A 72,089-nucleotide genomic window follows, 5' to 3' on the forward strand; every position below is an offset into this window, starting at 1 on the left:
TACCTAAGGGAGGGACGAGAACTTTTATTATCATTATTTTTAATCTTATTGAATTAAAGTATGCCAAAAACATTAAAAAACCCAAAAATCTTTACTTTTAAAACGACACTTAAAAAGTAACAAATTTTAAAACTTTGTTGAGAGACGGACTAGGACAACGATCCGAAACGTCCTCACTCCTAAAAAGAAACAAATTTTTAAAATTTAATTAATTATTTGTTTTAATAAGTATAAGGTTTAAAAAAAAATACCAGGACCCCATGCGATCGCATGGGGTTTGGCCTGTATATCCATGCGATCGCATGGAGGCAATTTTTTGGTCAGGAACAAGTAACCAGCTCGTCTGCTCTCTGTCTCACTTCCATACTCACACACACACGAACATACACACACATACACTCCTCAAATCACCATTTTTTCACCAAATTCAACCAAATTTCGTCCTACAATCCACTCTAATCATGCCTAGGTTCGGATTTTTCAACAAGAAGGTAAAAATTACACCCCTAAACTCTTAAATTTCTTAATTTTTGTGATATTTACCAATATTTTACCTAATTTGATTTTGTCAATTTCTAGTATAATTAGAGTTAAATTGTTAGTATATTATGCATGTATAACCTATATTGATGCTATTTAACATGATTTGAAGCCAAAAACTTCAAAAATTTTAGAAATCTAGGGTTTGTGTTCTTGAGCAATTTGGGGCTTTTTGATAAACAGGTTATGGCCGATTTTTTTCATGAATTATTGCTAAATTAAGTAGTGTAACATGTTTAGGTAGCTAAATGATCCAAACTTTGATCCTAAATATGATTTTTGAGAATTAAAATGGACTTTTTAGGTCTAAAATTCATGAACTTGATTAAATTGATATAAATGCCATTTGAAACTTGTTTAATTGCTAGTAATGGTTATTTTAACATGTTATTTGAGTTGAATGTGAAATGTCCCGTTCTTATTGATTAAAAACGTTCCATATTAATTGATTTTGTTGCGAGGTTTTGACCTCTATATGAGACGTTTTTCAAAGACTGCATTCATTTTAAAATAAACCATAACCTTTATTTCATCAATAAAGGTTTAAAAAGCTTTACGTAGATTATTAAATAATGATAATCTAAAATATCCTGTTTACACGCGACCATTACATAATGGTTTACAATACAAATATGTTACAACGAAATAAGTTTCTTGAATGCAGTTTTTACACAATATCATACAAGCATGGACTCCAAATCTCGTCCTTATTTAAGTATGCGACAGCGGAAGCTCTTAATAATTACCTGAGAATAAACATGCTTAAAACGTCAACAAAAATGTTGGTGAGTTATAGGTTTAACCTATATATTATCAAATCATAATAATAGACCACAAGATTTCATATTTCAATACACATCCCATACATAGAGATAAAAATCATTCATATGGTGAACACCTGGTAACCGACATTAACAAGATGCATATTTAAGAATATCCCCATCATTCCGGGACACCCTTCAGATATGATATAAATTTCGAAGTACTAAAGCATCCGGTACTTTGGATAGGGTTTGTTAGGCCCAATAGATCTATCTTTAGGATTCGCGTCAATTAGGGTGTCTGTTCCCTAATTCTTAGATTACCAGACTTAATAAAAAGGGACATATTCGATTTCGATAATTCAACCATATAATGTAGTTTCGATTACTTGTGTCTATTTCGTAAAACAGTTATAAAACTTGCATGTATTCTCATCCCAAAAATATTAGATTTTAAAAGTGGAACTATAACTCACATTCACAGATTTTTTACTTCGTCAGGAAGTAAGACTTGGCCACTGGTCGATTCACGAACCTATAACAAATATGTACATATATATCAAAGTATGTTCAAAATATATTTACAACACTTTTAATACATTTTGATGTTTTAAGTTTATTAAGTCAGCTGTCCTCGTTAGTAACCTACAACTAGTTGTCCACAGTTAGATGTACAGAAATAAATCAATATATATTATCTTGAATCAATCCACGACCCAGTGTATACATATCTCAGTATTGATCACAACTCAAACTATATATATTTTGTAATCAACCTCAACCCTGTATAGCTAACTCCAACATTCACATATAGAGTGTCTATGGTTGTTCCGAAATATATATAGATGTGTCGATATGATAGGTCGAAACATTGTATACGTGTCTATGGTATGTCAAGATTACATAATATACAATACAAGTTGATTAAGTTATGGTTGGAATAGATTTGTTACCAATTTTCACGTAGCTAAAATGAGTAGTTTTTACCAATTTTGTTTTGCTCGCCATTTCTTCGTTTCTAATCCGTTTTGAGTGATTTAAGCGGCCACGGTTTCATATTGAACTTGACTTTATGAAACTAAACAGGAAAGGTATAGGTTTATAGTTGTAAATACAAGTTACAAGTAGTTTTTCAAAGAGGTAGTCATTTTCGTCGAAAGAACGACATCTTGATGACTGTTTTGAAAAACATACTTTCACTTTGAGTTTAACCATGATTTTTGGATATGGTTTCATGTTCATAAGAAAAATCATTTTCCCAGAAGTATAGCTATTAAATCAAAGTTTTTCATAGTTTTTAATTATCCAAACCAAAACAGCCCCCGGTTGTAACTACGACGGCGTAAATCCGGTTTTATGGTGTTTATCGTGTTTCCGGGTTTTAAATCATTAAGTTAGCATATCATATAGATATAGATCATGTGTATAGTTGATTTTAAAAGTGTAGTTAGAAGGATTAACTTTATTTGCGAACAAGTTTAGAATTAACTAAACTATGTTCTAGTGATTACTAGTTTACCACTTCGAATATGATAGCTTTTTATGTATGAATCGAATGATGTTATGAACATCATTACTACCTTAAGTTCCTTGGATAAACCTACTGGAAAAGAGAAAAATGGATCTAGCTTCAACGGATCCTTGGATGGCTCGAAGTTCTTGAAGCAGAATCATGACACGAAAACAAGTTCAAGTAAGATCATCACTTGAAATAAGATTGTTATAGTTATAGAAATTGAACCAAAGTTTGAATATGATTATTACCTTGTATTAGAATGATAACCTAATGTAAGAAATAAAGATTTCTTGAGGTTGGATGATCACCTTACAAGATTGGAAGTGAGCTAGCAAACTTGAAAGTATTCTTGATTTTATGTAACTAGAACTTGTAGAATTTATGAAGAACACTTAGAACTTGAAGTTAGAACTTGAGAGAGATCAATTAGATGAAGAAAATTGAAGAATTAAAGTGTTTGTAGGTGTTTTTGGTCATTGGTGTATGGATTAGATATAAAGGATATGTAATTTTGTTTTCATGTAAATAAGTCATGAATGATTACTCATATTTTTGTAATTTTATGAGATATTTCATGCTAGTTGCCAAATGATGGTTCCCACATGTGTTAGGTGACTTACATGGGCTGCTAAGAGCTGATCATTGGAGTGTATATACCAATAGTACATACATCTAAAAGCTGTGTATTGTACGAGTACGAATACGGGTGCATACGAGTAGAATTGTTGATGAAACTGAACGAGGATGTAATCGTAAGCATTTTTGTTAAGTAGAAGTATTTTGATAAGTTTCTTGAAGTCTTTCAAAAGTGTATGAATACATATTAAAACACTACATGTATATACATTTTAACTGAGTCGTTAAGTCATAGTTTGTCGTTACATGTAAGTGTTGTTTTGAGACCTTTAGGTTAACGATCTTGTTAAATGTTGTTAACCCAAAGTTTATAATATCAAATGAGATTTTAAATTATTATATTATCATGATATTATGATATATTAATATATCTTAATATGATATATATACATTTAAATATCGTTACAACGATAATCGTTACATATATGTCTCGTTTCGAAATCCTTAAGTTAGTAGTCTTGTTTTTACTTATGTAGTTCATTGTTAATACACTTAATGATATATTTAATTATCATATTATCATGTTATATATAATATAAAAATGTATTAATATGCTTCATATATATTTAGTAAGACGTGGTTATAACGATAATCGTTATATGTATCGTTTCGAGTTTCATACGTCAATAGTCTCCTTTTTAAGTATATAACTTATTGTTACTATTTTTAATGAGATGCTTGATGATCATTATATCATGTTAAACATATATATTTATTCATTTATGTATCATCATGTCATATACAACTTATAGTGTTCGTGAATCATTGGTCAAACTGGGTAATCAGACGTTTACAAAATTTCCGTTTCAATTAACCAAGTCTTAACAAGTTTGATTGCTTAACATGTTGGAAACATTTAATCATGTAAATATAGTTTTCATTAAACATATAATCATAGAAAGGTTCGGAAAAGTTCGGATCACTACAGTACCTACCCGTTAAATAAATTTCGTCCCGAAATTTATAGCGATTGGAGGTGTTGGCTCATCTTCTGGAAATAAGTGCGGGTACTTCTTCTTCATCTGATCTTCTCGTTCCCAGGTGAACTCGGGTCCTTTACGAGCATTCCATCGAACCTTAACAATCGGTATCTTATTTTGTTTAAGTCTCTTAACCTCACGATCCATTATTTCAACGGGTTCTTCAATGAATTGAAGTTTTTCATTGATTTGGATTTCATCCAACGAAATAGTGAGATCTTCTTTAGTAAAACATTTTTTCAAATTCGAGACGTGGAAAGTGTTATGTACAGCGGCGAGTTGTTGAGGTAACTCAAGTCGGTAAGCTACTGGTCCGACACGATCAATAATCTTGAATGGTCCAATATACCTTGGATTTAATTTCCCTCGTTTACCAAATCGAACAACACCTTTCCAAGGTGCAACCTTAAGCATGACCATCTCTTCAATTTCAAATTCTATATCTTTTCTTTTAATGTCGGCGTAGCTCTTTTGTCGACTTTGGGCGGTTTTCTACCGTTGTTGAATTTGGATGATCTTCTCAGTAGTTTCTTGTATTATCTCCGGACCCGTAATCTGTCTATCCCCCACTTCACTCCAACAAATCAGAGACCTGCACTTTCTACCATAAAGTGCTTCATACGGAGCCATCTCAATGCTTGAATGGTAGCTATTGTTGTAGAAAAATTCTGCTAACGGTAGATGTCGATCCCAACTGTTTCTGAAATCAATAACACATGCTCGTAGCATGTCTTCAAGCATTTGTATCGTCCTTTCACTCTGCCCATCAGTTTGTGGATGATAGGCAGTACTCATGTCTAGACGAGTTCCTAATGCTTGCTGTAATGTCTGCCAGAATCTTGAAATAAATCTGCCATCCCTATCAGAGATAATAGAGATTGGTATTCCATGTCTGGAGACGACTTCCTTCAAATATAGTCGTGCTAACTTCTCCATCTTGTCATCTTCTCTTATTGGCAGGAAGTGTGCTGATTTGGTGAGACGATCAACTATTACCCAAATAGTATCAAAACCACTTGCAGTCCTTGGCAATTTAGTGATGAAATCCATGGTAATGTTTTCCCATTTTCATTCCGGGATTTTGGGTTGTTGAAGTAGACCTGATGGTTTCTGATGCTCCGCTTTGACCTTAGAACACATCAAACATTCCCCTACGTATTTAGCAACATCGGCTTTCATACCTGGCCACCAAAAATGTTTCTTGAGATCCTTGTACATCTTCTCCGTTCCAGGAAATATTGAGTATCTAGTTTTATGAGCTTCTATAAGTACCATTTCTCTCATATCTCCACATTTTGGTACCCAAATCCATTCAGCCCTATACCGGGTTCCATCTTCCCGAATATTAAGATGCTTCTCCGATCCTTTGGGTATTTCATTCTTTAAATTTCCCTCTTTTAAAACTCCTTGTTGCGCCTCCTTTATTTGAGTAGTAAGGTTATTGTGAATCATTATATTCATAGATTTTACTCTAATGAGTTCTCTGTCCTTTCTACTCAAGGTGTCGGCTACCACATTTGCCTTCCCCGGGTAGTAACGAATCTCAAAGTCGTAATCATTCAACAATTCAATCCACCTACGCTCCTCATGTTCAGTTATTTCTGATTAAATATGTGTTGAAGACTTTTGTGGTCGGTATATATAATACTTTTGACCCCATATAAGTAGTGCCTCCAAGTCTTTAATGCAAAAACAACCGCGCCTAATTTCAAATCATGCGTCGTATAATTTTGCTCGTGAATCTTCAATTGTCTAGAAGCATAAGCAATTACCTTCGTTCGTTGCATTAATACACAACCGAAACCTTGCTTTGAGGCGTCACAATATATCACAAAATCATCATTCCCTTCAGGCAATGACAATATAGGTGCCGTAGTTAGCTTTTTCTTCAATAACTGAAACGCCTTCTCTTGTTCATCCTTCCATTCAAATTTCTTCCCTTTATGCGTTAATGCAGTCAAGGGTTTTGTTATTTTGGAGAAATCTTGGATGAATCTTCTGTAGTAACCAGCCAATCCTAAAAATTGACGTATATGCTTCGGAGTTTTTGGGGTTTTCCACTTTTCAACGGTTTCGATCTTTGCCGGGTCCACCTGGATACCTTCTTTGTTCACTATGTGACCGAGGAATTGAAATTCTTCCAACCAAAATGCACACTTTGAAAACTTAGCGTACAGTTTTTCTTTCCTCAATACTTCTAGCACTTTTCTCAAATGTTCTTCGTGCTCTTGATCATTCTTTGAGTAAATAAGTATGTCATCGATGAAAACAATGACAAACTTGTCAAGATATGGCCCACACACTCGGTTCATAAGGTCCATGAACACAGCTGGTGCGTTAGTCAATTCAAACGGCATAACCATAAACTCGTAATGACCATAACGCGTCCTAAAAAGCAGTTTTTGGAATATCATCCTCCTTTACTCGCATTTGATGATATCCAGAACGTAAATCGATCTTCGAATAAACCGATGAGCCTTGTAGTTGATCAAATAAGTCGTCAATTCTCGGTAGTAGATAACGGTTTTTGATGGTAAGTTTGTTCAACTCTCTGTAGTCAATACACAACCTAAATGTACCATATTTCTTCTTGATAAACAAAACAGGAGCTCCCCATGGTGATGTGCTTGGTCGAATGAAACCACGTTCTAATAGTTCTTGCAGTTGGCTTTGCAGTTCTTTCATCTTGCTGGGTGCGAGTCTGTAAGGAGCACGAGCTATTGGTGCAGCTCCTGGTACAAGATCTATTTGAAATTCAACAGATCGATGTGGAGGTAGTCCCGGTAATTCTTTCGAAAATACATCGAGAAATTCTTTTGCGACAAAAACATCATTGATGCTCTTTTCTTCAGTTTGTACTTTCTCGACATGTGCTAGAACAGCATAGCAACCTTTTCTTATTAGTTTTTGTGCCTTCAAATTACTAATAAGATGTAGCTTCGTGTTTCCCTTTTCTCCGTACACCATTAAGGGTTCTCCTTCTTCTCGTACAATGCGAATTGCATTTTTATAATATACGATCTCTGCTTTCACCTTCTTCAGCCAGTCCATGCCAACTATTACATCAAAACTCCCTAACTCTACTGGTATCAAATCAATCTTAAATATTTCGCTACCCAGTTTAATTTCTCGATTCCGGCATATATAATCTGCTGAAATTAATTTACCGTTTGCTAATTCGAGTAAAAATTTACTATCCAATGGTGTCAATGGACAACTTAATTTAGCACAAAAATCTCTACTCATATAGCTTCTATCCGTACCCGAATCAAATAAAACGTAAGCAGATTTATTGTCAATAATAAACGTACCCGTAACAAGCTCCGGGTCTTCCTGTGCCTCTGTCGCATTAATATTGAAAACTCTTCCGTGGCCTTGTCCATTCGTGTTCTCCTGGTTCGGGAAATTTCTAATAATGTGGCCCGGTTTTCCACATTTATAACAAACTACATTGGCATAACTTGCTCCGACACTACTTGCTCCACCATTACTCATTCCGACACCATTTGTTCCTTTCGTTCTTTTAACCCCTGGTCCGTAGACCTCACACTTCACCGTGCTATGACCATTTCTTTTACACTTGTTGCAAAATTTGGTGCAAAACCCCGAGTGATACTTTTCACACCTTTGGCATAGCTGCTTCTGATTATTGTTGTTGTTGCGGTTGTTATTGTTGTTGGGATGATTGTTGTAATTGCTGTTGTTGTTATTGTTGGGCCGTTTGTTGTAGTTGCGATTGATGTTGCGATTGTTGGTATAGTTGTTGCGATTATTGTTGTAATTGTTGTTGTTGTTGTATTGGTGATTCTTATCACCGTTTTCCTCCCACTTTCTTTTGACTTGCTTCACATTGGCCTCTTCAGCCGCCTGTTCTTTAATTCTTTCCTCAATCTGGTTCACTAGTTTGTGAGTCATTCTACATGCCTGTTGTATGGAGGCGGGCTCATGTGAACTTATATCTTCTTGGATTCTTTCCGGTAATCATTTCACAAATGCGTCGATCTTCTCTTCCTCATCTTCGAACGCTCCCGGACACAATAGGCACAATTCTGTGAATTGTCTTTCATACGTGGTAATATCAAATCCTTGGATTCGTAACCCTCTAAGTTCTGTCTTGAGCTTATTGACCTCGGTTCTGGGACGGTACTTCTCGTTCATCAAGTGCTTGAATGCTGACCACGGTAGTGGGTAAGCATCATCTTGTCCCACTTGCTCTAGATAGGTATTCCACCATGTTAACGCAGTACCTATGAAGGTATGCATAGCGTACTTCACTTTGTCCTCTTCAGTACACTTACTTATGGCAAACACCGATTCGACCTTCTCGGTCCACCGTTTCAATCCGATCAGTCCTTCGCTTCCATCAAATTCCAAAGGTTTGCAGGCAGTGAATTCTTTGTATGTGCATCCTACACGATTTCCTGTACTGCTAGATCCAAGGTTATTGTTGGTATGTAGTGCAGCCTGTACTGCGGCTATGTTTGAAGCAAGAAAGGCACAAAATTCCTCTTCGCTCATATTCAAGGTGTGTCGAGTAGTTGGTGCCATTTCCTTCAAAATAGTCAAATGAAAAAAGTTAATCATACAGAATATTAAGAGTAGTCAATAGTATCTCGTAGCATAATATGAACTCATTTATAAAAGCTTTTTCTTCATATTAGCGTTTTATAATTTTAAATTCGGGTAGTACCTACCCGTTAAGTTCATACTTAGTAGCTAATATACAATTCAACTACTACAATTCTATATGAAAAACTGATTATAATAATATTTCGCGTTCAAACTTTTACACAATATTTTACAAACTTACAATATCTCTTATTTTACATATAGCATGAAATATAACACACAATAAATATGATACAAGATGGTTGTGAAGAAAATTCTATCTAGTAGACAAGTCGTTCAGCAAAGGCAATAAAGACACGTAATTCATACGTCCAGAAACAAGTCATGCATTCTGGTTTTACTAGGACTACTTCCCATCCTTGGTCTTGTGGAACATAACTGTTATGGCCGTTGATAAGACAGCGTGTTGTAATGTCGTCAAAGGGACGAGGGCTACGTAATGTCCAACAGTCCTGTAACAATCTAAAAACCTCATTTCTTACCCCAATTACCGAATTCGTCACTTGTGGGAACGTTTTGTTTAATAGTTGTAGCCCGATGTTCTTGTTCTCACTTTGGTGAGAAGCGAACATTACTAACCCGTAAACATAACATGCTTCTTTATGTTGCATGTTAGCCGCTTTTTCTAACTCACGAAGTCCTATATTCGGATATATTGAGTCAAAATAATTTCTTAACCCGTTGCGTAAAATAGCATTTGGGTTCCCCGCAATATATGCGTCAAAGTAAACACATCGTAACTTATGGATTTCCCAATGTGATATCCCCCATCTTTCGAACGAAAGCCTTTTATAAACCAAGGCATTCTTGGAATGTTCTTCGAATGTCTTACAAACTGATCTCGCCTTAAATAGTTGTGCCGAGGAATTCTGACCGACTCTAGACAAGATTTCATCAATCATGTCTCCGGGTAGGTCTCTTAAAATATTGGGTTGTCTATCCATTTTGTGTTTTTATACTGTAAAATAGACAAGAGTTAGATTCATAAAAAAAAATACTTATTAATACAAGCAATTTTTACATATATCATAAAGCATAAGCACACTATATTACATATATTACACCACACGAATACAACTACCTTATTCCGACTCGCTCGTTTCTTCTTCTTCGGTTTTGGTTCGTTTTGCCAAGTTTCTAGGGATATATGATGTTCCCCTAATACGAGCCGTCGTTTTCCACATTGGTTTAGAGAAACCTGGTGGTTTAGAGGTTCCCGGGTTATTGTCACAACTTAAGAAATACGGGTGTTGACGATACATATAAAGTTCATCGGGTTTGGAATCAAATTTCTCTATTTTTATGCCCTTTCTCTTATTGTTCTCTTTTGCCTTATTAAATTATGTTGGGGTAATTTCTATAACATCATCGGAATCCTTGTCGGGATCCGATTCATCGGAGAATTGGTAATCCTCCCAATACTTTGCTTCCTTGGCGGAAACACCATTGACCATAATTAACTTTGGTCGGTTGGTTGAGGATTTTCTTCTACTTAACTGTTTTATTATTTCCCCCACTGGTTCTATTTCTTATTCCGGTTCCGATTCTTCTTCCGGTTCCGATTCTTCTTCCGGTTCCGACTCTTCTTCCGGTTCCTCTTCGGGAACTTGTGAATCAGTCCACGAATCATTCCAATTTACATTTGACTCTTCATTATTATTAGGTGAGTTAATGGGACTTGTTCTAGAGGTAGACATCTATCACATAATATCAAACACGTTAAGAGATTAATATATCACATAATATTCACATGTTAAAATATATATTTTCCAACAAAATTTGTTAAGCAATCATTTTTCAAGTAAACACGGTCGAAGTCCAGACTCACTAATGCATCCTAACAAACTCAATAAGACATACTAATGCAAAATTCTGGTTCTCTAAGACCAACGCTCGGATACCAACTGAAATGTCCCGTTCTTATTGATTAAAAACGTTCCATATTAATTGATTTCGTTGCGAGGTTTTGACCTCTATATGAGACGTTTTTCAAAGACTGCATTCATTTTAAAACAAACCATAACCTTTATTTCATCAATAAATATTTAAAAAGCTTTACGTAGATTATCAAATAATGATAATCTAAAATATCCTGTTTACACGCGACCATTACATAATGGTTTACAATACAAATATGTTACAACGAAATAAGTTTCTTGAATGCAGTTTTTACACAATATCATACAAGCATGGACTCCAAATCTCGTCCTTATTTAAGTATGCGACAGCGGAAGCTCTTAATAATCACCTGAGAATAAACATGCTTAAAACGTCAACAAAAATGTTGGTGAGTTATATGTTTAACCTATATATTATCAAATCATAATAATAGACCACAAGATTTCATATTTCAATACACATCTCATACATAGAGATAAAAATCATTCATATGGTGAACACCTGGTAACCGACATTAACAAGATGCATATTTAAGAATATCCCCATCATTCCGGGACACCCTTCGGATATGATATAAATTTCGAAGTACTAAAGCATTCAGTACTTTGGATAGGGTTTGTTAGGCCCAATAGATCTATCTTTAGGATTCGCGTCAATTAGGGTGTCTGTTCCCTAATTCTTAGATTACCAGACTTAATAAAAAGGGACATATTCGATTTCGATAATTCAACCATATAATGTAGTTTCGATTACTTGTGTCTATTTCGTAAAACAGTTATAAAACTTGCATGTATTCTCATCCCAAAAATATTAGATTTTAAAAGTGGGACTATAACTCACATTCACAGATTTTTTACTTCGTCAGGAAGTAAGACTTGGCCACTGGTCGATTCACGAACCTATAACAAATATGTACATATATATCAAAGTATGTTCAAAATATATTTACAACAATTTTAATACATTTTGCTGTTTTAAGTTTATTAAGTCAGCTGTCCTCGTTAGTAACCTACAACTAGTTGTCCACAGTTAGATGTACAGAAATAAATCGATATATATTATCTTGAATCAATCCACGACCCAGTGTATACATATCTCAGTATTGATCACAACTCAAACTATATATATTTTGGAATCAACCTCAACCCTGTATAGCTAACTCCAACATTCACATATAGAGTGTCTATGGTTGTTCCGAAATATATATAGATGTGTCGATATGATAGGTCGAAACATTGTATACGTGTCTATGGTATGTCAAGATTACATAATATACAATACAAGTTTATTAAGTTATGGTTGGAATAGATTTGTTACCAATTTTCACGTAGCTAAAATGAGTAGTTTTTACCAATTTTGTTTTGCTCGCCATTTCTTCGTTTCTAATCCGTTTTGAGTGATTTAAGCGGCCACAGTTTTGTATTGAACTTGACTTTATGAAACTAAACAAGAAAGGTATAGGTTTATAGTTGTAAATACAAGTTACAAGTCATTTTTGAAAGAGGTAGTCATTTTCGTCGAAAGAACGACATCTTGATGACTGTTTTGAAAAACATACTTTCACTTTGAGTTTAACCATGATTTTTGGATATGGTTTCATGTTCATAAGAAAAATCATTTTCCCAGAAGTATAGCTATTAAATTAAAGTTTTTCATAGTTTTTAATTATCCAAACCAAAACAGCCCCCGGTTGTAACTACGACGGCGTAAATCCGGTTTTATGGTGTTTATCGTGTTTCCGGGTTTTAAATCATTAAGTTAGCATATCATATAGATATAGATCATGTGTATAGTTGATTTTAAAAGTGTAGTTAGAAGGATTAACTTTATTTGCGAACAAGTTTAGAATTAACTAAACTATGTTCTAGTGATTACTAGTTTACCACTTCGAATATGATAGCTTTTTATGTATGAATCGAATGATGTTATGAACATAATTACTACCTTAAGTTCCTTGGATAAACCTACTAGAAAAGAGAAAAATGGATCTAGCTTTAACGGATCCTTGGATGGCTCGAAGTTCTTGAAGCAGAATCATGACACGAAAACAAGTTCAAGTAAGATCATCACTTGAAATAAGATTGTTATAGTTATAGAAATTGAACCAAAGTTTGAATACAATTATTACCTTGTATTATAATGATAACCTACTGTAAGAAACAAAGATTTCTTAAGGTTGGATGATCACCTTACAAGATTGGAAGTGAGCTAGCAAACTTGAAAGTATTCTTGATTTTATGTAACTAGAACTTGTAGAATTTATGAAGAACACTTAGAACTTGAAGTTAGAACTTGAGAGAGATCAATTAGATGAAGAAATTTGAATAATGAAAGTGTTTGTAGGTGTTTTTGGTCGTTGGTGTATGGATTAGATATAAAGGATATGTAATTTTGTTTTCATGTAAATTAGTCATGAATGATTACTCATATTTTTGTAATTTTATGAGATATTTCATGCTAGTTGCCAAATGATGGTTCCCACATGTGTTAGGTGACTCACATAAGCTGATCATTGGAGTGTATATACGAATAGTACATACATCTAAAAGCTGTGTATTGTACGAGTACGAATACGAGTGCATACGAGTAGAATTGTTGATGAAACTGAACGAGGATGTAATTGTAAGCATTTTTGTTAAGTAGAAGTATTTTGATAAGTGTCTTGAAGTCTTTCAAAAGTGTATGAATACATATTAAAACACTACATGTATATACATTTTAACTGAGTCGTTAAGTCATCGTTAGTCGTTATATGTAAGTGTTGTTTGGAGACCTTTAGGTTAACGATCTTGTTAAATGTTGTTAACCCAAAGTTTATAATATCAAATGAGATTTTAAATTATTATATTATCATGATATTATGATATATTAATATATCTTAATATGATATATACATTTAAATGTCGTTACAACGATAATCGTTACATATATGTCTCGTTTCAAAATCCTTAAGTTAGTAGTCTTGTTTTTACTTATGTAGTTCATTGTTAATACACTTAATGATATATTTAATTATCATATTATCATGTTATATATAATATAACAATGTATTAATATGCTTCATATATATTTAGTAAGACGTGGTTATAACGATAATCGTTATATGTATCGTTTCGAGTTTCATACGTCAATAGTCTCCTTTTTAAGTATATAACTTATTGTTACTATTTTTAATGAGATACTTGATGATCATTATATCATGTTAAACATATATATTTATTCATTTATGTATCATCATGTCATATACAACTTATAGCGTTCGTGAATCATTGGTCAAACTGGGTAATCAGACGTTTACAAAATTTTCATTTCAATTAACCAAGTCTTAACAAGTTTGATTGCTTAACATTTTGGAAACATTTAATCATGTAAATATAGTTTTCATTAAACATATAATCATAGAAAGGTTCGGAAAAGTTCGGGTCACTACAGAATGCTTATGAACTTTGTAAACATTTTCATAAATGCTTATTTGAAAAAGTGTAGAATTGTAAAAATTGTGAAAATGAGCATAAGTTTAATTTTGATTGAACATGTTATTGTAATTGTTTCAAGTTGTTATTTTGCTAACACTAATGCATATTTGAATGCACAAATTTTGTGTTTAATGTATTTTGCAGAGAAATACCGATACTGATGGTGCTTCATCATCATCCAGGCAATCTGCTCCAGAACCTGAACCAGAAATGCAATATGAACCGGAGCAACAATAGGAACAACAACAACAACAACAACCTGATCAACACGTACCTTATTATGATCTGCAACAAGAATATGTTGATGCTTACGTAGTATTATCGATGCATCCGATAGTAGCTCACCCAACGATTCATGAAGAACAGTTGCATCCCAATTTGAGATTTGATCGGAGTTGGAGAGATTACCTGACATATCAAAGTAACAAATTCAAATTGGTAACAAAAAATGTAGAAGTGCCGAGGTTAATCGATTGGGAGCCTTTGGAAAGGGTCCAACTAGCTAACTCAGTTAGACAGCATCTGATCCAAAGGTATGGCAGCTCTTCTTTTCCTGATTGGGAACGTTTATTCACCATTCGTAGGCCTGTATATAAGGAATGGTGCGTTGAGCTTATGAGTACTATAGCATTAAATGCGGATGTAGTTAGATTAGATGATAGAAGTTTTCTTAGATTTATACTTGGCCATAGGATGTACAGGATGTCCATGCTGGACATGGCCAGGGCTTTACAGATATATACGCCCGCTGAATTATTATTACCCGATTGTACAAATTTGATTTATCATGGTGAAAGGGTAGATAGGAATTTTGATGCTAACGCCGTCTGGAGGCGTATGTCAGATTATAATGTTTTTGGGTGGGCAGGAACACACTCCTACTTACATATTCACAGAGACGAGCTTCGTATAATTCATAGATTTCTGGCTAACTCGATTACACAGAGGGGTCACAACAAGGAGAAAATGACCTTACATGATTTATTTTACCTTAAGTGTATTCGAGACCCAAGAGGCTTTGTTAATATCCCCTACTGTGTTGGTTTTTATTTATCTAAGATAGTGGAAGGAATACAGGAAGGGGGAATAATAGGAGGAGGTATTTTTGTTACTCTCATTGGAGAGTATTTGGGTGTAGATAGGGATTAAGGGGGTCCACTCTTGGTTTGTAGGGAACAGGATGATACTTTAGGATTGAAGGTCTATCAGGGTGCTAAGGTATTGAAGAGCAGACGCAATCAGGCAGTACCCTATGTTGGTCGTCATTCACAGGTAGAGAGAGGTTCAAATGAGGAAATGGAGGAAGCAGATAACATTAGGGATGTCATTAGGGAGGCTATGACTGACGTCTACCAGCGTATAGATGAGGTAGAAATGACAAACGAGGATAGATTTAGTCGGTTAGAGCAGTGGCAAGCCCGAAATGAGTACGAGCATTCTAGGCAACGACAGCATGATAGATGGGACTATCATCAGCATCAGATCATGAGCCGGCTATCACCTCAGGATCACTACGTACCGACTCGACCTGCTTACTATCCTCCACACCAGCCCGATATGCGACCACCATTTACAATCTACGACCCTAACCAGGCCTATTAGTACACCTATCACCAACCATGGAACCCGACCGATGACATGAACTGGAACCCCTATCCAGATTGATATAGTTCCGTTGGTGATTTTTATGATTTTTATCTTTTTATTATTTTTATTTATTTATGTTTAAACATACAAATATTGATACTTTTATGTAAGTTTAACATTTTTTATTATGTTGTACTAATATTTCATATTTGATTTGAAAGTGGGATGTTAAGTCCCATTTCAAATTACCATGCATGTTTATATTTGTATTGTATGTATTTTATTTCATGTACACAACAGGGTAAAAACAGCGCATTTTCAAAGACTGGCATTAAGTTCAGCAAAAGCTACTAATTTTGACGACAAAACGAAAAACAAATGTGATGTAACAACAGGACGGAATGAACAAATGATGTGCACCATTTATCATTCAGCAAACAAATGCCAATATGTTTGGAAACTTTGGTAAAATTTAATCATTTTTCTACGCTAATCACCCTCAATAATTTAAATTGTTACTGATTTCTTGCAAATGAGGGCATTACAAGATCTTAAGTGTGGGAAGGGATTAAATTATTTCCGATTTTTAAAATTTTAACTTATACACTTAGTTACCATTAAAAATACTAGTAACGCAGTAGTTGTATTAGAATCTAGTGCTCTCTGATAATAAAGAACAGCCCTAGTCTTATATACTGACTACCTAATTCTAGTAAAAATTTTCAAAATTTTCAATTAAATGAATTCAAAATCATGTTTATACATATTTATGAACGATAAAACTAGGTGTTAACACCGAAATTATTGTTACCTCGGAAAGGACATAAATTGAGAAACAACCCAAAATGTTAGAATTCATTTAAAATGGAATAGAGGACAATAAAAAGGCAAAGAAAGGAAAATAAAAGCCAAGTGTGGGAAAAATTTACCAAGTTATTTAAAACATATATCACATATTTTTGTACAAATAACTGAAGATACTTTTGTTTTGGACAATTTTATCAGTTTTACCCAATTTCTTATAATATATTTGAAAGAAAAGATGGATCTACACGTTGAATCAATTCCATCATTAAAAGGAAGTAAAGTCTTCCGAAAAAGAAACGCGCTTCTTGATTTAGGTCAGGAAGTTGTCGTCCAGACCAGTTGTAGAGTCTATGAAAAACCTTGAAAAGTTTTCTCGAAAATCAGCTGAAAATCCACGGACCTCAGCATCAAACAGGGTCGCCAAGTGGTCAGACTTATCCTAACCATGAGAGGATCTGTCTCGTAAAATGGAGAGGGCGCCGTGCAAATTAGCTTGATAAGACTAATGAATCAGATCCCCAAAAGGATAATCTCCTTAAAGATCAAAAATCAGCTTTTAAGACTGATATTACTCAATCCTTGAGATTGACTTTTAAAGATTGAGAATTCAAACTCATGGAATTCGATGATATCTAAACTCGAGCTTGAACGAGAAAATATTTTGATCAAAATTACAAACCGATTTGATTTCTGAAAACCCATTTTTAATGCGTTCATTACCATTGAACGTAAAATCCTAGGAATTCACCTGGAATTCATTAGGTCACCTGAACCAAATCGGGTGTCAACCGTAAGAACAGTGGTTGCATAGCATGGTCAAAGACAGGACCTTGTGCTAGACCGAAAAACTATAGGGTGAGCTTTACTATTGCTCCTACCAAGGATAGTAATTGCATCCGACACGTTATAGACCATAATTAAAAGCATGTCACGGGACATTGCCTTAACAGTTGCTTGTTCAACGCTTTCCTTTACAACCGGACGGTAGTTTACCGAAAGGTAATATACGGAGCAAGTATACTGGACGTGTTGCTTTCCCAATACAAGGTTAGCAAGTGGGTGACACAAAACCATAAGTTTTGAGCTAAAATTTTTAAATCTGAAACCCACAAAACCCACAAAAAGATTTTGCAAACACCGATGAAGGGTTATTCCGGAAAACTTATCTAGGAATAAAAGCTAGATTGTATTTTCAAAAGATCAAATATTTTCATAAAGATCTAATTTTCTTAAGGATCTAAATTTTCATAGTCATGTGGGACTGTAAACTACAACGTTACTATCATTGTTTATACCGCCGTATAGAAATCACTTATGTACAAAGTGTGAAGAATAAAGAAGTGATTCTAGTATTTTTATTTCAAGACTATATTGCTTGAGGGCAAGCAACGCTCAAGTGTAGGAATATTTGATAATGCTAAAAATGAACATATATTTCATAGCATTATCCCTCAAGAAATACAAGCTTTTAGTTGCAATTTTTCTATTTACAAGTGATATTCGTTTAAATAATAAAAGGTGAAGACAAAAGACAGATTTGACGAATTGAAGACGCAAACGACCAAAAAGCTCAAAAGTACAAAGTACAATCCAAGAGGTTCAAATTATTGATGAGAAACGTCTAAAAGATACAAAAGTACAAGACGCAAAACGCAAAGTACAAGATATTAAATAGTACGAAAGGACTTTCGAAAATCCGGAACCGGGACCAGAGTCAACTCTCAACGCTCAACGCAACGGAGCTAAAATTACAAGTTAACTATGCACATAAATATAATATAATATATAAATAATTCTTAAAAATTATATATATATATATATATATATATATATATATATATATATATATATATATATATATATATTTATAAAACCGTCGGCAAGAAGCAAACAACAAAATGTGAGCTGGAAAAGCAGGCCATGCGATCGCATGGCCTGGAGGCTATATTTCCATGCGATCGTATGGGCCACTTTTTCTGGCCACATCCCAATAAAAGGCAGTCTGGTGCTCGAATTTATCATACATCTTTTTCTTTCCTTTCTCTCAACGTATAAATAAATATATATATATTATAATTTTAATTTTAATTTTAATAATAAGGGTATGTTAGCGAATGTTGTAAGAGTGTAAGTCGAAATTCTGTCCGTGTAACGCTACGCTATTATTAATCATTGTAAGTTATGTTCAACCTTTTTAAATTAATGTCTCGTAGCTAAGTTATTATTATGCTTATTTAAGCCGAAGTAATCGTGATGTTGGGCTAAAATATGAAGACGGGGTAATTGGGCTTTGTACCAAAATTGGGGTTTGGACAAAAGAACGACACTTGTGGAAATTAGACTTTGGGCTATTAATGGGCTTTATATTTGTTTAATTAAATGATAGTTTGTTAATTTAATATAAAGATTTACAATTGGACGTACCTATAAATAACCATATATACTCGATCGGACACGATGGGCGGGATATTTAAAAGTACTAATAATCGTTCATTTAACCGGACATGGGAATGGATTAATAGTCTATGGACTTATTAAAACAGGGGTGAATTATATACAAGGAAAATTGGTATAATTATAGTTTAAGTCCCCAATTAGTTGAAATATTTGACTTCGGATATAAGGATAATTTGACGAGGACATTCGTACTTTATATTTATGACTGATGGACTGTTATGGACAAAAACCAGATGGACATATTGAATAATCCAGGACAAAGGACAATTAACCCATGGTAATAAACTAAAATCAACTCGTCAGACATCATGATTACGGAAGTTTAAATAAGCATAATTCCTTTATTTCATATTTAATTGCACTTTTAATTATCGTATTTTTTAATTATCGCAATTTTATTTTATCGCACTTTTATTTATCGCAATTTCATTATCGTTATTTACTTTACGCTTTAAATTAAGTTATATTTATTTTTAATATTTTACATTAGGTTTTAACTGCGACTTAAGTTTTAAAATCGACAAACCGGTCATTAAACGGTAAAAACCCCATTTTATAATAATAATACTACTTATATATATATTTATATTTTTACAAATATAGTTTTTAAAAAAATATAGCGTTAAACTTGGCTAAGATCCCTGTGGAACGAACCGGACTTACTAAAAACTACACTACTGTACGATTAGGTACACTGCCTATAAGTGTTGTAGCAAGGTTTAAGTATTTCCACTCTATAAATAAATAAATAACTAGTGTAAAATTGTATCGTATTTAATAGTATTTTGTAGTAAAAATATAACTATTTTGTACCCCTTCGCTTTAACATCAACCTACATCGCCAAAGTCTTCAAGCAAGACTTGAATAAGACCTATCTATGGCATTGTCATATTGGTCATATAAACAAACAATGCATTTCAAAACTCCAATCTAATGGACTTTTGGAATCAATTGACTCTGAGTCATTTGATGTATGCGAGTCATGTTTATGTAAAAAGATGACAAATGCTTCTTTCTCCGATTTAGGTAAAAGAGCTAAAGATCTTTTAGGACTAATACATACTGTTGTATGTAGCCCTTTAAGAACAATGTATAGATTTAGTTAATTTTACTTCATTACATTTGCTGATGAGTACAGTAGCTATGATTATGTTCACTTGCTGAAACATAAACATAAAGCTATTTTTACATTCAAAAGTATTCCAAAATGAAGTAGATAATCAGCTTGAAAAGACCATTAAAGCACTTCGCTCCAATGGAGTAAGTAAGTTTATGAGTCAAGAGTTTTTTTGGACCACCTAAAGAATTGTGGGATTATCTCATAGTTCACTCTACCTTACACACCACAACATGATGGTGTGTCTGAGTAAGAGAAATCGAACTTTACTTGATATAGTTTGATTTATGATGAGTCTAATTTCTCTACTACCGTCTTTTAGGGATATGCATGAGAGTCTGCTGCAAGCATACTCAATGTGATTCCAACTATGACGGTAGAAAAGACAACATATGAGTTATGGCATGGGAAGATTCCCAAGTTGTCTTATCTGAAAGTCTGGGGTTGTAAAGCGTACGTGAAGCATGACACTTCAAACAAATTAGAACCCAGAACTATCTAATGTTACTTTGTACGATACATAAAGGAAACAATGGGTTACTACTTTTACTACCAAGCTGAAGACAACGTGTTTTCTGCTCGGTCTGCTGAATTCCTGGAAAGAGATCCTCGCTTACAAGAAGTCAGTGGGAGTAAAGTAGATCTTGAAGAAATTCAAGTACTTTAAAGTAACATACCTTCAGTAAGCACTAGCAATCCACACGTTGAAACTGAGCGCACTATTGGTGAGCCAGAACGTGTTACACCTGCACTTTATAGATCTAGTAGAACTCATCGGCTTATGAGGTTTAATTATCTGATTAATTCAGATAAACCTCAGCTAAGGGATTATGATGAACCCTCTAGCTGCGTGAGGCCATATCAGATCCTGAATCTGAAAATGACTAGATTCTATGAATACAAATATGCAGTCCATGAAGGATAATTAAGTATGAGACTTGATTGATCTTCTACCCAATTGTAAAACAATGAGGTAAAAATGGGTCTTCAAAGGAAGGCTGATATGGACGGTAATGTAAATATTTTAAAGCTCAATTCGTGACAAAAGGTTATGATGAAAGTTTTTCACCAGTCGCGAGACTTAAAATAATTAGGATACTTATTGCCATGGTTACTTTTCATGATAATAAAATATGGCTAATGGATGTCAAAACCGCTTTCCTAAATGGCGACCTAAGCGAGGACGTATATATAGTTCAGCCGGAAGGGTTTATGAATCCTAAGCATCCTAATAAAGTATGCAAGCTTCTAAAATCCATTATGGATTAAAGCAAGTATCCGTGAACTAGAATCTTAAGTTTAATGAGAAAATCAAAGTGTTTAATTTCTCTCAAAACCAAGATAAGCCATGAGTTTACATTAGAGCTAGTGGGAGCAAAGTAGTCTTCTTGATCCTATATGTTGATTACATATTACTTATTAGAAATAACATTTCAACTTGCAAGATGTCAAGTCTTGGCTTGGAAAATGTATTTCCATAAAGGATCTTGATGAAGCTACTTATATTATTGGAATGAGGATCTATACAATAGATCCAATTGGCTTATTGGTTTGAATCAAAGTACATACATTATCTTGCAGAGATTTAGCATGCAAAACTCCAAGCATGGAGCTTTGCCAATGCAAAAGGGCATAACCTTGAGAAAGTCTCAAAAGTCCTATCACAGCAGATGAGATGAGACAAATGAAATGTATCACATATGCTTCGGCTATATGATCCATTATGTATGCCATGATATGTACTATACTCGATGTTTCGTTAGTTTTGAGTTTGACGAGTCAATGTCAACATAATCCAGGTGAAGTACATTGGATTGTTGTTAAGAATATTCTTTAGTATTTGCAGAGTACTAATGATATATTCTTGGTTTACGGTGGTTTGGAAGAAGAGTTAAGTATTAAGTTTATACTGATTCTAGTTTCCAAACTGATCAAGATGATTCTCAATCCATTCACGTTGTTTCTTTATCATGATGGGCAAGACAGTTGATTGGAAGAGCTATAGGCAGAGCACTATTGAACAATCTACAAAAGCAGAATACATTGTTGACTGAGAAGCTGCTCAGAAAGCTGTCTGGATAAGGAAGTTTGTTATTGTACTCAGAGTAGTACACACTATTAAATCTTCTATAAAATGTACTGTGATAGTTCGAGTATTAATATACTTTCGAAAGAATCACATATACATAAAAGTATCTGGCATACTTTTCAAAAGTTTGACTACATTCATGAAGTCGTTAAGAAGAATGATATTAGTATTCTTAAGGTACTACATTCATGAAGTCGTTAAGAAGAATGATATTAGTATTCTTAAGGTTCATACAGATGATACTGTGGCTGACCCGTTCACGAAGCCCATGATGCACAACAAGCATGATGATCATGCTAGTAGTATTGGACTTCGTTATGCTGCTGATCTTTTTCATTTGTAATTTAATATTTGGATATTTTTGGAACATTAAGAAGTTTTATATTAATGAATTGATATATAGTTGGTATGATCGTTTTCATTTATATCACCGTGTTCTATATTAGCATGTTTAATCCATGAATAATTGTTGATTATTCAAAATCTCCACAATCGGTCATGTTATGGGAATAACATGAATTAAGATTAATGTAAAATTTTGGTTATATTCATTGATGATGAATAGTTAACTTGTTGAGACTAAAATTCATATGTATTCATTGATGATGAATATTGGAATGACCCAACCATGAGATGTCACTACATGGATCGTAGTCAGTAGTGAATCTTTTAGTGATTATGTCTTTGTGTCCTTAGACTTGAGATGCACGCCCGTCTTGATGAGTGTAGCATTGTACTTTGATATGGTTAAACGCTGTCCTGAATAAGGCTGTTATAAAGGCCATTATTGGGTATAATGTAAAGCTCGTGATAGACACGTGTATGCAATATAGGATTTGTTCCTCTAAAATATTTGGAGTTAGATACTTTTTGAGCTCCTCGATGAATGAATAAGATATTTGTGTGGTCGCACCCAGATGTAATTAAGATGATACTTAATTAATTTGGTGATCTAATTCAGTTCTAAGATCGAGAAGCAAAATTGTTAAACAAATGAGAATGACCGATGATCCATATCTCAAGTTTAACTAAAGTATCTGAAACAAAAGGACGAATGACATTTAAAACTTACCATAAACAGTTTCGAGAAACTACCCTCACATGAATTTGGGGACAATGACGTGTTGCTAGACGCTTACCATTGTTTGTATAGTTACTTAGTGTTGTGCCATGCACAAGTGGGAGTCTGTAGGATTAATGTGCAAGGTACAACATATAACTATATGGCCAACTTCATTTGAGCCTTCGGGGTCACACACATATACACCGAGACGTCAAATAAAATATATATATATATTACTCAAGTAACAAAATAGTAAATCGAAATTAATTCATTTACTATTCATATGAATAGTAAATGAAACGAAATTAATTAATTTACTATTCACATGAAAGCGACATGATAGAAATTATTAATTATAAGTTACATAACATACCCCTAAAGTATTTGAGAAATACGACTTTTTAAAACCAAATCAAACGAAATATGAGATTTTGGGAATCAAAATATAGATAGAAACAAAATAACTTTGTATGCGTTTTGTTTCACGAAATTCACAATTCAATGTTTACTTTTACACATATATTATAAATATAAGCATTGATTGGTTTTTGAATGAGTAAGGCAGACGAATGAAAAAGAATCAAACACTTCTATTTTCTTTAGATTACTATACGGGAGTATTATTTATCTATTCTATTTGATTAATATAATTTGATTATATTAATTAGTTACTTGGATTTGGACTAGCATCCATTGACATTGTTTGAAGTGTAGTGTGGACTATCAAAAGAGACGATCATACTTTTGATCGTAAGTTTCTCTCCGTCTCATCAATTTCTCCAAGAAAGGTATATCGTTAACTCCTCTTTTGTTTTATATTCATGACAATTATTATGGTGTAACTGGATCATTAGGAAAGATTAATCGTGTGCATGTTTCATTAAATAAGTGAATATTTAATCTTGTAAAATTTTGTTCATAAAATAATAAAAGATTATTATTTTAACTATCCGCTGCGTTAATCTGATTTGGTAAAAGTGCACACGATTGTCCATCAAGAGAGCTAACGGTGGTGACTTAAAAGAGAGAGCAAGTGTTTTGATACATATTCGAACCGAATGAAGTAACATGAGACACGTGTAGGATTTTGGTTAATACGTCTTCATTGTAACTGATAAAAGCTTCATACTGAGTCGATTGATGTTCATTATCCGTGATCAAATCCTGCAATAAGTAGTTGGTTGTGAGGGTGTTTTGAGTCTTCTGGATTTCGGCTTTATGTTCCTAATTTTTGGTGTAATTCAATTGTCTTAAAGAAGAGATGTATTTATACTGTGTTTCCGTGTTGAAATATTGCAATGGAAGTTGATGAAAATAAGATTTACATGGAAGCTTTAGCCAACACTTTGTCGACTTGAATTAGTTAAATACGTAAGTAAATCATTAGAATAGATATGTAGATATGCAAACTATAATTGTGGTAGCAATACATAAAACTTTAATGGATGCCTTTAGAGCACATTTTAAACAATTCCATCACTAAAGTTATAGTTTTATACTTTTCAGCGTACTTACTGTTGTATCTTATTGTACAATACTACAACCATACGAATACATAAAACACGACATGCCATTTTCATATTGAACAAACACCGGTTTAGAGTTCATAAAGATGCTTGTATTGTTGTATAAACTCATCAAATTTTTACATTGTTATGTAAGAAATGTTCTTTAAGTCCGGATATGTGAAATACACGGGGTTTGAAAACTTGAACGACCTCATGGATACCAATGAACAATGGCGAAAACAGCATTTTTGTTTTCATCCGGGACGAATTTTTTTTAAAAACGTAGCAACTTTTTGGAGCAAAATATGGAGGCTTTTGGGTAAAGTTTCGAGGTTTTTGGGCAAAATTTGGTGGTTTTTGGGCAAAATTTGAAGATTATGGGGTAAAATATGGAGGCTTTGGGACAAAAAAATTCACTGGGAGCAAAATCGAAAAACCCAAAATTTTTACGCTGAAAATTGCAAATCCACTAGGGGCGGGTGCCCCCTTGCCCCCACCTGTTTGCGCCACTGCCAATGAACCTATTAAGTAACTCCACTGATCACCAGAGTTTCAGATGATCCGTATCCCTCTTCCATTATCTCTCTGCTCTTGCCAGACTTAAATGCCACCATAGTTGCTTTTCAAAAAATAACAAATAAAAAAGTGTCACCACCGTTTTTTCATGGTCTTCAGCACCTCTGTAACACTGTATGATGAGATCGAACAAAAGCTTGTTCGAAAGAATGGTAAACAAATAGATCTCGAAAAATACACATTTTTTAAAAATGGTGACTAAATAGAGCTACAAATTAAAAGATATTATCGTTCAAAGTTCGAACACAAATATGTTCAAACATGCATATGTTATAATACAAATATGTTCGAACTCAGTAAAAATTTTGGGAGTTAAAACACATATATGTTTGAACCCGAGTTCGAGAATGTTTAGTTAAAGCAACTTATTGTTCGAACGATGGTGTATATTCAAACAAAAGTTTTTATAAAAAAAGACAAAATTGCCCAAATCGTCTATTTGTTTATGGTTTTTTGTCCAAATCGTCCATGTGTTGACAAAACTGCATAAATCATCCTTAAATGTCAAATAACGTCCCAAATTAGTCCCCGCCTTAACTTTTGTTAAACTCTCCGTTAGTCAAAAATACACTATTGGTCCCTAAGGTTTCTTGATTGCAACAAATATCATCTTCATCATCTTCAAGATGAAGCTTTAGTGAAACAAAGATAATCTTCATCTGCAAGGCGTACAACAAAATGAGATACTTTATAGGGAACACACTTAACTAGAAGATGAACTAAGAAATTAAAAGAATATGGCTGAAGTAATATCCGTTGGTACCTAAAACGAACTTTTTTTTTTTGTTGGCACAATTGAACTTCTTACCCAAACTAAAAAAAGACAAACTAATGAACAATCATTGTAGGTCAATATTAAGAAATATTTTATACCAAATTTTATAAGTCATAAGTTTAAATTAATTGTAATTCTTTAATACTATTGGAGCCAAACAATGCAACAGGAGAAGTTACAGTAGATCAATATCATTGATACAAGGTTATTTTGTAGTTGTTTTATGGTTCGAAAAGACAAGTACAATTTCCTTGTCTCAAACAATATTATATACCCTTTTGGATAAAAATTAATAACCATCAATTCAATATTCAATATTGATAAGAAAAACAACAGTTTATAAACATAATAGTAATGAGATGATATATTGTTGTTGCAGGCATCACGCCTTACGCTGATCTCAATCATTACGATCTTCTGTTAGCCCTTGAAGAGAAGTATCTTAGATGGTTAAGCCATGAAGTTGTGTATGTGCCTTTTAAAATTCTATTCAATCAGAAATTCGTGAGCTTATGATATACTCGTAGTTAAGAAAAGCGATACACCTAGGGTTTTTATTAAGGAATTGTGCGAGAGTATCGAAAGGAACACTGACATAATCGAAAATACGATAAAATTCAACCATGAGAGTTTTCGATTTGTTCACCTCGATTTGACCGGTACCAGAGAGTTGATAGCGACGGTGATGCTAGTCGCTCGGGTTGCGATGGTGCTTTTTTGTATAGTTAAATAGAAAAGTAGAAACGTGAGTGAGCCATGTTCTTATATTGTGTGTGAGTATTACACTTTTTTGTCCCCAACTTTTTTATAAAGCTTCATCTTGAAGATGATGAAAAGGATCTTTATTGCAAATTTTTAAGAAATTTCATGGACCAATCATGTATTTTTGACTAACGGAGAGTTTAACAAAAGTTGAGGCAGGGACTAACTTGTGACGTTATTTAGCATTTGAGGATGATTTATGCAGTTTTGTTAACACAGAGACGATTTTAAAAAAAAGTCATAAACACATGTACGAATTTTGTGTAAAAAAAATATAAAATGTAATATTTTTTTTTTTTTTTTTGGGACCTGAACTTTAGTATATAAGTTGTGACAGTTGAATCACAATTTCTATTGCAAGGATAGAGAGGGGGAGAGAGAGAGAGGAGATCTGCTCGTAAACTTTCTGTTTGGCTCTCAAATTCACTCGCACCGACACACTACACCAAGATCTGATTCATAATCCCAATCAATCTCACAATTAGGTCTAAAATTCTCATTCTATTTCTATAATGGCGCAGTACGTGAAGAAAGACGATGATCGCGATGAAGAAGGTAAAACTTTTATTAACTTCAATCTCCTTCCACTGACTCTCCAAACTTCATTTTATTGTTAATTGCTATCTCCGTTCTCGTTTTATCGTGTGATTTTTACGATTCCCCGATTTCAATTTTAGATCTGTATTTCGGTTAATCAGTTCGCGAATGTAGTTTTAGCCAACTTGATTTGTAAGCTATTGCATTTGTTATGTCAATCGATCTGAAGGTCCACGTGGACATTACTGATACTTTGTGATTTATATGATTTAAGTTATGGTTTAGATCTACATTGTGGTTAGATAGGTATTGATAGTAATGTACTTAAGCCAATTTTTAAGCTCCTATAACTATCATAAATTCAACAGTGGTTGTAATTATATTAAATTTGTTATGTTAATCGATCTGAACGGTCCACGTGGACATTACTGTGATACTTTGTGATTTATTATATGATGTAAGTTATGGTTTAGATCTACATTGTGGTTAGATAGGTTTTGATAGTAATGTACTTAAGCCAATTTGTAAGCTCCTATAACTGTGTATGTTAGCTAAATGTCAGCTGATCTGAAAGCAGGTTGGCTGGAAGGGTTGTCAACAAAATAGAGCTATATTAAAGTTTATAAATATGTTATTGTTATTTGTATGATAACTGCTAAACTATTGTTCTTAGTTGTTGAATTGCATCTGAATAATTGAGGAACATCTCTATCTAGTAAATTTCTTTAGATTCTAAGTACTTAGTGATGTAGGAGTTAGCCTGGAGTCTTTGGCGCAATGTCGGTATTGGTAAGTTATATACTCTACATTGGTTGAAGGTCATTTATATCAGTGTATTTTTGTAATTCGATATCGTTAGATCTGACACGGTATTGAGATAATGGGATAAGGATGAGTGTTTTGTGATCTCTATATGCCTAAATTTTATGTGCAGTGTTGTAAATCATCTTGTAATAATGTGTAAAATTAAAATGTTACATGTGACTCTGTATTTAAATTGTTGTATCACACACGGAAAGTAACTATATAATATATACATATATACATACACACAATACATATAATATAATAATAATAATAATAATAATAATAAATAATAGTGAAGATAAAGATTTAGTTGTGAATCTTAAAAATAGATATGAAAATATATTTGCGGTTATTACTAGTTTAATTTGATTTATAAATAACATTAATGAAATTTAATACAACTAAATGACTAATTCTATTTAATTATGTAAATTTTCACATTTAAAATGCCTGACAAACCGTTAGTCCGTTAGTAGAACTTATTAGTTAAATAAATATGGATACAAATATCTTATAAACATGATTATATAAAATAGAGAAAATATTGATCTTATCAATTACTAACACAACACTCACAAACAACATCACATTCACGCAAACTTATTTACTTTCTCTTCACTTTCTCTCAATCACAAATCAATTTTCGGCGATAGTTTTCAAATTATTGATTTGTGGGGTTTTATGGTTTTATTCATTTAAAAAATAACACTTGAAACAAACAAAATTTTCATGGAAGATTTAAAAGCTAAAACAACGGCGATGGATAGCTGGAATGCAAATGTCTCCTGCAGAAAATTGATGGACGAGGTATTAATAATTAAACATATTTTTGAAATGAGTCGCGATAAACTGAATATGCGATTCGTTAATAAAGCTTCCAAGGCATTGTTGTATTTGTAAAAGCTCTTGAGGCAATCCTGGTTGGAAAGTCGGTAAGTTGTCTTAAAAACCACACGTCGATTGAAGTTAAACAAATTGCAAGAAATATAATTAAATTGTGGAAAGGTATGTTGCATGAATGGGTTGCCACAGAAAAGAAAAAACAGAAAGGTGATGATGATCATGTAATAAAGAAAAATACTATAAAGGTTATGTCTATTATAGATGGGTTATGTTTACTACCAAACGTTTTCATACTTCAACAATTCTCCTAGCAGTGTCACAAACAACCTTTGACTCATGTTTTTTGGGAGCCATAACAGTTTTTTCTTTCCCTGTATCTTCAAGCATTTTCAATGTCAAACCCATGTTTTGACTTAGCAAATGCTTGAGAAAACGGGGATAGGAGAACTGTTAGGGCTCTCGAAAAACGCGAGTCAAAGATTCCTTGTGAGATTTCTGGGAGACTTGTGAAAGGATGGAAATGTTTGGTAGTAGACATAACCCAATAATAGTAAACATAATCTTTATAATGTATTTCTTTATTACATGATCATCACCACTTTTCCGCTCTTTCTTTTCCGTAGCATCCATGCATTCATGCACAATACCTTTCCACGATTTAATTATATTTCTCACAATTTGTTTAACTTTAATAGACGTGTGATTTTGAAGACAACTTACCGACTTTCCAAACCCTAGTTGCCTCAAGAACTTTCACATATAGAACAATGCTTTGAAGCTTTATTAACAAATTACTTATAACTGGTTCAATGTCAAGAATGTGTTTAATTTTTATAACCTCGTCCACCGGTTTTATGTTGGATACATTTGCGTTCAAGCAATCCATCACCGTTGTTTTAGTTTTCTAGTCTTCCATGAAATTGTTGTTTGTTTCAAGCATTATTACCGAATAAAACCATAAAACTCGGCGAATCAAGAATTTGAAAATTATCGTCGAAAATTGATTTGGGATTGAAAGAACATAGAGAGGATGTAATTAAGTTTGTGGGAATGTGATGATGTATGTGAGTGTTGGGTTAGTAATTAATAAGAGCAATATTTTCTATTTTTCATCATCATGATGTTTATAAGATATCCGTATCTATTTAAGTTTTACTAACGGTTTATCAGGCATTTTAAATGTAAACCTTTTCATAATTAAGTAGAATTATTTGTATTAAAATTTCATTAATTGTTATTTGTAAATCAAATTAAACTAGAGATAATTGCAAATATAATTTCATATCTATTGTTAGGATGCACAAATAATCTTTATTATTATCGGAATATTGTTCAAATAGGTGTTATTTGTTTTTCAGTTTGCAGATCTTTTTATGTCTGCGCGCCCGCGATTTTTTTTGCTACAAACTGTTTGTTTTTAGACATAGTATAAAATAATGTCTTATTCTATTTACATATACTGCCGACTTAGAAATATGTTTCTTAGTGCTGCAAACAAGAAAAACGATCAATCTTCACTATTCAACATACAGACCCTTAAACTACATCTTCTTTACAGACATGGTCCGCATAACTTCAGACAAAAATATCTTAGAAAACAAACAACACCTTACTTTCCTTATGAGACACTAGGTTATGTCTAAAACACTTAGGTTACGTTTACTACTAGAAGTATGGACCCGCACAGCCGCACTTGCTTGTTCCATCTCTTTTGGGATGCATATACTTCAGATTCGTCGAATATCATATCTGTACTCTCAATAGTGGAACTTTCTGTTTCTTGTTTTGTTTTTTGTTTTGCGTGTATAAATGAGTTCTTTCTGTCATGTGCAGCCGAGTACTCCCCCTTTTCAGGAATTGAGAAGGGAGCTGTTCTTCAGGAGGCTAGGGTGTTCAATGATCCTCAACTAGATTCAAGGAGGTGTTCTCAGGTACTTGATTTTTTTCAACACCTGATCCCTGCTAGTTAACCTTTTGATTTACTCTTACATTGATGATGTTTAATTGAATTATATTCTTTGTTCTATTGCCAGGTTATTACAAAGCTGCTTTATCTTCTGAACCAAGGTGATAGCTTTACAAAGGTTAGATCGTACTCCATTGACTGTTCAGAAAGACAACACTCAACTTCTGTACAAATACATAGGATGGTTATTGTAAGATAGGAAACTAGGTTCAGGGCTTCTATCTAGTTTACATATATAATTTGAAGCCGATGTTAGTAATAGTAACCTTCCACATCAAGCAGATTGGCAAGCCTTTATGTCCTGAAGTTCACATATAGATGTCATTTTGTTGCATCTGCTACATATAAGTATTAAATCTATGCAAGGAATAATTTATCAGTGTTTTGTACTCCTGAGTTAAATACAATCATAATGTGTGTGTGTGTATGTGTATTTGTATTTATTATAGGTTATAACCTTTTCGGCTATCATCCATCCATCTTTGTTGTGCTTGAAAGTCTTGCAAATTAACATATTTCTAGTTTTGTTTGACATAATCTCGATGTACTAAATCACTGCTCTTCGTTTGCAGACTGAAGCTACAGAAGTTTTCTTTTCAGTAACAAAACTTTTCCAGGCTAGAGATATTGGATTAAGAAGAATGGTTTATTTGATAATAAAAGAGCTCTCTCCCTCTGCAGATGAGGTCTCAACAAATAAAATAGTTCTTTATATATTTTAATTATCTACACATATTTTTTTCTGTTAGGTTTACTAACGTCGTTAATATTTTTGTGCATTTTAGGTTATTATTGTCACTAGTTCCCTTATGAAAGACATGAATAGTAAAACTGATGTATACCGAGCAAATGCAATTCGTGTTCTCTGTCGCATTACAGATGGAACTCTTCTTACTCAAATTGAGAGATATTTAAAACAAGCTATTGTTGACAAAAACCCTGTAGTGGCAAGTGCAGCCCTAGTCAGTGGTATCCATTTGCTCCAGGTACAACATACTGTTTGAACATTTTCATTAGTTTGTTATCTATACTTTATATAAATTATATAAATATAAATGTTTTTACATATCTTATATTTTCTATATCTTAGACAAACCCGGAAATTGTGAAAAGATGGAGTAATGAGATACAAGAAGCTGTTCAGTCTAGGTCTGCACTTGTACAATTTCATGCACTTGCTTTGCTCCAACAGGTATGACAGTTGAACGTTGCAGATTGTAATATTAATGTTTCATAAGCTTCTGAATAGTTTCGCTTCTTCTATGACATCACGCTCATATAGTCTGTTACAAATTATGGACCTTGTTTAAGGGTGCGTTTGATAAAACTGAACGATTAAGCGTTGAACGGTTCATAATCTGAATGAATCAAAGGTTCCAGATGAAGTTGGTTCCGAATGACAATAACCTGTTTGATAATCATTTTGAATGAACATCGTGAATGATTTATAATTACCCTTTTAACCTTTTGCATGAATAAAAAAACAATATAACTTTTTAGTAAGTGTTATGATATAACTTAAAGAGGATACTACATGAAATTTAGGTGCTTAATGGTTAAGATAGTTTTCAAACTTTGAATGGTTTCTCAACCATTCAACATCATATGTCATTCAGAGGTAAGAAACAAGCGCGCTGAATGCTCAAACCATTGTTTAAAAGAACTATTCTTTTTGCAGATAAGACAAAACGATCGGTTAGCTGTAAGCAAATTAGTGACAAGCTTGACAAAGGGTACTGTTCGTTCACCTTTGGCTCAATGCTTGTTGATCCGGTACACCAGTCAGGTACGTTATTTTGCTATGGTAACATGTTTGTTGCGCATGATTTGAATCACTGACACGCGTTAAAAAATGTTTTCAGGTTATACGGGAGTCAAACAACAGTCAAACCGGGGATCGTCCATTTTATGATTATTTGGAAGGCTGTCTCCGTCACAAGGCAGAAATGGTCATTTTTGAGGCTGCAAGAGCAATAACAGAATTGAGTGGTGTTACCAGCCGAGAATTAACCCCTGCAATTACTGTTTTACAGCTTTTCTTAAGTTCGTCTAAGCCAGTATTACGGTTTGCTGCTGTCCGTACATTAAACAAGGTATACTTTAAATCTGTAAAGAAAACCCAACTGTTCTTAGTTTCACACGATATATATCTGGCTTAAAGTGTCATGATCATGAAAACAGTTTGTTGGTCCTTTCTTTTCGTTTCCTTTTCACGATCCATTTTGGTATTGGTGTGTTTGTGTTGAAAAACTATATTAACAGAAATTTGCGATGCTTTGATTGACAATGGTTAATGAATTTTAGAAATCATCTTTCCTAGTGAAAAAAAAATATCTTTAACCAACTTGTTTGATGTTTAATTGTTCACATTCTTATTTAATATAACTGAATATGTAACCGAAAAGAATAATGTGACCCAATATATGTTATGAGAACGACTAAAAGTGTATTTGACTTTTGAGCTGTACATTTATAAGAATACCTTCTTGTTATCTACACTAGTAATTAGAGGCTTTTATAAGCACGCATAATCTACTCCATATAGAACAGATAAAATATGCATTGACTAAAGTATTTTATGTGTCAGAATTGAAATGTGTAATAAACTTAACACAATTAAGCACATATCTAAATGTGTTGAAATGTTTCAACTTGCATGTACTGTAATTACAATAAAGAAAGTAAATTTAAGCTCAAAACAAATGGCCCTAACTAAAAATTTGGATGAGGTGCATATGATATCTTAAGTCCAGTCCAAATATGTTTTTTCCAAATGTGCAATTATAGGCTTTCAGGAAAGTAAATTTGTGTTTATCTAAGTGTGTTTATATAACAAAGGTGCTGTTGAACGTAATGATATCTTATGTTATGCTCGTATTTTTTCCTTGTCTGAGGTGTATATGGTGTATCTTGGATCTATAGTATCTATTGTGATGTATGATAGTTGGTACCATGTACAGGTGGCAATGACTCATCCAATGGCTGTAACTACATGTAACATAGATATGGAGAGTTTAATTTCAGATCAAAATAGAAGTATTGCAACCCTTGCCATTACTACACTGCTCAAAACAGGCAATGAATCTGGCGTTGATCGTTTGATGAAACAAATTACCAACTTCATGTCTGACATTGCCGACGAATTCAAAATTGTTGTAGTTGATGCCATTAGATCCTTGTGTTTGAAGTTTCCCCTTAAGTTCAGAACATTGTGAGTGTGTTTAACTTTATTCCTTAAATTCTTCATTTGGAAGTTCCATATTACTGCATCTCACAATCACATATTCATCTTAATTACTTACCCTTTTTTTTTTTTTTTTTTCTTTTTTATTTTTTTTTTAGGATGGGTTTTTTAAGCAATATTTTGAGGGAGGAAGGTGGATTTGAGTACAAGAAAGCAATTGTTGATTCAATTGTAACTATTATAAGAGATATTCCAGATGCAAAAGAGAGTGGTCTTCTTCACTTGTGTGAATTCATCGAGGATTGTGAATTTACATATCTTTCAACACAGGTTATAGCATGTTCTTTATCTTAATATTCTTGTTAGCTTTCTTAGAAGTGGCAATCATGGCTTTTGTACTTATAAATGGAGTGTTTCGGCTAATGTTTTATCTCCCAATGGTGAAAAAAGAAGTGCATTTTAGGAAGTGGGTCAGAAATCCAACCCGCCCAGTTTGTCACCTCTAGATTTTCTCTCCAGCTTTTAGCATTCCTGTATTTCCATCTGTCATGGTACTAAACTTGTTTACATGTATATGTGGTTAGATTCTTCATTTTCTAGGCATTGAGGGACCAAAGACTTCAGATCCCAGCAAATTCATACGGTATATATATAACCGTGTGCCACTTGAGAACCCGACTGTTCGAGCCAGTGCAGTGAGCACCTTGGCCAAGTTTGGTGCTACGGTTGACTCATTAAAGGTATCTTTATTTCCAAATTCTTATCACAATATCAAATCGAGAAGAATTATTTTGCTAATAATTGAGATGAACTATACTGTACTGCAGCCCCGCATATTTATTTTGCTGAGACGTTGCTTATATGATAATGATGACGAGGTCAGTTGTATATATAAAATGTAATAAGTTTTCTACTTATCATTATTGACCCACCTGTCCCTAAATTAAGGCTATATTTGACTTGCCATATATTGTTCAAATATTTAGACAAAATATATATAATCCTGTATAAGGACAAAACGTTCAATCCAGAATCCACCCTGCATCAATCTGCACTATAAAATGAACCATTAAAACCAAACCGACCCATAACCAAACCGACACCCAACCTGCACATTCCGCTACCTCTACTTGTATATGATAAGCGTATTTCTGACATTATGTGTAGGTTCGTGATAGGGCTACTCTGTATTTAAATACTATTGGAGGTGATGGCTCTGTTGTTGAAACTGATAAAGAGGTTAAGGAATTCCTCTTTGGATCATTTGATCTTCCACTTGCCAACCTCGAAACTAGTCTAAAGAACTATGTAAGGCGCTACACCTAATTCCTGTTACGTTACGACTTTAGTTGCATAATTATATATAATATATAATTTTTTGTTTATTCTCATTGCAGGAACCATCAGAAGAACCTTTCAGTATTAGGTCTGTATCAAGGGAGGTCAAGTCTCAGCCATTTGCAGAGAAAAAGGCTGCAGCTAAAAAGCCTAGTGGTCTAGGTGCTCCTCCGGCTGGCCCCACTTCAACAGTCGATTCTTGTGAAAAATTACTATTGTCAATTCCAGAATTCTCAACTTTCGGGCACCTATTCAAGGTTTGTTAATGGAATAAATAATTTTATTTGTTAACTTATCAGTTTCTGTAGAGGTGGCAATTTCAACCCATATACTTACGAATGGTTCGATTCAAACATGTCAAATGGGCAAAAAATATAATATAAATAAAAATAGCTTTAAAGGTAACAGGTCAAAATGAAACTTTATAGCATTAATTTTTTTTTTTTTTTTTTTGTTCAGAAAGTTAGACCAATACTGAAATAAAATAATTTTTGTAATCGTAATTGATAAACTACTATGTGCTAATATTGATTACAAACCTCTTACCCAAGCCAACCAGATCCGTCCCATTTTACGACCTCTAGGACCAATGTCTTTTTTATCTGATTATTATAATGTTGTTGTAAACAATTAATTTCTGTTTCCAGTCCTCTGCACCAGTGGAGCTCACCGAAGCTGAAACGGAGTATGCAGTCAATGTTGTCAAACACATATTTGATAAGCATATCGTGTTCCAGTACAACTGTACCAATACGATTCCTGAGCAGTTATTGGAAGATGTAAGCCCAAAATTCATTCCCTTAGAGCCACGATGCTTGTTTTTCCGAATAATATTAATAAAATACTCTCCTTTTTTGTTGTGGCTCGGTTCTAGGTCACCATTGTTGTGGATGCATCTGAAGCCGAAGAATTTGAAGAATTAGTAACAAAACCATTAAAATCCCTACCATATGATACACCAGGACAAACGTTTGTGGCATTTGAAAAACCAGAAGGGGTTTCAGCTGTTGGCAAGTTCAGTAACGTGTTGAGGTTCATCGTTAAAGAGGTAATCTTCTACATTTCTTTTAACTTTGTGATATACATTTTTTTTTATTTAATATATTTGTTAATCGTTAATTCTACTTTTTTTCTGAACATGATTCAAGGTTGATCCGTCTACTGGTGAGGCCGAGGAAGAAGGTGTGGAAGATGAATACCAGCTGGAGGAATTTGAGGTTGTTTCAGCAGACTACATGCTTAAAGTCGGGGTTTCCAATTTTAGAAATGCATGGGAAAATTTGGGCGAAGGCTTCGAGCGTGTTGATGAGTATGGTCTTGGCCCAAGGGACAGTTTAAAAGAAGCCGTTAGTGCCGTTATCAACCTTCTTGGCATGCAACCTTGTGAGGTAACTAAATCCTCTACATATATAGTTTATATGTCACTTTCTGTGTTGAAACTTGAAAGTTTTTAATGACAAATTTATACGGTATTATCTTTTAGGGTACCGAGGTGGTTGCCGCCAACTCAAGGTCACACACGTGCTTGTTATCTGGTGTGTATATAGGCAATGTGAAGGTACTTGTTCGATTATCGTTTGGAGTTGATAGTGCTAAAGAGGTTGCGATGAAACTTGCTGTTAGATCTGAGGATGAAAGTGTGAGTGACGCGATTCATGAGCTAGTTGCCAACTAGTCGATTTTTTGTTTTTCTCAATTTTTACGTGAAACGAATGAAAGCACGAGAATGTTGCTTGGTGAGCCTGGGGGATTATAGGAATATAAACATTGTTTTTTTGTACCTTATGGTCAATAATACATTCTTTTAAGGTAGTCTCTTCAAGACCCTAATATTTGTGGTTAAAACAGCGTATATGTATTTGCTTGTACTTCAGTTTCTGACTATTGGTTGTATATTAGGTATGTTTGATCAAAGTTTACACATTATTTTTCCGTTACAAGGAGGAACCATTTTGTGATATATAGATCAACTCGAGACCCTTCGGTCAAGTAGTCTATGCAGTCGCGTAAAATGATCCCTTTGCATATCTATATTATTTTAATCCAACATGGGTAGCCTTCAAGGGTCTTATCTTTTTTAAAATTAAGTAATAATGTGGGCTCATTGTTTCAAATTAACAATCCTAATCTAATAAGCTGAACCCTAATCTATTAAGTTAAGATGATGGAAAGTTTCTGGGTTGGAGTATAAACTATGAAAACCGTAGGGGCTATAAAGGAAATAGCATACTCCACCACTTAATATTTACGAAGTGTTAACAATATAAAAAAAATTCCATTGCCGGGAATCGAACCTGGGTCTCCTAGACTCCACTTAAAATTTACGGAGTAAATGTTAACAATATAAAAAAAATTCCATTGCCGGGAATCGAACCCGGGTCTCCTGGGTGAAAGCCAGATATCCTAACCGCTGGACGACAATGGATTTACGTTACTACTACGATTTATTAGGTTTTAACTATTTGTTAAAGACAAGTAACCAATACGCCCAGATAGTACATACATGATACATGACATACAAAAGATTTAGGAGGAAAAAAACAACACAACATATATACTATATAGTAAAAATACAGTTTGTTATATTAATATCATAAATTCATAGCTACAAAATTTACAATGATCTTATCTCAACTCTGTAGCAATAAGTAGGATGCAGAAACCAGTTTCTCCAAGTTCAATAAGATTTATTTCAGAAAATTTATCCACATAATTTAGGTACCCTTTCTTCCAGGATCTGCCGAAACAAAAGTTTGACACCAAGAATTTAAAGAACTTGATGTTATTTAGGCTCATCATTTTGTAATACCTTGAAATCATGGGTTTATAATTAACCTATAGATTCCTATGATACAAGTTACAACATACAAGTTCATATTCCACCGGGATAAACACAACTGTTATAACCTGCAAAAAATAAGTGAAAACATGTTTATACATGAAATATTTACATAATTGAATCAGGTTAAAGAATGTTACACACATGATTCATATTGATTATCTTCATGTAAATAGCGTTAAATATGAAGGAATTATTTCATATTCTATCATGTTCGATTTTTAATTGAATTCTATAAAGATTGCTAAAAGTGGAAAGAAACTTACTAGGATTATTGGATGTGACAGTTGCCGTTTGACGGAAGTCACAATTCCATGGGTTCCTGCCAGCTGTTTGATAGAGAAGGTTCATCGCATAAGCAGCATGGGCTGCTACTGTGTTCGGCTCAAAACAAGCACCACCAGGTTGAATTGGACCACAATCAAGACCTTGACTACATACATAGTCTAGATTTGACTGCAATTGTGCATCTGACACGTCAGCTTTAGGCACACACCATCCTGCCGATTGAACCGGTGATGGTGTTGATGGATTTGTTGGCGTTGTCGGAGTCTAGATGATATCAAATTAACCAAAACGAATATAGTAAATGTAATGGTTTTAATTGTCAATAGATTATACCATTTTTGGGCAGATGTAAAGAATGAAAATCTATATAATAATGTAAAAATGAGAATCAAGCAATTTTTTTTTAACAATAGTCCTGTTTTTGGCATTTTCTACCAAAAGTTCTGTTTTAAAAATTAGAGAAAATAGTGACTGTGATTAGTTCTAACCTGACTATTTTTGGAAAGACCCACATCATAAGTCATGGAGAGATCGGGCTTAAAAAGCCCGAACGATCTCTCAGAGCCCGGCCCAGGCTTCAAGTTCTCATCATAGAGTGCAAAGATATAAGTATCAACTGATTTTCCAGGCATTAATGGTGTTCCAACCTTTGATCTGAGGTGGTTAATCAAATTACCATTGTAGGCTTTAGCGTTATCCATGCTGGGCCCAGCTTCATTCGGGTCACCCTTGTAAGCCCACCCTGTTTCTGCAACCACTATTTCAACATCCTTGAACCCCATTGCATTTAAAGCAGACCTCACAGCATCCACCTGTCATGTAATTACTCTACGTACCGTTAGATATTCGCCGGCTAATTATGGCTTTACAGTTCCAACATTATGTTCAAATTCAGAAATGTATCATGTGTGTTTTAAATTATTAAAACTATCCGATATCACCCAAAATTAAAGTTGACTAGTAATTTTTTTCGCTCGCAATATAGAAGCAATAGGAATGTAACAAGTTAAGTTGGTAATGTACTTTTTCGCAATGCATTCATCTAATTGATCAAACTAAACTAGATAAATATTTTTTTGTATATATTTTTGTTTCATATTCATACTACCCAACGTAGAAAAAGTGAAAACTTTAGTAAGCATCATCAGAAATTATTGAAGGAATTGGATGCTATGGAACGTTCATACAAGTACCAGTCACATGGAATCCTATTCTTGCATACATATATATTTTGTAAGGTACCTATAATTATGTTATATGTACTACATATTGGATTTATTATTTTGGTCAATAAAGCCACTCGAGTTCATCTAATAACATAAACTAAAATGACCAAAATATATGGTTAACACATTCTATGGTTGAGAAGCCAAATTATTGATCAAGTAACGAAATCTTTAGTTGTATTTATCCAGAAATTGTTACTCCTTATTACTCGTACAATATAACTATTATACAGTTTTAAGAAAAGAAAACTGATTTGAAGAGTATAACTGAAAATGAAATGTAAATTGACCTGTGCATCAAACATGTTCATGTACTTGATACCGTTGCCTGAGTCAACTCGCCCCGCGTTGGGTTGGAACAGACAAAAGGCCAACGTTTCAGCACGTGTATCACTTTGGTAAGCAAAGAATGGGTAAGGATTGATCATAAAAGGTGACCCATTTGCACTGTGGAACTTCAATAGCGATCTCATGGTGTCACTAAATCCAGAATTAAAAACCGCGGAAGAAGGTGGATCCGAAGATGATAGCACTGCCATTGAGTGCACTGTTGATACCTTGATCTTTCCACCTAATGATGCTGCATAATTCATACAATCGCTTATTTTAGTTTTCATTCATAATATCCAAATTGATATGCGTTAATTCTAGGAAAAGCAGTTTCAAATAATTGCTAGTTGTAGATACTAAGAGCTCAACTCCAAAGTTTAAAGACATGAATATGAATACAAACTAAATGTCATGTATCAACTAATGTGTTTTTTAATTAAGGGTGCCATATTACAGTTTATTTGGAATCTAATAATTGTACATTATTTAAACCGTAGGTCTTGCTCATTTACTTTGAAACTAATAGTTGATACTATGTAAGGTCTATTGCTCATGTAATGGTACAAGGTTACAAATCACTAAACTTGAAGATCAAATGATTGGAGCTAATTTGCATCTCACGAATGTTAATTGTTCATTTTCACAAACGAATATCATTCAGATTTTGAAGAAGACAATATATGTTGAGTGTGTTTCGCATTGACCATTAATAAGAGACAAGGACAACCAACGTCTCATGTTGGTTTATTTCTTCAGCGTCCGCTTTTCACTCATGACCAACTATATGTTGGCACTTTCGAGGGTTAAAAGAAAGAATGGACTAAAGGTACCGATTTCCAACAAAGAAAACCAAACTAACAATTCAACAATAAATGTTGTTTATAAGGAAGTGTTGCAACATTTGTAGTTTAGTTCTCTAATTATACTATTTAAATATTCGAATTATTAAAAATTAATACTTCGTAAATCAAATAAAATTTGAGGTTTCATCACTGAATCTTTTCATTTATCATTGTTAATTATATTTTTGATTGATAACTCCAACTAACATACTAATCATTAACTTATAGTATTTTGTAACGACAGTGCATCCCAAGGGCTAAAAACCTAGTTAATTAATATAAATAATATAATTAACATAAATAAATACTACTCCGTATAGTATAATTTTACTTAGATAAACTACTAATTGTTATTTATGAAAAATAAAAATACAAATACAAGTTTACCAAAAATAAATAAAAAAATCATCTATGAATGCCTTTAATACTGGTGTTAACTAACAGAACTGAAAATAATTTTCTATGTTGTTACGTTCAATTTATTACAATACTTTTTGTATACATTTCGATAAAAGTAGTATGATACAGTAATACTCTTAACAGAATAAAGAAACAGTGAAAATTTTGGAAAGGAAACTGAAAATAGAGAAATATATATAAAAAAAAAAACAAATGATATATAATTACCTGCATTAAGGGCGTTTTGGACATTTTGCATGGCGGGCAGACAAAGCGACACAAGAGTTTGGTCAACAGCGGTCATGACTTCGTTACCAACAGTGATGACAATAATATTACTATCCGGATAAGCCAACACGTTCGAGTTAACCCACTGAGTCGCATAATTCGGATCCGATGCCAATGCCGGTATATCCCCATTTGCCGCTCCAATCACGATCCCAATACCCGTATTCGCCAATGCCCGAATAATCCCAGGATCCGCACCGTACATCCTCACTTTCCCTATCGACGTCGACTGCAACAGCTTCGCCGTTGCCTCCGGCGCCGGCAGGTTGTCGGCCACTTGACCATAGTTCACACCGACAAACGATTGCGAATCTGTTAATAATCCATTCATTCATATCAACACGATTTTATTTAAATATTTAAATATATAATAATAACGCAAACAAAATTTTTTTTGAAACAGACCGAATCTCTGATTCATTGTGGCAGAGACTATATCGAAATTATTGTTTTAATAATAATAGAATTAAAAAAAAAAGTATTGAATAGCTTACTGGCAAATTGAAGTAAAAAGGTGAATATAATGAAGAAGATGAGAGGATGAAGGGATGTCATGTGTACGTAAGTGTGTGTATGTAAGTGTGTGTTCAGTGTGTGAATGGTGATGAAAGTGTGAAAGGGGGTAAGTGAGTACAAGTTAGAAAGATGGGGGGCCTGGAGTAGTTGTGAGTTTGTCGTGTATTCCAGTAGGACGGTGGTAGATGAGAGTGGTGGGTGATGATGATAAATATGAACAATTGAACATACGTACGGTTTGGTTTATTGACTCGTAACAGTCCACATAATCTAATAATTTGATTGATACGTTCTAACGGTTACTTGATTAAATATTAAGTGTGACATGTGTAAATTTTACAAAATAATCTAAGGAGTAATCAAAGGAGCGTTACGTTTATTTTAAAAACTACAAAAATTCTGGCCCGCGCCATGCGACGGGACTTTTCGGATTGCATATTCATATTTAACGTAGCGTTATGTATTTACAGAATTAAAAACGCATTGTTACGGGTATGTTTGAAAACACGTGGTTATTACCTAGAACATCAATGGACTTCGCGTTTTTAACGCTGGAAAATTGCATTAAAAAGGGAAAAGGATAGGTTGTTTATTATACGTGTACATATCTATAAAAAATATCCTGAAATATTTATCGTTTTTTAAAAATAGTCTGTTTCGCGCATAGTTAGTTGCATTGTGTTCGTAAAATTATTTCGGTTTGAACAGTGAATTCGGAAAAATTTAACTCCCGGCGAGAGGGAAGATACGACCCGTTGAATATCTGGAAGGAGTTTGTTTAAATATTTTTTATAAAATTGCAATTTTACGTTTTTCATCCCTGAAAATTTTGTACATTCAATAAAGTTGGAGAGGTTGTTTTGAAAAATTGTTAGGTGATCTGAAAACTACCAAAGTTGACAAGAATTACGGAGTAGTATATAGGATTAATATTCAATACATCCCGTATAATAATTGTGAAGAATGGGCCAATAGCCTAGTGGCGAATCACTCACTCTCCCTTAGGGGAGGTGAGGGTTCGATTCCCACTAGGTGAGGATTTTTCAAAAATTGGATCAAAAACCATTCTTACCGGGCCCAAATGATTCCTTGGTCTCACGCATACGAAGATTGAAACAATGACAATGCAGGTTCGTTTATCGGGCCTGGCATGCTGTGGGGAAATGAGTGATGGTGTTTCGCCATGCTCCAGTGAGCTACCGGGGACCGCTGGATGGGTTGACAAAGTCAACACAGGGCTAACATGTCCCTGCCGATACACATGTTTTGAAACAATATAATAATTCTGTTTTAACTTTACAAAGAAAGTAGCTTTTTATTTTCAACTTTAAATTTAAGTCATTTTATTTTATGCATGTTATATAATATTTGATAAACATTACAAGGGTAAAAATATATTCAAAAATCAATATTGTCATAAATTTTATCGAATTATATTTACTAGAAGACAAAATTTCATTCATCATCCCTGAACTCTACATCGACTTTGACTCCCGGTCTTTTTTCCTTTTTTTGTGCAGTACGAGTCCCTAAACTATGAAAAGAGTACATCCCCCGTCCTCCCGTCTACTTTCTGTCAAAACCTACCGTTACCCCTTATCACGTGCTTGTCATGTGAGGGTATTTTTGTCATTATTTTTTCTCCTTCTCTCATAAAAACCCCCAAATCTTCACAGCTCACCCTTTTTAACCATCGTCCCCAAATTAGGGTTCCATCTTTCTAAAAATTGAGCACGCAGTCGTCAACAAACACATCAAATAACGATGGTTTATTGTAATTGTGGTATACTTGCAGCTCAACGAACGTCAACAACGCGAAAGAATCCAGATAGGCGTTTCTTCATATGTCCAAATCAGGTTCTTCTTTTTGACGAATTTTATTTTAATTTTATTTCTGATGTCGAATCCAGAAATGAGGTTTGATTAAATGGTTTGTAATCTGTTATATTTTCAGTTTTCGGATTGTGGTTTCTTTTGTTGGATTGATCCACCTACGAGGGTTGACGCTATCAGGGATGAGCCACAACAAGATTTGCTTCAATTGAAAAAGCAAAAAACAAGAAGACTAAAGTGGATTATTTTTCTTCATTGGGTTGGAATTATATTGTACTTTATTGTATTTTAAGGTGTCAATGGTGTTGTTTCTTGATTGTAAAATGTTGGTAATGTATGCTGAAGTAATGTATGTGCCAATGTTGTGTTTTAACATCAATAAACATCAATGTTTTGATTCTTTCTAATTTAGCTAATGACAAGTACTAAATAACAAGTACCAAATAACAAGTACCAAATTACCAAAAGACAAGTACTAAATAAAGGAAATCATTGTTCATTACACAAGTACCAAATAACCAAAAGACAGTACACTAGATTGTTCATTAAACTAACACCAAATACCAAATAACATTGTTCTAAAGACAATTAACACAAACCAAAAGACAATAAACACAAACACATTCAAGGACCACCATTTCCAGTTTTTGCTTTCTTCTTGCTACCTTTACCACTTGATTGCTTGTTGACACCTTTACCACTTGGTTGCTTTCTTTTCAATCCTTCACCTCCATTAGGGCAACCCCTTACATTATGACCATATATTCCACACCTTGAACATTTAATACTTGTACCCTTCTTTGACAGCTTTCCTTTATTAACCATGTCATCTTTTTCTTCAAGGGATTTCCTCCTGTTCTTCTTAGGACGACCTGCAGTTAGAATTTTTTTGAACATACCAAAGTTGTTGGCACTGGAGACTTGACCCACTCAGATTTGCCCTTCACAGGTTAATGGTATGAGAATAAGTTTTTTCCCAAGTAGATAACCAATAAACATGATGGACATTTGACTCTAAAACAACATCTTGACTATAAACAGACATGTTCAACATTGCAGCTACTGCATGCTTACAAGGCATGCCTGTAAGCTCCCATTTTCTACAGCTGCAAGTTCTCAAAGTCATGTCAACCACACATTGGTCTTTATGATGACCATTCACCTGATACTTATCATCCCCATTCTAAATAACATCACATTTCATTGCTTCTTTCTTAATGTTGTCAAACATCTTAGTGGCAGCTGGTGTAAGTGGCCCTTTACACTTTGAGATTGTTGTTCTAACATTAGCAATTCTTTTCATCATATATGTTCTGATATACTCCAATGCAGGGACCAATTGTTCATCAACTTCAACATTAATATCACATTCCCTAATTACTGGAACTTCACTAGATAGCACCAATGGTTCATCATCTTCAACATTATTACCACAATCCCTAACTACTGGAGCTTCACTAGATTGCACCAATGGTTCATCATCTTCAACAATTAGTTTACCTTTTAAAACTTCAGCTCCTTCTACAACTAGTTTCTTAGCAACTTTACTTTTTTTACCTTTTGGTTTATTCTTAACTGTTATTTGCTCTTCCTCAACTATCTCCTGTAAAACAAATTTACTTCTACCAGCTGGACTAACAAACTCAGGCACAATCACCTTTGGGTTGAGTTCATGTTCTGTGTAAACAGACATTTTCACAATCCTATTCTTCTTCCTACTTTCTTTGACATATTTAAGCATATTTCTAACATCATCATCTGAACCTAATGGTTCTAAACCAAAATCAAGGTCACTTTCAGGTCTAAGAAAGTGATATACTATCACCTTAAAACCATCATATCCCAGGTCCTGAATGAGATGGTCAAGCTCATGTATTGAAAACATATCCATGTCAATAAAATCAATGTAACTTACTTTCCCATTCACATATTCCCTTCCTGGAGCATCAGTAAACTCTCCACCATGATGATTCTTTAGTGTAAATAGTAAATCATCACATCCTGTTAAAAATAAAAGACAAAATAAAATAGACAAAATGAGGGTTTAGAAGGATATCGAGTGTGAAATTACGGAACAAAAAATGCAATTGTATATGACAAGCACGTATAAAATTAAAAATTAAAAAATTAAAACTTAAAAATAATTAAAAATAAAATTAAGACGTCATAAAAATGGTAGGATCAAATTTTCATGGTTTTAAATCCTACCTAGAAATTCAATTTAGGCTCGAAAATAAACAAAATGCATGCGAATAGTCTCCCTCATATTCATCAGCTTACGCCATCCAACACTTGCTCCCGCAACAAGAGGAGCATCCCAAAAATTTCTACCTTTTAAACGGTACACTTGAACCCATTTCACCCACAACGACTGTTTGTTGATGAGAATACGCCATATGTGAGAAGCCAGTAAAGCCATATTCCACTCCTTAATTCGTTTAATACCTAAACCACCCTCATCTTTCGGAAGGCAAAGCTTTGACCATTTAACTTTAGCTTTTCTACGTTTCAACTCTCCTTGACACCATAAAAAGCCCCTCATTAGGGCCTCTATCTCCTTAACTTAACTATGTTGGAGATAATATAACTTCTATTATTTGATTTTTTAAGTAAGACAGCACAACTTCAAACGTTTTTTTTTTTTTTTTTTTTTTTTAGATTAGCTATAATTTAATGACACTGAACCGAATATGAAATGTTGGATTGGTTGGATAATGCAAGTCTATTTACTTTGAGACAACCTTGTAGCATGATATGTTTCTGTTTTAAAACAGATGAGACATTACATTTCTTTTCTCGTGTTACTTACAAATCGATAGATGAAATTACTTTTTCTTTTCTTTAAAAATTTCTTTTTTAGTGATGTTTGATGCACAAAGGCTGGGTGTTTTGTGTTGGTTAATAGAGTGCTAGGTTGGTAGGAAGTAGGAGCAAAATACAAGCTGTGAACTCGAATATACAGAAATTTTAGTTCATTCTAATTGGGTATTAGTTATCTTGTATGAAAGTTATCTAATGTTTATAATTTTTTAGAACATGTTAAAATGAAAAGTAGTATATCTTTGAATAAATGCCACTCTAAAATTATGAAATTAATTGGTATGAGGTAAAGGTGATCCCAAATACAAATAACCATTCTGTAACTAACTTTCGGTTAAATATATACATATACATATACATATACATATACATATACATATACATATACATATACACATACATCCATTTCCTATTTACAATCTCCACCACTACTCTTACCACCATTCCCTGAATATCGCATCTTGATTGAATATGCAAGCATTTAACATATATGTACAACACAAGATATGTGCAGAACTCCCCCCTTAAATAATTGTATCATCAAAGTTTATTGCATCCATTCCATTGAATTTATATATCATGGCTATGTCAATGTTTGCTACGGTGCGTATATCTTTTTTTTCTCGTCCGAATAACAGCATATATATGATATATGACATTTGATATCTCATGATTGCACACCCTTTATATCAATTATCTTTCATTCCTATAATGTGGATGAAAAATTAATGTATATGCTTGTGCAGAAATGTTGGCGATCGATTTCTAGCCACAACAAATCGTATGAAACGATTCTAAAATCACAACGCGCCTTCATTTCCTCAAGCACCACGGACACTGCTAAGGCCAAGCTTAAATCAAGAGCCGATCTTTTCCCAATATATATCTTGCTTGGATTTACCGGTGGAGCAGTGTTCCTTGCGGTTACGAGTGTTACGCAACAGCTGGTTCGCCACCCTGGTGTGCAGGTTAACAAGAACAACAGAAGCATGGTTCCAGAGGTTGATAGCCCAGAAACGACCCTGGCTTCTGGAGACGAGTTTATTACAAAGTCAATACTCAGGAAAGTGGCTCACATTCAGAAACGTGATGATGTGGTCCCCACGGACACCCCTGACATATACACGCAGCGGTTTGTTTATCATCCTTTTTAATCCATCCATTCTTGGTTATAGATTAGTTCTTACATACGTACATATTTGCAGATCTGGTGACTCTACAAACCTAAAAACAGTGGGAGTGGAACCTAGATCCAATCGGGGTTAATTATGCTGTAATGTTTCTGCAGAATTTGGTGTCTGTAACTGATAAGTCCCATCTAATTTCAAGTTATTTTGATTATACATTCAGCTTCATAATTTATAATTTATGAATAAAAGTTTATATATTTATGATTGCAATAGTTCACTTTACCTGATAAGGCCATAATGTCTTATATTAAAGAAGAGTGGTTGGGTCCTTGGGAATATTAAACGTTGCAACTAGACGATACTATGCAGCAGACTACTTTTATAATGACATGTTTCTCCTAATTTCATTAGACATGCAAAGCTGAGAGTAGATCACTATGACAGTGTAACAAGCAGTGGGCATTGCACCCTAAAACCTGAATGCACTCATATGTTTGTGTGACGAGCAGTGGGTACTGATAAACTTAAAAAATGTGAAAATTAAAGACCCGATCGTGTTTTTTTTTTCCTTTCAAAAAAACACTTTCAAGGAACAACATACTGAGAATACAAAACAGTGTAGACAAGTGGAACCCAAAAACCAAAACTTGAAGCACCCTTCAATCAAGAGCAACAAATTCTGCTAAATACGCGCAGATTGCTACTATCGATTTTCATTTGTTTAAATCATTACGCATGAGATGCACCTTCAGCATTCAAAAAAACACGCTATTGAAAAGAAAAAAGAACCCCGTATAACCATAACAACATGATGATGATAGCTGGTACCGCTTAGCCTCCTGAGTGAGACATGGGGGTTGTTGCAAATTGTCCATCCTTATAACTATGAATGTACTGCTGTGGTAAAGCATGTTCGACCTGCAACATAAAACATTACACAATAAGTTGGTAAATTTGAAGCCCTAAATAGATGATGCAACTTTTAAGCATAAACACCAAGTACAAAACATTTACTTGTTACCAGTTAAGTTCTAATGTTCAACAAACAAAATACCAGTTTGTTGCTTTGATCTTTGGTCATGACAAATTTATAGATAATACTGTATCATAAAAAGAGGCCTACCATGGAAATAAGAAGTTAACGAGAGATCATGAAAATATAATGCCAATGCTTGTCAAACTATCTTGCAGGTAGGTCATATATTACTTGATCTAGTTGAATGCCAATAGGTGCTCCTATAAATTTGTCCTACCTTTTAACAACGATAAAGCTGAGAACTACTTCACGTGACTAAACTTATTTATAGGAACTTGATATTCACTATGTATAAATTCACCCACAACACCACTAAAAGTCTAACACCGTGTTCATGGCCCTTATTATGGCACCTTGCAATTCACAGATGTTCATAGGTATAATGCCATGCTTGAAATGTCATACAATATACTCTGCTTTCGTGACAGGATGTCATACATATGCATGCTGTTGCAAACTTATTCCTCATAAAACCACAAAGATTGTATTGTTTTATTAGTCGTCGTGAATAATATTGAATTAGGAATTATATATATATACTAATAAAAACTTGGAGCCTGAGTTAATTTAAACCATAAAGCCCATTATATCAATGGGCTAAACCCTAATACACAATAACTCCTAATAAATACATTATGTCTAATATTCCTTGATATATAAAACTTAGTTGGAAACAATCCAAAGTTATTATGTCAACAATAGGTGACCACCTTTTTATAGGAGTAAGGCAGGATTCCAAAATAAGACTTTTCGGAGACATCAAAGACTTGTTAAGTGACCGTTTTGTCAGGGGGAAGCATATATAATGTCTGAAAACTGAAAAGATGATCAAAACAGAAATTGAAGCATACCAAATCGTCATCAGGACCAGAGGCGACCAACACATTGATTTCACTCGACTTGGCAGTTGTTATAGAAGCCTCTAGAGAATCCTTGCTCAAGTACAATTGGCAACCTGATGAGTTATCCACAGAAATAGTAGGGGCTGTACCCTATAATCATCCACATGCAAAACAAATTAACAATAGAACATCGGGGTTAACAGTAATAAGTAACATCAGCTACCAGTTATTAAGTGTATGAGTGTTCCATAATGTAATAAAAACCACTCTAGAACTCTAGAAACGTAATAAAAGTTACAGCAATTTAGGCCTTAAAATATACAAGAAAATCAACCACCATAATACAAAGAGAAGATTCGTACCTGGCATTGAACCTCGACACTGTTGCAATTCACGATTTCACAAGCAGCAACAACGTCCTGTTGTTTTAAAGTTCAAAAGTCAGTACTTATTTTTTCCAAGTATATGCTTCATAAATGTAAAGGATCACAGCACCCTAACTGACCGTGAATACAACACCCATTTTTGTGCATTTGTCAACAGTTATGTTATTGACTTTCCCTGCACGAAGCAGTTAAATATCTTTATCATAACAAAGAAAAAGCATAGACAGACTGGTACAAGAAACTATTTTTACACAATGACAATATAACCAAGGAAAATAAATAGGAAAAAGAGACCTTACCTCTAATTTGTAGAACTGAATCTTTGCATCCAAAAATGTACACAGTTTGCTTTGAATCACACTGATCAATCAACAAATCCTTCTTCCCAGTTTGATTCTCAACAACCCATCTGCATATCATGAGGATGGGTAAGCACCTCCATTAACAACGTGATACCAATATCTTGTGCAGATGAAGCATAAAATAAGTACTCACTTGCGACCCATTTGAAGCTCAAACTTAGGACGTCCAACTTTAGAAACAGATGGCACACTTGCACGAACTTCTTTTTCACCAGCACTGACAAAACCAGCTCTATCTGCACGGTTCTTGGTCTTCATATCATTTGTGACCTTTCTTAATCCTAAATGATTTAAACTCCATAGTCAATATAACATATAGACCTGATAATAAAGAAGGGACACGAAGCATTGAAATAAAGGAACACTACCAGCAGTAACTGGTTTAGAACCGATTTCTTGAAAAACAGCGGCCATCCCTTCCTTTGGGCGGGAAGAAGATGGAGATGACTCCGAGGTTAAGAGTGATGCAGGTGGAGGGGGTGGAGGAGCAGGAGCATTTGTTTTAGGTACAGCTTTTGGTGCAGCAGGTACAACTGACCCTGTGGCACTCCATACTGGCCCCAAAGGATAATGACTCTTCACGTAATTTCTCAATCCAGGTACGTAAAGTTCCTTTAGAGCTCTTGCCCATTCTACATGATTGGCATCTTTATTTTTATATTCTACAAGAACCTAAAATTGTGAGCATCAGTCAATGTATTAGCAATGCCAAGTTTAGAACTTCATTGTTTTTAACTAAAAAGTGTCCGAAATTTGTGATAGATGCTACTGTTGAATGGCCAAATACTACAATTGAAGGGTGGATAAAACGAATGTGTTCCTGTAAAGCATGTAGGGAAATTACCTATTCGCTTTTAAAAGTTAGGAACATATGATATGAAATCATTGACAAAATTATGGAAGACTTAAGTGTAATGTATACTGTTAAAATAGTATAAAACCACCTGTTCCAAACAATTTACAAGATGTAATGGAAGTACAACATTAAACTAGTTATGCTAAAGGGATACAAGAATACTTGCACACAAGTGTCAACTCAGAAGGCCTCTTACATGAAACACATTTAAGATGCAACAACAATGGCAATATCAACCGTGTCAGAACTATATAAACATACACAACACTTGACTTAGAAAAAGTTATGTGCATGCAACGGCATGAGATATTTCCGCCCTATGCAGATTTGGTTTCCATGGCATGCTAGATGAATCATATTGAAGCCACTAATGGCAGGCTTAATGTTGCCCATCCATCTGAGTATAGATAGCGTTATGTCCATCCAAAATGCACCAACTAGCTTTATGAAAAACCTCAAACTACTGCTACAAAATTTCTATTCATATAGCAAGTGTGACGGGGAGGCGGGACAGGCGTAGTGGGTCTGTACAACTAGCACCGAAAGAGCCTCTTCGAATCATATCCCCGCTTAATTACTTGAGATCTTTATATGGCTTCAAGCCAACAATAGGCCTCTTGGCTTGACAGTAACACCACTTGATTTGGTAGATCCGTACATCATGGAATATTATGTCATACATGTAATACATGTGCACATTTATAATAAATCAGATTAGGTGCATCTAAAATTATGAAATAATCAGAATTAAAAACCGCCCTGCACGTTTGATCCTGGAAAGAAACACAAAACAACCTTAGATACATACGTTCAAGCGGAGATACTATAGTACCTTATTGTTGTAAAATTCAGCAGCCTGCCAAGATTCTTCCACATGTGCAATAGGCATACTCATTCCTGTTGACATGAAATCAACAATAAGTAGCCTGATGCAAGATACAGTATGACCTTTGTTGAAACACGAAGCATAGAGAATAATTCTCACCACAATCTTTGCCAACATACGCAATCCCTGCTAGAGCTGTTAAACTCTCAGCAACAGCTTTTAAGTGGTTAAAGTAATCAGACCGCCTTCCTTCAGTCATGCTTATTGCTTTCATTAATTTCTCATTCAATGGCTTCAGAAATTCCCCCAATCCTACCATGTCAGGCTTCTGCGTAATTATCACACCCACCAAAAACACATAAACATTCAACCTGGCATAACTATGCATATCAATAAATAGGAACCGTTCACTATGTAGTACGCGACACAGTAAATTGACCTTCACCAAGACTCCTTGGTTAAACAACTATACATATCGTAACTAATCAATGCAATAACATTTTCTGAACTACAGTGCTCGGCTCAGGTTTCATTACTAGGTTTGCTACATCATTTATATGGTGACACGAAGAACTAAGAAATCATAGCAATACAGAAACATTATAAGCATGAACCGTAACCTAACTCTCAATACACAACACTCATGCAATTAACTACATATACGAATGGCAGATCAACTAAAACATCCATCGATCAATTTTAAGAGCCCTAGCAATATCATTTTCCAAACTGCAGTAAGTTAGTTGACAGATTAATATGCTAGCTACATCAATGATGTATAGCCTGACAAATTAATGAGTAATCATAGATCTCAATAAAAAAGGATATTCAATATTAAATACCTAAACAGTAAGCTTCAGAAACCTGACCTAACTTCTAGCATACACTGTTGGTCGTATATATTTTTCCTACATACACAACAAATACAACACTGACTATAGATACAAAGTCATAAAGAGAACAAAACTAACCTTAGTTTGCTTGATTTTGATAAGAAGCTCTTTTTGAACAGTAAACGCTTCATTTAGCACATTAGTGACGTCATTAACCTGACCGCCAATCTTCGATGCAGCACCGCAAACTCTGCCGACGTGTTCCGCCATAAAATCATCAAATGCGATGATCGAAGGATCCGTTGAAGCGGCAGCCGCATCAACATCGATATCGTGTGAGTGCGAACCAAGTGAAAGTGATTCTAGCCGTGCTGCGGCGGATTCTAGCCGTGCTACGGCGGATTCTAACCGTTGTATCAATTTGTCGTCCATTCTGTTACTCTCTCTCTAGAAGTTGAAGTTTCTCTCACTGGAAGATGAGGACATAAAAGGAGATCTGGTATAATTGGCAGTGAGACGGGGGAATATAATCTGTTTTTTTTTTTTCCTTTCTTTTGTTCTTTTTCCTATTTTTGTGTGAAAATTTTAAACGCCGAAAGGGAAACAGACATTTTGGTGATCATGGATATCGGGTTTATGTCATTTCTTAATTTTTTCAACTAATCTATTGTATTTTTTCTATAGTTAGAAAAGTTTAGAAGAAATAAAATATCTAAATTTAGATATCGAAGGTCATTCGTAGTTTATATGGTCTAAATGGTGGCTTATTGTCGGTTGGCGATTCATCTCATCTTTATTCATCTAGTACTTGGTAGAAAATTATTTTGGCAGGTGCTTCTATTGACGACTTAGAGATTGGATTCAAAAACTCATTCATCAAGACTATCGGAGATGTTGATTCTACTTCGTTTTGGCAAGAACATTGGGTCGGGAACGATAAGCTATGCAACTTGTTCTCTCGTCTTTTCAGGCTAGAACGGGTTCGCAATGTGTGTATCAAGGAACGTGTAGTGACCCGAACTTTTCCATGTTTATATATATTAATTGAGATTGATGTTTACATGATTAAATGTTTCCAACATGTTAAGCAATCAAACTTGTTAAGACTTGATTAATTGAAATAGGTTTCATATAGACAATTGACCACCCAAGTTGACCGGTGATTCACGAACGTTAAAACTTGTAAAAAAACTATATGATGACATATATATGGTTATATATATAGTTAACATGATATTATGATAAGTAAACATATCATTAATTATATTAACAATGAACTACATATGTAAAAACAAGACTACTAACTTAATGATTTTGAAACGAGATATATATGTAACGTTTATCGTTGTAACGACATTTAATGTATATATATCATATTAAGAGATATTTGTACATCATAATATCATGATAATATAATAATTTAAAATCTATTTTGTTATTATAAACATTGGGTTAACAATATTTAACAAGATCGTTAACCTAAAGGTTTCAAAACAACACTTACATGTAACGACTAACGATGACTTAACGACTCAGTTAAAATGTATATACATGTAGTGTTTTAATATGTATTTATACACTTTTGAAAGACTTCAATACACTTATCAAAATACTTCTACTTAACAAAAATGCTTACAATTACATTCTCGTTCAGTTTCATCAACAATTCTACTCGTATGCACCCGTATTCGTACTCGTACAATACACAGCTTTTAGATGTATGTACTATTGGTATATACACTCCAATGATCAGCTCTTAGCAGCCCATGTGAGTCACCTAACACATGTGGGAACCATCATTTGGCAACTAGCATGAAATATCTCATAAGATTACAAAAATATGAGTAATCATTCATGACTTATTTACATGAAAACAAAATTACATATCCTTTATATCTAATCCATACACCAACGACCAAAAACACCTACAAACACTTTCATTCTTCAATTTTCTTCATCTAATTGATCTCTCTCAAGTTCTATCTTCAAGTTCTAAGTGTTCTTCATAAATTCCAAAAGTTCTAGTTTCATAAAATCAAGAATACTTTCAAGTTTGCTAGCTCACTTCCAATCTTGTAAGGTGATCATCCAACCTCAAGAAATCTTTGTTTCTTACAGTAGGTTATCATTCTAATACAAGGTAATAATCATATTCAAACTTTGGTTCAATTTCTATAACTATAACAATCTTATTTCAAGTGATGATCTTACTTGAACTTGTTTTCGTGTCATGATTCTGCTTCAAGAACTTTGAGCCATCCAAGGATCCATTGAAGCTAGATCCATTTTTCTCTTTTCCAGTAGGTTCATCCAAGGAACTTAAGGTAGTAATGATGTTCATAACATCATTCGATTCATACATATAAAGCTATCTTATTCGAAGGTTTAAACTTGTAATCACTAGAACATAGTTTAGTTAATTCTAAACTTGTTCGCAAACAAAAGTTAATCCTTCTAACTTGACTTTTAAAATCAACTAAACACATGTTCTATATCTATATGATATTCTAACTTAATGATTTAAAACCTGGAAACACGAAAAACACCGTAAAACCGGATTTACGCCGTCGTAGTAACACCGCGGGCTGTTTTGGGTTAGTTAATTAAAAACTATGATAAACTTTGATTTAAAAGTTGTTATTCTGAGAAAATGATTTTTATTATGAACATGAAACTATATCCAAAAATTATGGTTAAACTCAAAGTGGAAGTATGTTTTCTAAAATGGTCATCTAGACGTCGTTCTTTCGACTGAAATGACTACCTTTACAAAAACGACTTGTAACTTATTTTTCCGACTAGAAACCTATACTTTTTTTGTTTAGATTCATAAAATAGAGTTCAATATGAAACCATAGCAATTTGATTCACTCAAAACGGATTTAAAATGAAGAAGTTATGGGTAAAACAAGATTGGATAATTTTTCTCATTTTAGCTACGTGAAAATTGGTAACAAATCTATTCCAACCATAACTTAATCAACTTGTATTATATATTATGTAATCTTGAGATACCATAGACATGTATACAATGTTTCGACTTATCATGTCGACACATCTATATATATTTCGGAACAACCATAGACACTCTATATGTGAATGTTGGAGTTAGCTATACAGGGTTGAGGTTGATTCCAAAATATATATAGTTTGAGTTGTGATCAATACTGAGATACGTATACACTGGGTCGTGGATTGATTCAAGATAATATTTATCGATTTATTTCTGTACATCTAACTGTGGACAACTAGTTGTAGGTTACTAACGAGGACAGCTGACTTAATAAACTTAAAACATCAAAATATATTAAAAGTGTTGTAAATATATTTTGAACATACTTTGATATATATGTATATATTGTTATAGGTTCGTGAATCAACCGGTGGTCAAGTCTTACTTCCCGACGAAGTAAAAATCTGTGAAAGTGAGTTATAGTCCCACTTTTAAAATCTAATATTTTTGGGATGAGAATACATGCAGGTTTTATAAATGATTTACAAAGTAGACACAAGTGCGTGAAACTACATTCTATGGTTGAATTATCGAAATCAAATATGCCCCTTTTTATTAAGTCTGGTAATCTAAGAATTAGGGAACAGACACCCTAATTGACGCGAATCCTAAAGATAGATCTATTGGGCCTAACAAACCCCATCCAAAGAACCGGATGCTTTAGTACTTCGAAATTTATATCATATCCGAAGGGTGTCCCGGAATGATGGGGATATTCTTATATATGCATCTTGTTAATGTCGGTTACCAGGTGTTCACCATATGAATGATTTTTATCTCTATGTATGGGATGTGTATTGAAATATGAAATCTTGTGGTCTATTGTTACGATTTGATATATATAGGTTAAACCTATAACTCACCAACATTTTTGTTGACGTTTAAAGCATGTTTATTCTCAGGTGAATATTAAGAGCTTCCGCTGTTGCTTACTAAAATAAGGACAAGATTTGGAGTCCATGTTTGTATGATATTGTGTAAAAACTGCATTCAAGAAACTGATTTCGATGTAACATATTTGTATTGTAAACCATTATGTAATGGTCGTGTGTAAACAGGATATTTTAGATTATCATTATTTGATAATCTACGTAAAGCTTTTTAAACCTTTATTTATGAAATAAAGGTTATGGTTTGTTTTAAAAATGAATGCAGTCTTTGAAAAACGTCTCATATAGAGGTCAAAACCTCGCAACGAAATCAATTAATATGGAACGTTTTTAATCAATAAGAACGGGACATTTCAGTTGGTATCCGAGCGTTGGTCTTAGAGAACCAGAAAATTTGCATTAGTGTGTCTTATCGAGTTTGTTAGGATGCATTAGTGAGTCTGGACTTCGACCGTGTTTTCTTTAAAAATGATTGCTTAACATTTTTGTTGGAAACTATATATTTTTAACATATGAATATTATGTGATATATTAATCTCTTAACGTGTTTGATATTATGTGATAGATGTCTACCTCTAGAACAAGTCCCATTGACTCACCTAATAATAATGAAGAGTCAAATGTAAATTGGAATGATTTGTGGACTGATTCACAAGTTCCCGAAGAGGAACCGGAAGAAGAGTCGGAACCGGAAGAAGAATCGGAACCGGAAGAAGAATCGGAACCGGATGAAGAAATAGAACCGGTGGGGAAAATAATAAAACGGTTAAGTAAAAGAAAATCCTCAACCAACCGACCAAAGTTAATTATGGTCAATGGTGTTTCCGCCAAGGAAGCAAAATATTGGGAGGATTACCAATTCTCCGATGAATCGGATTCCGACGAGAATTCCGATGATGTTATAGAAATTACCCCAACTGAATTTAAAAAGGCAAAAGAAAATAATAAGGGAAAGGGCATAAAAATAGAGAAATCTAATTCCAACCCCGATGAACTTTATATGTATCGTCAACCCCCGAAGTCCTTAAGTTGTAACAATGACCCGGGAACCTCTAAACCACCAGGTTTTTCTAAACCAATGTGGACAACGACGGCTCGTATTAGGGGAACATCATATATCCCTAGAAACTTGGCAAAACGAACCAAAACCGAAGAAGAAGAAACGAGTGAGTCGGAATAAGATAGTTGTATTCGTGTGGTGTAATATATGGAATATAGTGTTCTTATGCTTTATGATATATGTAAAAATTGCTTGTATTAATAAGTATTTTTTTTATGAATCTAACTCTTGTCTATTTTACAGTTTAAAAACACAAAATGGATAGACAACCCAATATTTTAAGAGACCTACCCGGAGACATGATTGATGAAATCTTGTCTAGAGTCGGCCAGAATTCTTCGGCACAACTATTTAAGGCGAGATCAGTTTGTAAGACATTCGAAGAACGTTCCAAGAATGTCTTGGTTTATAAGAGACTTTCGTTTGAAAGATGGGGGATATCACATTGGGAAACCCATAAGTTACGATGTGTTTACTTTGACGCATATATTGCGGGGAACCCAAATGCTATTTTACGCAACGGGTTAAGAAATTATTTTGACTCAATATATCCGAATATTGGACTTCGTGATTTAGAAAAAGTGGCTAACATGCAACATAAAGAAGCATGTTATGCTTACGGATTAGTAATGTTCGCTTCTCACCAAAGTGAGAACAAGAACATCGGGCTACAACTATTAAACAAAACGTTTCCACAAGTGACGGAGTCGGTAATTGGGGTAAGAAATGAGGTTTTTAGATTATTACGGGACTGTTGGACATTACGTAACCCTCGTCCCTTTGACGACGTTACAACACGCTGTCTTATCAACGGCCATAACGGTTATGTTGCACAAGACCAAGGATGGGAAGTAGTCCTAGTAAAACCAGAATGCATGACTTGTTTCTGGACGTATGAATTACGTGTCTTTATTGCCTTTGCTGAACGACTTGTGTACTAGCTAGAATTGTCTTCACAACTATCTTGTATCAAAGTTATTGTGTGCTATATTTCATGCTTTATGTAAAATAAGCGGTATTGTAAGTTTGTAAAATATTGTATAAAAGTTTGAACGCGAAATATTATTATAATCAGTTTTTCATATAGAATTGTAGTAGTTGAATTGTATATTAGCTACTAAGTATGAACTTAACGGGTAGGTACTACCCGAATTTAAACTTATAAAACGCTAATATGAAGAAAAAGCTTTTATAAATGAGTTCTTATTATGCTACGAAATACTATTAACTACTCTTAATATTCTGTATGATTAACTTGTTCCATTTAACTATTTTGAAGGAAATGGCACCGACTACTCGACACACCGTGAATATGAATGAAGAGGAATTCCGTACTTTTCTAGCTTCAAACATAGCCGCAGTACAGGCTGCGCTACATACCAACAATAACCTTGGATCTAGCAGTACAGGAAATCGTGTAGGATGCACCTACAAAGAATTCACTGCCTGCAAACCTTTGGAATTTGATGGAACCGAAGGACCGATCGGATTGAAACGGTGGACCGAGAAGGTTGAATCGGTGTTTGCCATAAGTAAGTGTACTGAAGAGGACAAAGTGAAGTACGCTACGCATACCTTCACAGGTTCTGCGTTAACATGGTGGAATACCTATCTAGAGCAAGTGGGACAAGATGATGCGTACGCACTACCGTGGTCAGCATTCAAGCACTTGATGAACGAGAAGTACCGTCCCAGAACCGAGGTCAATAAGCTCAAGACAGAACTTAGAGGGTTACGAACCCAAGGATTTGATATTACCACGTACGAAAGACGATTCACAGAATTGTGCCTATTGTGTCCGGGAGCATTCGAAGATGAGGAAGAGAAGATCGACGCGTTTGCGAAAGGATTACCGGAAAGAATCCAAGAAGATATAAGTTCACACGAGCCCGCCTCCATACAACAGGCATGTAGAATGGCTCACAAACTCGTGAACCAAATTGAAGAAAGAATTAAAGAACAGACTGCTGAAGAGGCCAATGTGAAGCAAGTCAAAAGAAAGTGGGAGGAAAACGGTGATAAGAATCACCAATACAACAACAACAGCAATTACAACAATAATCGCAACAATTATCCCAACAATCGCAACATCAATCGCAACTACAACAAACGGCCCAACAACAACAATAACAACAACAACAGCAACTACAACAATCATCCCAACAACAATAATAACCGCAACAACAACAACAATCAGAAGCAGCTATGCCAAAGGTGTGAAAAGAATCACTCGGGGTTCTGCACCAAATTTTGCAACAAGTGTAAAAGAAATGGTCATAGCGCGGCGAAGTGTGAGGTCTACGGACCAGGGGTTAATAGAACGAAAGGAACAAATGGTGTTGGAACGAGTAATGGCGGAGCAAGTAGTGTCGGAGCAAGTTATGCCAATGTAGTTTGTTATAAATGTGGAAAACCTGGCCACATTATTAGAAATTGCCCGAACCAGGAGAACACGAATGGACAAGGCCGTGGAAGAGTTTTCAATATTAATGCGGCAGAGGCACAGGAAGACCCGGAGCTTGTTACGGGTACGTTTCTTATTGACAATAAATCTGCTTACGTTTTATTTGATTCGGGTGCGGATAGAAGCTATATGAGTAGAGATTTTTGTGCTAAATTAAGTTGTCCATTGACGCCTTTGGATAGTAAATTTTTACTCGAATTAGCAAATGGTAAATTAATTTCAGCAGATAATATATGTCGGAATCGAGAAATTAAACTGGTTAGCGACACATTTAAGATTGATTTGATACCAGTAGAGTTAGGGAGTTTTGATGTGATAATCGGTATGGACTGGTTGAAAGAAGTGAAAGCGGAGATCGTTTGTTACAAAAATGCAATTCGCATTATACGAGAAAAAGGAAAGCCCTTAATGGTGTACGGAGAAAAGGGCAACACGAAGCTACATCTTATTAGTAATTTGAAGGCACAAAAACTAATAAGAAAAGGTTGCTATGCTGTTCTAGCACACGTCGAGAAAGTACAAACTGAAGAAAAGAGCATCAATGATGTTCCCGTCGCAAAAGAATTTCCTGATGTATTTTTGAAAGAATTACCGGGATTACCCCCACATCGATCCGTTGAATTTCAAATAGATCTTGTACCAGGAGCTGCACCAATAGCTCGTGCTCCTTACAGACTCGCACCCAGCGAGATGAAAGAACTGAAAAGCCAATTACAAGAACTTTTAGAGCGTGGTTTCATTCGACCAAGCACATCACCGTGGGGAGCTCCTGTTTTGTTTGTCAAGAAGAAAGATGGTACATTCAGGTTGTGTATCGACTACCGAGAGTTGAACAAACTTACCATCAAGAACCGCTACCCACTACCGAGAATCGACGACTTATTTGATCAACTACAAGGCTCGTCTGTTTATTCAAAGATTGACTTACGTTCCGGGTATCATCAAATGCGGGTGAAAGAAGATGATATTCCAAAGACTGCTTTCAGAACACGTTACGGTCATTACGAGTTTATGGTCATGCCGTTTGGTTTAACTAATGCACCAGCTGTGTTCATGGACCTTATGAACCGAGTGTGTGGACCATACCTTGACAAGTTTGTCATTGTTTTCATTGATGACATACTTATTTACTCAAAGAATGACCAAGAACACGGTGAACATTTGAGAAAGGTGTTAGAAGTATTGAGGAAGGAAGAATTGTACGCTAAGTTTTCAAAGTGTGCATTTTGGTTGGAAGAAGTTCAATTCCTCGGTCACATAGTGAACAAAGAAGGTATTAAGGTGGATCCGGCAAAGATAGAAACTGTTGAAAAGTGGGAAACCCCGAAAACTCCGAAACACATACGCCAGTTTTTAGGACTAGCTGGTTACTACAGAAGGTTCATCCAAGACTTTTCCAGAATAGCAAAACCCTTGACTGCATTAACGCATAAAGGGAAGAAATTTGAATGGAATGATGAACAAGAGAAAGCGTTTCAGTTATTGAAGAAAAAGCTAACTACGGCACCTATATTGTCATTGCCTGAAGGGAATGATGATTTTGTGATTTATTGTGACGCATCAAAGCAAGGTCTCGGTTGTGTATTAATGCAACGAACGAAGGTGATTGCTTATGCGTCTAGACAATTGAAGATTCACGAACAAAATTATACGACGCATGATTTGGAATTAGGCGCGGTTGTTTTTGCATTAAAGACTTGGAGGCACTACTTATATGGGGTCAAAAGTATTATATATACCGACCACAAAAGTCTTCAACACATATTTAATCAGAAACAACTGAATATGAGGCAGCGTAGGTGGATTGAATTATTGAATGATTACGATTTTGAGATTCGTTACCACCCGGGGAAGGCAAATGTGGTAGCCGATGCCTTGAGCAGGAAGGATAGAGAACCCATTCGAGTAAAATCTATGAATATAATGATTCATAATAACATTACTACTCAAATAAAGGAGGCGCAACAAGGAGTTTTAAAAGAGGGAAATTTAAAGGATGAAATACCCAAATGATCGGAGAAGCATCTTAATATTCGGGAAGACGGAACCCGGTATAGGGCTGAAAGGATTTGGGTACCAAAATTTGGAGATATGAGAGAAATGGTACTTAGAGAAGCTCATAAAACCAGATACTCAATACATCCTGGAACGGGGAAGATGTACAAGGATCTCAAGAAACATTTTTGGTGGCCGGGTATGAAAGCCGATGTTGCTAAATACGTAGGAGAATGTTTGACGTGTTCTAAGGTCAAAGCTGAGCATCAGAAACCATCAGGTCTACTTCAACAACCCGAAATCCCGGAATGGAAATGGGAAAACATTACCATGGATTTCATCACTAAATTGCCAAGGACTGCAAGTGGTTTTGATACTATTTGGGTAATAGTTGACCGTCTCACCAAATCAGCACACTTCTTGCCAATAAGAGAAGATGACAAGATGGAGAAGTTAGCACGACTGTATTTGAAGGAAGTCATCTCCAGACATGGAATACCAATCTCTATTATCTCTGATAGGGATGGCAGATTTATTTCAAGATTCTGGCAGACATTACAGCAAGCATTAGGAACTCGTCTAGACATGAGTACTGCCTATCATCCACAAACTGATGGGCAGAGCGAAAGGACGATACAAACGCTTGAAGACATGCTTCGAGCATGTGTTATTGATTTCGGAAACAGTTGGGATCGACATCTACCGTTAGCAGAATTTTCCTACAACAACAGCTACCATTCAAGCATTGAGATGGCGCCGTTTGAAGCACTTTATGGTAGAAAGTGCAGGTCTCCAATTTGTTGGAGTGAAGTGGGGGATAGACAGATTACGGGTCCGGAGATTATACAAGAAACTACCGAGAAGATCATCCAAATTCAACAACGGTTGAAAACCGCCCAAAGTCGACAAAAGAGCTACGCTGACATTAAAAGAAAAGATATAGAATTTGAAATTGGAGAGATGGTCATGCTTAAAGTTTCACCTTGGAAAGGCGTTGTTCGATTTGGTAAACGAGGGAAATTAAATCCAAGGTATATTGGACCATTCAAGATTATTGATCGTGTCGGACCAGTAGCTTACCGACTTGAGTTACCTCAACAACTCGCGGCTGTACATAACACTTTCCACGTCTCGAATTTGAAGAAATGTTTTGCTAAAGAAGATCTCACTATTCCGTTAGATGAAATCCAAATCAACGAAAAACTCCAATTCATCGAAGAACCCGTCGAAATAATGGATCGTGAGGTTAAAAGACTTAAGCAAAACAAGATACCAATTGTTAAGGTTCGATGGAATGCTCGTAGAGGACCCGAGTTCACCTGGGAGCGTGAAGATCAGATGAAGAAGAAATACCCGCATCTATTTCCAGAAGATTCGTCAACACCTTCAACAGCTTAAAATTTCGGGACGAAATTTATTTAACGGGTAGGTACTGTAGTGACCCGAACTTTTCCATGTTTATATATATTAATTGAGATTGATGTTTACATGATTAAATGTTTCCAACATGTTAAGCAATCAAACTTGTTAAGACTTGATTAATTGAAATAGGTTTCATATAGACAATTGACCACCCAAGTTGACCGGTGATTCACGAACGTTAAAACTTGTAAAAAAACTATATGATGACATATATATGGTTATATATATAGTTAACATGATATTATGATAAGTAAACATATCATTAATTATATTAACAATGAACTACATATGTAAAAACAAGACTACTAACTTAATGATTTTGAAACGAGATATATATGTAACGTTTATCGTTGTAACGACATTTAATGTATATATATCATATTAAGAGATATTTGTACATCATAATATCATGATAATATAATAATTTAAAATCTATTTTGTTATTATAAACATTGGGTTAACAATATTTAACAAGATCGTTAACCTAAAGGTTTCAAAACAACACTTACATGTAACGACTAACGATGACTTAACGACTCAGTTAAAATGTATATACATGTAGTGTTTTAATATGTATTTATACACTTTTGAAAGACTTCAATACACTTATCAAAATACTTCTACTTAACAAAAATGCTTACAATTACATTCTCGTTCAGTTTCATCAACAATTCTACTCGTATGCACCCGTATTCGTACTCGTACAATACACAGCTTTTAGATGTATGTACTATTGGTATATACACTCCAATGATCAGCTCTTAGCAGCCCATGTGAGTCACCTAACACATGTGGGAACCATCATTTGGCAACTAGCATGAAATATCTCATAAGATTACAAAAATATGAGTAATCATTCATGACTTATTTACATGAAAACAAAATTACATATCCTTTATATCTAATCCATACACCAACGACCAAAAACACCTACAAACACTTTCATTCTTCAATTTTCTTCATCTAATTGATCTCTCTCAAGTTCTATCTTCAAGTTCTAAGTGTTCTTCATAAATTCCAAAAGTTCTAGTTTCATAAAATCAAGAATACTTTCAAGTTTGCTAGCTCACTTCCAATCTTGTAAGGTGATCATCCAACCTCAAGAAATCTTTGTTTCTTACAGTAGGTTATCATTCTAATACAAGGTAATAATCATATTCAAACTTTGGTTCAATTTCTATAACTATAACAATCTTATTTCAAGTGATGATCTTACTTGAACTTGTTTTCGTGTCATGATTCTGCTTCAAGAACTTTGAGCCATCCAAGGATCCATTGAAGCTAGATCCATTTTTCTCTTTTCCAGTAGGTTCATCCAAGGAACTTAAGGTAGTAATGATGTTCATAACATCATTCGATTCATACATATAAAGCTATCTTATTCGAAGGTTTAAACTTGTAATCACTAGAACATAGTTTAGTTAATTCTAAACTTGTTCGCAAACAAAAGTTAATCCTTCTAACTTGACTTTTAAAATCAACTAAACACATGTTCTATATCTATATGATATTCTAACTTAATGATTTAAAACCTGGAAACACGAAAAACACCGTAAAACCGGATTTACGCCGTCGTAGTAACACCGCGGGCTGTTTTGGGTTAGTTAATTAAAAACTATGATAAACTTTGATTTAAAAGTTGTTATTCTGAGAAAATGATTTTTATTATGAACATGAAACTATATCCAAAAATTATGGTTAAACTCAAAGTGGAAGTATGTTTTCTAAAATGGTCATCTAGACGTCGTTCTTTCGACTGAAATGACTACCTTTACAAAAACGACTTGTAACTTATTTTTCCGACTAGAAACCTATACTTTTTTTGTTTAGATTCATAAAATAGAGTTCAATATGAAACCATAGCAATTTGATTCACTCAAAACGGATTTAAAATGAAGAAGTTATGGGTAAAACAAGATTGGATAATTTTTCTCATTTTAGCTACGTGAAAATTGGTAACAAATCTATTCCAACCATAACTTAATCAACTTGTATTATATATTATGTAATCTTGAGATACCATAGACATGTATACAATGTTTCGACTTATCATGTCGACACATCTATATATATTTCGGAACAACCATAGACACTCTATATGTGAATGTTGGAGTTAGCTATACAGGGTTGAGGTTGATTCCAAAATATATATAGTTTGAGTTGTGATCAATACTGAGATACGTATACACTGGGTCGTGGATTGATTCAAGATAATATTTATCGATTTATTTCTGTACATCTAACTGTGGACAACTAGTTGTAGGTTACTAACGAGGACAGCTGACTTAATAAACTTAAAACATCAAAATATATTAAAAGTGTTGTAAATATATTTTGAACATACTTTGATATATATGTATATATTGTTATAGGTTCGTGAATCAACCGGTGGTCAAGTCTTACTTCCCGACGAAGTAAAAATCTGTGAAAGTGAGTTATAGTCCCACTTTTAAAATCTAATATTTTTGGGATGAGAATACATGCAGGTTTTATAAATGATTTACAAAGTAGACACAAGTGCGTGAAACTACATTCTATGGTTGAATTATCGAAATCAAATATGCCCCTTTTTATTAAGTCTGGTAATCTAAGAATTAGGGAACAGACACCCTAATTGACGCGAATCCTAAAGATAGATCTATTGGGCCTAACAAACCCCATCCAAAGAACCGGATGCTTTAGTACTTCGAAATTTATATCATATCCGAAGGGTGTCCCGGAATGATGGGGATATTCTTATATATGCATCTTGTTAATGTCGGTTACCAGGTGTTCACCATATGAATGATTTTTATCTCTATGTATGGGATGTGTATTGAAATATGAAATCTTGTGGTCTATTGTTACGATTTGATATATATAGGTTAAACCTATAACTCACCAACATTTTTGTTGACGTTTAAAGCATGTTTATTCTCAGGTGAATATTAAGAGCTTCCGCTGTTGCTTACTAAAATAAGGACAAGATTTGGAGTCCATGTTTGTATGATATTGTGTAAAAACTGCATTCAAGAAACTGATTTCGATGTAACATATTTGTATTGTAAACCATTATGTAATGGTCGTGTGTAAACAGGATATTTTAGATTATCATTATTTGATAATCTACGTAAAGCTTTTTAAACCTTTATTTATGAAATAAAGGTTATGGTTTGTTTTAAAAATGAATGCAGTCTTTGAAAAACGTCTCATATAGAGGTCAAAACCTCGCAACGAAATCAATTAATATGGAACGTTTTTAATCAATAAGAACGGGACATTTCAGAACGAATGGCTAATATCGAGCAGCAGGTCATATATTCGTGGGATTGGACGCGCACACCAACAAGGAGGACAGAAAGCGAGCTGATCGAGCTTAAGGAACTGATTTCGTCTATTTCTTTCAACAATAATAATCGAGATTGTAAGGAGACAGATTATACGAGAGAATGGGTCTAGAGAGAGAGAGAGTTTTTTCCGGCAAGGCAGGAAGATCAACGGGACAGAGCGGAGATTACGGCAAAGGCTATCGAGACTGGTTTTCTAAGACTAACAACAAGTAAATTTCGTCGTTCATGTTTTGCAATTACCCTCAACACTGGGTGGTTAGAGATCTATGGTTCCATTTCAAACGATACGGTTTAGTCAGTGACATCTACATACCTGAGAAAAAACTGAAAAATGGTGAGAAATTTGGTTTTGTAAGATTTGAAGGGGTTAGAGACTGTGAGAGCTTGCTGAAGGATATGAACTCCATTTACATGGAAGGGAGATGGTTTCGTGCTTACAAAGCACACGAGAGAAAAGGTTTAGGGGAAGACGCTGCAAAAAAAGATGCTCCAAATGACATGAAAAATAAGTTCCATGGTGTTAACCCAGATATCAAGAAAACTAACAGGATTGTCAACGATAGGTTTAGAGATGAAAGAAATTTTCGTGAGGTGGTCAACAACGCCGGGGTTCAGCAACGTAAACACAACCCCAATGATGGCATTTCTGGCTTAATCTCCATCGCTGGTAGAGAATCGAACAACAAAGAAATTTTGGACAAATCATTGATTGGTGAAGCAAAGAACATGGAGATGTTAGAACACATTGATGAAATTTGTGACTCTGAAGGGATCAATCAAACTAGTATTAATTATCTTGGAGGTTTGGAGATTATGTTAACTTTTGAGTCAGTAGAAGCCATCGAAAAAATACTTAGTAACAAAGATCATTGTGTAAACAAGATTCTTGATAACATTAAAATGTGGGATGAGAATTATGTTCCACCTGGGAGGTTAACATGGCTCAATGTTACTGGTGTCTCTGTCAGAGATTGGTGTGAAGAAACATTCAGATCTATTGCGATTCGGTGGGGTAATCCGTTAGAGTACTACAATTGTTCTTTGAGTGGGAATCAAAATCTAGTGTCCGGCAGAATTCTTGTTCAATTACGCAAACCCGGCAAAGTGAATAACCTGGTGGAACTGATTTCCGGTAACAAGTCATATTATGTGTATGTTTCGGAAGACATACACTGCCTACCCGAATTGGAGCTAGATAAACTCGATGATGACATCGTATCCAACAACAGCGATGAAAGATCACTCGCCGGTGATTCAATATTTTCAGATGAGTCAAACGGAGAAGATGACGTGTCACCAATTACTGTGAATCTTAACGTTGGGAACAATACAGAAGATCAAGAGTCCAAATGTCAGCCCATGAGTGAGAATTTTGGGAACATGAATTGCGTGGAAAAAACAAAAGTATCTTTTGAAGAAGGAGAAATACCCAATAACGAGGATGCTGGCAGTAGCTTTAATGCCCCTGTTTTCCAAGCAAATAATGATGGTCTGAAGACTGGCAATTACGAGGGATCTTTTATTGCTGATACCCAACATGCGTGCGTAGGTAACCCCAACCCTAACTTATCTCACACCCCTACACTTTTAAATACCTCGTGCTCTTCTAGTCCGGTTATTAGTTCCACTCCCAATTCTGTTCGTGACCATCTTTCTCCTGAGCCCAACTCCCACCAAGCCCAATTACTTAAGACCCAGCCCATCTCAACCTCTGTGAACTCTCCTCAGTCCTATGTTCACCCTGCCCAACCTCCTAAACCCAAGCCTAATGTTATCCCTAGCCCAATACCAGTTTCCTCTAAATCTCACCCGTCACCTAATCCTTCTACTCTGCAGGCCCAACTGCTTTCCAATAAGCCCATTGTGAGCTCCATACCCAAAACCCGGAACACTTCTGTGCCCAATACCTTCACTTTCAGCTCCAAACCTACCCCGAATTTGGTCGGTGGTGATATTCCCAATTCAAACAAATTGGCTGAGAACTATGGTGGTTCTGAACCTTTCAATCTTAATTCAACTTTTATAGGCAAAAGCCTGTTGAATGACAATCTTGAGATCCCTTCGAAAAAAAGAAAACTAATTGATGGCGTGTGTTCTTCTTCTGGTCACCCACCTGCAAGAAATTCTTTGAAAAACAATGAATCGCAGAATTCGAGGGGCTCCAATATGTCAAAAGGACTCAAATGGGTAAATCTGATGAAGTGGTCGGCCTCGTCGAGAATCATTCATACTAAGAATATGGCACGTCTAGCCAATCATCCCCTGAGTTCTACCAAAAAATCGATTCGACCAAGGTCCCAAAGCAAGGGTGTAGATAGTGCACTATCGGGTAGTAGTCTTGAGGTAAAAGATTTTGGAGAAAAGCTGGGGCTCAAGAGGGTTCCGTCTCATATGCAATATGTAACATCCCGCATTTTTCCGTTAAATTATTTTAACGCCCGTCTTTTTATTTTAATAATATCCTCAGTATCTCGATTCGTATCCTCCATTAGCTTACATTCTTAAAATATTTTCGTCATTGGATTATAACATCTCTCGTTCTCTCGTGTAATTTAAAATATTCGTTCGGTTAATTCCCGCACCCGATTACAAACTTGAGGGACTAAACTTGCCAAAGTGTCAAAGATTTGACTAGGTCAAAGGAGTCAAACACCACCTCCTCCATTCATTATTTTCATTTTCATTTTCATTTTCTTCTCATACTTTCACATTTTCTCTAAATTCTCCAAACAAAGAATTCATCATCCATTCATGATCTAGCAAGTGTTTCACAAAACAAATTACATATTTGGAATCCTCTCTTCATCCTCTTCGACTTGATACCAATTTCATCTCATTTGGGTAACTTTCTAAAATCACTAGATTTTGTGTTCTTGATGTTTTTGAATTATAAAAGTGTTAATTAGTGTCTATGGCTCGTGTATAACATGAATATATGTTTTGTTTGTTCGATTTGTTGATTTGAGTAACTAGTTTGAACACTTGAAAATGGGGTTGCTTAATCTTTGATTTTGGAAGATTAAATGTTGTTAAATTGTTAAAGTTCATGTTTTAATTGTGTTACTAGTATCACTAGCTTCGTTTTGATGCGTAGATTGATTAAGAAAACTTCAAATACATGATTTGTGATTTTTGTGAATTTTGATTAGGGTTTGATGAACTTGAAATGAACTTTTGATACTTTGGATGTCATAAAATATTGTTAGTAAGTGTTTAGTTGTATTGCATGAGTAATTACCTTCAAAACGGCATATCATATGTGTGGATTGGATTCCCGAATCATGTAATGCATTTCAAGAACTTGAAACTTTGAAAATGGACCTTGAATGACCACTTGGCGAGAAATCGGTTATTGTAAATGATGTGTTCGCTTGATGAAAAGTAGTTAGTTGTGTTCCTTGTCAAAATACCTTTCCGATGATATAAGATACATGTTTTGGTTGTTTGCGGGTCATAAATGGTGATTGTTTGAAGTTAGGTTCGTGCATAAAACTTAAAAACTGCCAGATTTCTCTGCACAGGTAATGGCGCGGCGCGCCATATACCCGCGCGGCGCGCCAAAGTAGGCTGTCCAACTTTGTCCATTTTTGGAAAATGTTTGCTATGCTACGCACCTCCGATTCACATGAGACTTGTTCTAACATGCTTATACATGAATAAAAACCTCAGAAAAATAGTTCGGGACCCGACCCGAACGTGTTGACTTTTTCGTTGACTTTGACCGACCAAAGTTTGACTTTTTGTCAAACTTAAACAAATGATTATGCAATCTTTCTAACATGATTCTTTACTTGTATCTTGCATGAAACTTGACAATTTGATTCACATGCTTTATAATCGAGTCGTAACGAGCCATAGGACTAATTGAACATCTTTGACCGATCGTGTTTACCGTTATTGATACAACCCTAATTGTTTAGGTCAAGACTAGCGTTCGTACTTTGCACGTTACTTGTTGAAGTACCTTTTTACTCTCGCACTCCAGGTGAGATCATAGTCCCACTTTTATTTTTTTTTTGAACTTGTATTTGGGATGAGAAAACATAAACGTTTCTTTTTAACTAAGTGAACACAAGTACCGGAAAACAAACATTCTACATACGAGTTTAGAACGAAATCCTCAATTCGATTATCATTAGTTACACTTGCAGGGTGTAAGTGTAGGCGTGAACTTATGTTGTATGGCCATATGGGTTTGACAAACCCTCATCTCGGACGGTTCGCTACCGTCCACAGATGAAATATATTTTTGAGACACAGTGTTGTTCTAGCACTATTATGATGGGGTTCAACGGACGGAATGTTAAGCCTTGATAATTGGGTGCTTGTGAATATTAACTTTTAGAATGTACTATTATTTTATCAATGTTGCAAATCTTGTGGTTCGACTTACTTTTGCTCACTTACTTT

General features: G+C 34.5%; 4 protein-coding genes and 1 non-coding gene across 5 annotated transcripts; 2 read left to right on the forward strand and 3 right to left on the reverse strand.

Moving 5' to 3' along the window:
- Positions 1-27,550: 27,550 nt before the first annotated feature.
- LOC139845431 (coatomer subunit gamma-like) lies at positions 27,551-37,747 on the forward strand. The gene is made up of 18 exons (XM_071835689.1): positions 27,551-27,734; positions 31,200-31,297; positions 31,400-31,450; positions 31,905-32,018; positions 32,118-32,318; positions 32,423-32,524; positions 33,011-33,118; positions 33,195-33,425; positions 34,293-34,543; positions 34,675-34,846; positions 35,101-35,256; positions 35,344-35,394; positions 35,684-35,824; positions 35,914-36,111; positions 36,502-36,633; positions 36,729-36,902; positions 37,003-37,242; positions 37,338-37,747. Exons 1-18 carry the CDS (start codon positions 27,692-27,694, stop codon positions 37,527-37,529), a joined length of 2,655 nt encoding a protein of 884 aa, XP_071691790.1. The 5' UTR covers positions 27,551-27,691; the 3' UTR covers positions 37,530-37,747.
- A 460-nt stretch (positions 37,748-38,207) lies between these two features.
- On the reverse strand, positions 38,208-38,279 carry TRNAE-UUC (transfer RNA glutamic acid (anticodon UUC)). The gene has a single exon. It is a non-coding gene; the product is annotated as a tRNA-Glu (tRNA).
- Positions 38,280-38,433: 154 nt separating this feature from the next.
- On the reverse strand, positions 38,434-42,771 carry LOC139845432 (glucan endo-1,3-beta-D-glucosidase). The gene is made up of 6 exons (XM_071835690.1): positions 42,561-42,771; positions 42,007-42,378; positions 40,498-40,787; positions 39,470-39,793; positions 38,960-39,245; positions 38,434-38,761 (listed from the first exon to the last, which is right to left on the reverse strand). Exons 1-6 carry the CDS (start codon positions 42,619-42,621, stop codon positions 38,727-38,729), a joined length of 1,368 nt encoding a protein of 455 aa, XP_071691791.1. The 5' UTR covers positions 42,622-42,771; the 3' UTR covers positions 38,434-38,726.
- Positions 42,772-47,814: 5,043 nt separating this feature from the next.
- LOC139842802 (uncharacterized) lies at positions 47,815-48,501 on the forward strand. Its single transcript, XM_071832907.1, has 3 exons — positions 47,815-47,838; positions 47,982-48,367; positions 48,441-48,501. The coding sequence occupies exons 1-3, from the start codon at positions 47,815-47,817 to the stop codon at positions 48,499-48,501; spliced, it is 471 nt and encodes a 156-aa protein (XP_071689008.1).
- Positions 48,502-48,884: 383 nt separating this feature from the next.
- LOC139845433 (cyclase-associated protein 1-like) lies at positions 48,885-54,031 on the reverse strand. Its single transcript, XM_071835691.1, has 10 exons — positions 53,645-54,031; positions 52,833-53,001; positions 52,680-52,744; positions 51,360-51,663; positions 51,125-51,272; positions 50,929-51,038; positions 50,749-50,804; positions 50,606-50,662; positions 50,253-50,393; positions 48,885-49,283 (listed from the first exon to the last, which is right to left on the reverse strand). Exons 1-10 carry the CDS (start codon positions 53,936-53,938, stop codon positions 49,197-49,199), a joined length of 1,431 nt encoding a protein of 476 aa, XP_071691792.1. The 5' UTR covers positions 53,939-54,031; the 3' UTR covers positions 48,885-49,196.
- Positions 54,032-72,089: the final 18,058 nt, after the last annotated feature.

Source organism: Rutidosis leptorrhynchoides, chromosome 4 (assembly GCF_046630445.1).
Source record: "Rutidosis leptorrhynchoides isolate AG116_Rl617_1_P2 chromosome 4, CSIRO_AGI_Rlap_v1, whole genome shotgun sequence".
Taxonomy (NCBI): Eukaryota; Viridiplantae; Streptophyta; class Magnoliopsida; order Asterales; family Asteraceae; genus Rutidosis; species Rutidosis leptorrhynchoides.

Coding starts and splice junctions, on each gene's coding strand:
- LOC139845433 (XM_071835691.1), bottom strand. CDS start 53,938: ATGGACGACAAATTGATACAACGGTTAGAATCCGCCGTAGCACGGCTA. Junction 52,745..52,832: donor GTATGTTGGCAAAGATTGTG/GTGAGAATTATT, acceptor TCATGTCAACAG/GAATGAGTATGCCTATTGCA. Junction 49,284..50,252: donor CTGGTCCTGATGACGATTTG/GTATGCTTCAAT, acceptor TTTATGTTGCAG/GTCGAACATGCTTTACCACA.
- LOC139842802 (XM_071832907.1), top strand. CDS start 47,815: ATGGCTATGTCAATGTTTGCTACG. Junction 47,839..47,981: donor CTATGTCAATGTTTGCTACG/GTGCGTATATCT, acceptor ATGCTTGTGCAG/AAATGTTGGCGATCGATTTC. Junction 48,368..48,440: donor CCTGACATATACACGCAGCG/GTTTGTTTATCA, acceptor ACATATTTGCAG/ATCTGGTGACTCTACAAACC.
- LOC139845431 (XM_071835689.1), top strand. CDS start 27,692: ATGGCGCAGTACGTGAAGAAAGACGATGATCGCGATGAAGAAG. Junction 31,298..31,399: donor ATTCAAGGAGGTGTTCTCAG/GTACTTGATTTT, acceptor TTCTATTGCCAG/GTTATTACAAAGCTGCTTTA. Junction 33,119..33,194: donor TGATCCGGTACACCAGTCAG/GTACGTTATTTT, acceptor AAATGTTTTCAG/GTTATACGGGAGTCAAACAA.
- LOC139845432 (XM_071835690.1), bottom strand. CDS start 42,621: ATGACATCCCTTCATCCTCTCATCTTCTTCATTATATTCACCTTTTTA. Junction 42,379..42,560: donor CTTTTTACTTCAATTTGCCA/GTAAGCTATTCA, acceptor GATTATTAACAG/ATTCGCAATCGTTTGTCGGT. Junction 39,246..39,469: donor GTCTTTCCAAAAATAGTCAG/GTTAGAACTAAT, acceptor GATATCATCTAG/ACTCCGACAACGCCAACAAA.